Below are 70,815 nucleotides of genomic sequence, written 5' to 3'. Positions count from 1 at the left end.
GTGGTGGGTAACGAGCCTGTAATTAGGAATCTTGGCCACAAAGACGTGGCAGACACATACAGTGGGACGTGACCCAGCTGGGAGAACCGAGGGTATCTTGCCATTTGCGTTATGGCTAGACCTTGAGGGTATTCAGCGAAGTGAAATTCGGCAGAGAAAGACATAAACTGCAGGATCTCACTTATATACGGAATCGAAAAACAGCAGAACTTGTAAAAACGGAGAGTAGAATGGTGGTTACCAGGGGCTGGAGTGAGGGTAGGTGTGGGAGGGGGAGGGAACTGGGAAATGTTATATCAGGGTATGACCTTGCAAGTGGCAGATAAAAAAACTCCTGGAAATCTAATGCACAGCATAGAGATCATAGTTAGCAATACTGTGTAGTCAAGTTCAAAGTTGCCGAGAGAGGAGGTATTTAACTGTTTTCACCACAAAGAGAAATGGTAATTATATGGCACAAGAGAAGCCCTATCTAACGCTCTGGTGGTAATCCTATTGCAATATACAAATGTATCAATCAAGCATGCTGTACACCTCAGATTTGCACGAGGGGACACGTCAATTCTATCTCAGTCAGTACAAATCGAAAAATTAAGTTTTTAAAAAAGAATGTCAGCTGTGAGAAATGGCCTGCTGGGGAAGACCAGGGGCTCAGGAGAAGATGGTTTTGTGATGTCAGTAAGGAGCCGGCGTGTGGGGAGGGAGAGGCCGAGCAAGGGGTGATGGAAAGGTTCTCCGAGGTGAGGATAGACACCAGACAGGAGTTTAGGAGGAGAAGTGGCCCCGGGCAGAAGGGCGCACTGCTTTCCTGGGGCCCCAGTGGAAAGGAAGAGACATCAGATCCAGAGGGAGGTAGTTCTCAAAGACGCAGAGCTAAGGCTGCCGTAAATGAAGACCACTCTCTTTTTATGGTCACCGCCTTCTCTATACTCCTGAGGGTGAAGTTATCGGCCAGGAGTGAGAGCAGCTCGTAACCGTTGAAAAATATTAATTAAACAAAATACCGTACATTTATCTCTGCAGGCACCGTTGACCAATTTTTGTTGTTGTTGTTGTTGTGCCCATCATAGTTAGAGGGGAAGCTGAAATAGCTCCCGTGGTGAGCTAACTTTGCAGTGCTGGAGTATTTATAGAAAGATTAGTCCCAAAGGCTCCATGGCCATCAGACACTGAGGGCTAAGAGGGTCTTTTCATTTAGAGATATTAAGGGAGAGAAGTGGTGTGCGGCCAGGCTCCATGCCAGGGTTGGGTGGGAGAACTCTGAGGGAGATGCTAATGTATCAGACTGAAGGTTTAAATTCGAAGGTGGTCAAAGTCCAGTGTTTCCAAAGACAGGCAAGCTAAATGTAGATCAATGGCTGAGACTGTTGGTCAAGGATGTAATCCATCATTACCTGTGGTCACAGTGTCCCCAGAAGCCCCCTCCTACATCACAGAAGGCTCAGTGTGCCAGCCTTGCCTCCTGCATGTCACAAAGCGTAGGTAGGAGAGAAGACAGAGACAGAATCACCAGTACTTTAAAAAAAAAAAGTTATTTCTTTGGGAAAGAAGACAGATTATATCAGGGCAAAATCACACCTGACTAATTTCTTAGAGTTTGACATGAAGGTGAATAGATTTGTGGATATAAATTGTATAGACCTTCAACAAACCTTTGTCTTGTCAATGGTTACTGTGAAATACTGACTTTCTGTGAAGTCGGTGAGAAGGTAAAGTCATGAAGAGGGGATTGGTGTAGGGGCGATAGACCCCGCCATTCGGCCACCTGGAAATGTGCAACGAGTAGGGGACCTCCAGGTGGCCAACAAAACTAAATTCTTTTGCAGTAAATCATCAAATCAATAGAGAGAGCTTCTAGGAAAGACATAGAAACTTTGATTGGTCTCTAGAAGTAATAACAATATTAGCATTCACAATTACGTATCAAAGGTCCCCGGGTGCCTTGTCCTCTACAAACCTCTTACAAGAGTCCTGCAAGAGAAGGAACAAAAGCTGAAGAAGGCTCCAGGGGCTTTGTCCTTTTGACAGTGTTTTAAATCACGAAGGCTCCATAAAAACGATCCCAGACCGGATGGCTTAGACATCAGGATGTATTTAATCAAGTTCTGGAAGCTACATGTCCAAGATCAAGGTGCCGGTGGGGTTGGTTTCTTCTGAGACCTCTTTCCTTGGCTTGTAGGTGGCCATCCTCTCACCCCGTCCCCACGCGGACCTTCCTTTGTGCATGTGCAGCCTGGCGTCTCTGTCCAAATTTCCTCATCTTATGAGGACACCCATCAGATAGGGTCACAGCAGCACTTTGACTTCATCGCCTCTTTCAAAGCCCATTGCCAAATACCTTCTGAGATTCTTGGGGTTAGGGCCTCTATGCATGAATTTGGGGAGGGGGAGGACACAATGTTGCCCAAAGCAGATAACAAGTAGGACGAAGTACCGGAAACAAAGGGACTGGCCTGGTTGTAGAGTCTGTTGGACCCTCCCACCCCGGAAGGTGGGCCTGGCGTGTGGGGGAGGTCAGAGGGTGAGGAATATCTCCCCAAAAGAACGTGTGAGGGAGAGCTTACCTCTCCCTCCCTCCTTCCCTCTCCAGTGAAATCTTGAGGCTTCTCTACAGGTCAAAAACACCGAGTTGCTGAATTCATTTTCTTCACCCTAGGGTCTAAATACAGAGTTGTAATAAGAGACCCGGCCACCCCCCACCCGACTCCGGGGCCAAATCCGATCGATGGCAAGCTGCTCCAAACACAACATCATTCCGTAGCACATAGTTGAGGTGGAGTGTGTGGAATGGGGCTAAAGTTACTTGAATTCTTTTCGAGGCTGACATGTATGCAACCCTAGGCACAAAAGGCCCTCTCTCTCTACATTCAATTTGTAGCAAAGTAAACAATTTGTAGCAAGTAAACAGGGCATCCATTGTGTTCCTGCTCTGCAGACCGGGCTTCAAAGAGGTCTTTTGTTTTAAAGGATATTTAAAAATTCTTCATGAGCTGTAAAAAGTTATTTAAAAATCCCTTGCCCTGACACCCAAATACCTCTCATTAAAAAAAAAAAAAAAAGATAAAAATTAAAAAAAAAAAAAAAGCCCACAACCTTTATGAATAATGAAGATGGTCATCTGGGGCCCGGACTTCTAGTCCAATCATGTTGCTGTGCTTTGGGGTGCCCTCCTGGGTAATGTGCCCTCCTGGGTGATGTGCGGAGAGAGAGAAAGAGGAGGTGGATGAGCTCTGGCTGTGAGGGAGGAGAGGGAAGCATGACGAAGGTGGCAGGGTCTCGGGGACAGTAGAAATTTTACCCTGGCCGAGCTGAGTCTTTTGTCGAAGCCTCAGTGTGAGTGGAAATCCTGCAGGGGAGTAAAATCCAGGTACACCTGGGTAAGGGGCCCTCCTAAGGACTCAGGAGCAGCCCCAGCCCAAGTCCTATCACATCATCAGTAGGACCCCCAAATGCTCCCATGGGCCCCAAGAGCGTCCCCCCTGGTGCTCTGTCCCCCAGGCCCAGCGGACCCCATGGGCCGTCTTTCTGGAATATTCCACAGGGATGCTGTAGCACCTCCTCTTGGCTCTCCCCTTCTCCATTACCATGCCTCCCTACTTCTCAGGAGCTCACAAAAGCTCCTGCTGCCTGGCGGTCCCTGAACTGGTCAAGATCGAAGGAAACGTTCAAGTGCCTGAAGTCCTATCCCTCCTTGCGCAGGGGACCATGTTAGTCTTCTCTGCATAGCTCCAATTTTAATGTATGTGCTGGTGGAAGCGCCCACAGCCACACCCCTCCTTTTAGACAGAAGAAGACTGAGACCAAGAGAGAGAGGCCAGTGTCTAAGGCCCCACAAGAAGTGAGTGTCACTCCTCCCTCCTCCAAAGCCTCTTTGGCTTTGTCCCCGTGAACCCTGCCTCCTGTTGCTGTCAGCTAATTCCCCAGTTTGCACAGTGAGAATTGTGACCCTTTATCTGAAGGCATTTACTCCCATTACAATGTAAACACATTAATACTTATCCTGTGATCAGAGCAAGAGTATCAGATCCTTTGTTAGAAGCAGATTTTGGCAGGTGAGAAGGGGAGACCCTGAGCTGCTCTTGGTGGTGGTGGTGGTGGAGGAGGGGGTGTGCCCCCCCCCGCACCCCAAGGAAGATGGGCAAGAAGCAGGGGGAGGGCAGAGAGGCGCCCAAGTCAAGTTTGCACACTACGCAATATTGCCTCCATCTGGCCTCGCTTGGATGGTCGGAATGATTTTGATATTATCCAGAAGACTTAGGATGCTGACCAAAGACTTCTCCAGATGCTCAGAAGTTGTACTTCCAAGCATAATTCTTGGCTCTCCGAGAACCACAAGTAATTGATGACACCCCCGTGCCTTTTCCACATCCTATCCTTTCCAGCTCCCGGACAGAGAGATTTTCTTGTTTGTAGGCTCATTCATTCCAGGCTTTGTGGACATGTCAGATTTGACAAACGCAAACGCAGTGTGGTCACATTCATCGGTGGTCACCTGGTCCTCATTAGGGCCATCGGAGGAGGCCAGGGCCTGCTTTTGTGATTAGTGATTCCTCCTCCACGAGGGCCGGAACGCTCTCAGCAGCCTTTTGTTGTTTGCATGGAGGCCTTGGAGGACTCTGCCAGGCTCGGCTCAACATTTTCCACATGACTGATGGCATTCAAAGCTCTGCACTCCCAATAGGCAAATTTCTGGACTGGCTTTGTTTCTCGTTGGTTCAGGTGGAATAATAAAGCTCTTTCTGCCAGGAATGTCAGTGTGTGGTTGGGAAGTTGGCATGTTTCTCTAAGGAGGCAGGGAGGCCAACTGGTAAGGGCCTGGGTGCCTGGGGGCCGGGAGGCCAACAGTCAGAGAGGTTATTTCAGTATTTCTCATTCTTACGGAGACAGAGATGGTGTGTCCTGGGGATTGGGTGGGCCACCAGAGGAAGTCTTCCTGGGGGCTTGTGCTATGGTGAGCCAAGCTATGGCAAGGCTCTCTGCCTCCTGAGCTCCCCTTAGGCCATATGGGGGCTGGGGCTGGGGCGGGGTGGAGGGTGTTCTGGGATCCGTCTTCCATTTCTGCAGCTGTGAGAATGGCTTGGTCCCTGCCAAAGCCTTTTGTTCCATTTTTCTCTTGCTTCATTGGGACATTTCCGGAACCAAATATATTCAACTGGTCCTCAGCTTCAGGAGGTAATTGAATATCCAAATGCTGGTCCTTCCATTGTCCGATGACCAGAACCAGCTGAAACACCCAATTTTGCAAAAACATCATGCTCCCGTCTTTCCCCCTAATTATCTCTTCCAATTGTAATGTCTTCATAGCCTTTTCTTGTTGAGGTGTGTGAGGCCCGCATGAATTCTGAGAATTCTTATGTTAAATTCCATTCTTCGGGCACCCAAATCACGTTTCCTGAGGCTGTTTTGTCCCACTGTACTTTGACATGGATTCCAAGGTCTGCATCTTACTGAAGACAGACCATTGTAATTATTATTTTGAAATGGACACATTTCTGAGCTCTTGGATCGGAGCCTGAAGATAAACATGGGTACTCAGGGGCCTTGAAACCCACACTCGCAGCTTGCTGATCCTTGCAGGCCTGTGAGATCAGTGCCAGACTAAACATAAAGCTGGCACTCCCTCCCTGGGCCAACACTTTGGGGCTTTTGTCAACTGGGCAGGAGTGCAAATCCTTGAAGATACTCTCCATGGAAAGCCTATTTCTTTATGTCCTTTGGCTCGGACCTTGGCCAGGGTTGGCAACGTGGCCTTGAGCTGCCCTGGGATGCCTTGACATTTCCTCATTTGGGCCTCTGGGGTCTTTGTTCCAGCTAAGCTGCATATCTCAGGGAGAAGAAAGGAGGGGTAACCATGGTCTTCTTTCTTGGCCTTTGGGGTTGAGAAGAAGCTTTAGGATGAAGAGGAGTCCCAAACCCTGGGCCTTGACCGGTTTCTGACCAGAAGATGTAGAGGGAATCAGAGAGGCAGGCTTTGGAATGGTGAGAAGGGGAGGGGTGATGGCCAACAGGCAGGGAATGTGAATTTATTACCTACCTGTGCTGAAGATGCATCTGGTGTTACTTGGAGTCACTAAACACCTGGGAAGTCATACCCCTTTGCCTAGCCAGGCATCCCCGGGTATGTAAATGCATTGGCTCTGCAGCCACATGCAGTGACTGGGAACCCTACCTTGTCCTATATGGCAGTGTTCCTGTTTCATTGGGTATCATTTACAACCCTCTTGAGCTGCCCTTAGCAGATCCTGGCTCTGGAGGTCATTCTTCTGGGTGGTGGCCCTCCATGGTTCTTCCTATAGAGGCCACTTCTACTCCCTGCTGTTTCTCCTGCTAGCTTCCCTTAAGCTTTTTATATCTTCATCTTGCTCCCCTGACCAGAGAAGAAGGGAGGAGCCCTCCCATTCAGAGGGCTCCCTCTTTTAATTCTCTTTGGTTCTTAACTTCAACCAGTCCCTTGTTCCCCCTGGGTGACACTGCTTCAGGAGGCCTGCCTTGGGGACTGTTTTCCATTGCCCCTGGGAAGCAAACCCAGGGGGTGAGATGACTTTCAAAAATAGAATGTGTTCCTGAAATAAGGGAATCCCAACATACATTGCTATTGGGATGATGTGGGAAGTAGGTGCAGAGTGAAGGAAAAGGAGCTGGGAGAGGTGGGGAAAGACCAAGTCACCCACCCAGTTTCAGAAGAACCACAACTGTGTCACAGCTAATGCCATCCTGAGATTGTGATGGAAACCACAGGACTATAGTATTCACCCCCTTCCTTTGTCAGGGGGAGTTCCTAGGCAGGCTGGTGGAAGAAATGGACATGACCTTTATATGTCACCACTTACCCTGATAATCAGCCAAGAGCAAAGGACAAGATGCCTCTCCCAATGAACACATTCAGCTCACTCTCAACATAGGCTCCTTGAGTGTAGGAACTACGCTTCTCCATCTTTGTATATCAATGTCAAGCACAGTTCCAGTCTCAAAATAAAGGCACAAGAAGAGCTTGTTGGTCTGAAGGAGCTCAGGCTGGTTAGGACCCAGATGTGAGAGGCAGAATCAGAAAAATAGGACAATTGGGCATTGAGTCCAAAGCTATGCATGTCTTGAGACATTGGGTCAAGAAGGTCCATAGAAAAATGAGAATCACTAGAAACCCATTAAAATATTTCTCTTGGGCAGTGCCTGGGTGGCTCAGTGGGTTAAAGCCTCTGCCTTCAGCTCAGGTCATGATTCCAGGGTCCTGGGATCAAGCCCTGCATTGGGCTCTCTTCTCAGCAGCAAGTCGGCTTCCTCCTCTCTCTCTGCCTGCCTCTCTGCCTACTTGTGATTTCCCTCTGTCAAAGAAATAAATAAAATCTTTAAAAAAATAAAATAAAACATTTTTCTTTGTCAATTTTAGCACAGCAGGTACTCGTTTTTACTAGTGACACAATGCAAAGATGTAGGAAGAAAAAGTTGTATCTCCCTTCACGTCTCTTCATTCTCTCTTATCTCGGTAAGCAATTTTTTTTTTTTTTTTTTGGTCCTTGGAATTCCAAGATTTCACCAAGTTATATTTAGGTGTGTGTCTTTAAAAAAAATAACCCTGTCTAAGACTTGGGCCTTTCAACCCACAGTGTTAAATCTTATATCAGACCACAGAAATTTTCTTCTGTTTTTTGTTTAAATATTACTTCTCCTTCATCTGTTCTTCACCTTCTCTCTCCTTCTGGAACTTCTATTATTTGAACGTCATATCTCCTGTTTTGTCCTCCAAATCTCTTACTGTTTCCTTCTGTTTTCCAAATTTTTGTTTTCATATTATGAGATTTTCTTCTCCTTGATCCCCTAGATCTTTAATTCACTGATAAGCAGGGATTATCTTTCTTTCAGTTTATTTCCCAAGTTTTTAAGATAAAAAATAATTTTCTTTTAGTTCCTAGAAGTCCTGTTTTTAGACAGTGTCCTCTTAAGCATTCCCATTACTTGTTTTTTCTTTTTTTTTAAACTTTTTCTTTTCTTTTTTTTTTTTTTAAAGATTTTATTTATTTATCAGAGAGAGAGAGGGGGAGAGAGCGAGCACACGCAGACAGAATGGCAGGCAGAGGCAGAGGAAGAAGCAGGCTCCCTGCCGAGCAAGGAGCCTGATGTGGGACTCGATCCCAGGACACTGGGATCATGACCTGAGCCGAAGGCAGCTGCTTAACCAACTGAGCCACCCAGGCATCCCTCATTACTTGTTTTTTCAATCCCTTTCTGTCAGTCCTCCTCCAACAGGGGACTTTTGGGCTGGAGGCTTGATCTTTCTTCTTCTTATCACAGACCCTTAAGTGTTCCTGATTTTGTAGTCCATTGGCAGGCAGATCAGGATAAACACATTTATCAAGCAGGGGCAGAAAAACAGGTAATGGAAGGTTCAGCAGTTTCTGCTTTCAGGAGTCGGCAGTAAACCAACTGGTCAACCACTGATCTGTAGATCTGAGAAGGGCATCCTCTCTTTGAGCTCCTGGGATTAAGGTCTAGATCTTAAAGAAGATGGAGGGTTGGGAATTACGAACACAGGTGAAAGAATTAGCTTCCAAGAGGAGGGGAATATTCTTTCTTCTAACCTGCAAGACTGGCAGGGAAGGGAAATAAATATAGACCTTGTACCTTTGTCATTTTATGGGCAGTAAGTTAGGGGAGTCTGTGGTCAGTGATGGAGATGGGCTTGGGTGGCCATTTCAATGTCTCCTCTAATTCAAAAATAATTAGCCACTAAGTCATTCCTTCAATCTCCCAAGGCTTTCATCTGTCACAGTCAGCTCAAGAAGTTGGTGGCTTGAGGACCTCCTCTTTTTCTAACACTGTCAGGTGCTCTGATGAGTGAAAGAGACTCAGAGGGCAGAGTTCCCACCCCAAGACACCTTTGTATATCTTTCAAGAATCTATTTGATTGCCACATCCTGAATTCTCCCTCCTGTCAGCCATTAGGATGCTGTCACTCCACCTGTTCCTTCTTCCAGTCCCTGGGAGGATTCTGTGCTTCCCTGGAGGAGCAGCTCATCCATACAAACACAGTGTTGCTGGGTAGTTTGGCAGGAAGGCCTGAGGCTATAGTTGTCCTTGGTTTACCTGTCTGTGTTGAAAGTGAGACTCAGGAAGAGCCAAAGTTCTGGAGGGGACAAGGTGGGATTGCTGAGAAGAAGACTCCTGGGGAATTCACAGCCAGACCTCAAAGGGGAAACCAATCCCCAGGAGCAGGTGGCCTCTGGTGGAGCCAAGGAGACTGACCACATGGCTACAGCCTTTGGCCTCCATTTCCAGGGTGTGAGCTCAGCCAGCAGACAACGGATATGGCCTAGGAGTCTAGAGAAGATAGAAGTCACCACACCAAGAATGATGAGATGTCCCCTTTGCCTTAAGGTTACGACACCACCACCACCACCCTATACTGTCAGAGGCCATAACCACCTTGGGGCCAGGGAAGAGAAATCTCAGAAATTTAGAATTTGGGTTTATTTTGTTTTCTTTTTCTTCTAGAAAGACTAAGCATAATTGAGAGGGCCTTTTAAATTTAGGATCTAGGTAATAAAGCTTATCAGAGTAAAGACCAGAAGGAAGACAAATAAGTTCTAGACAACATAAAGGAACTAGCTTTATTCCCTGCTCATCCAGGTTATACAAGGAGTTTGGAAAACCTTTCACACGCGCGTGCACCCACCCGTCCACTCACACACACACACACACACTTTTATGTCTTTTGATTTTTTTCTGACCCCGTTGGTTAGAAGATGACCTTAAATTTATAGGGGAAACCACAAGAAGGCAAACAATCCAATTAAAAAGTGAATAAAGGACTTGAATAGACATTTTTCCAAAGAAGATACACAAATGGCCAACAAATACATGAAAAGATGTCCAGTGTCATTAGTCATCAGAGAAATGCAAATCAAACTCACAAAGAGATACCACTTCAAACCCACCAGGATGGCCGGATTTAAAATTTTTTTAAAATTTAAATTAAATTAATTAACATACAGTGTATTATTAGTTTCAGAGGCAGAATCCAGTGATTTATCAGTCTTATATAATACCCAGTGATGATTCCATCACGTGCCCTCCTTAATGTCCATCACCCAGCTACTCCGTCCTCCCAGCCCTCCCCTCCAGCAGCCCTCAATTTGTTCCCTATGATTAAGAGTCTCTTACGATTTGTTTCCCTTTAGATTTCATCTTGTTTCATTTTTTTCCTCTCTTCCCCTATGATCCTCTGTTTTGTTTCTTAAATTCCACATATGTATGAGATCATGTGATACTTGTCTTTCTCTGATTGACTTATTTCACTTGGCCTAATACCCTCTAGTCCCATCCACATCATTCCAAATGGCAAGATTTCATTTTTAATGGCTACATAATATTCTGTTGTGTGTGTGTGTATTTGCCATATATATGTGTATATATATATATACATATATATATATATATGTGTATATGTGTGTACTATATATGTATACATACCACATCTTCTTTATCCATTCATCTGTCATTGGACATCTGGGCTCCCTCCACAGTCTGGCTATTGTGGAACTGCTGCTATAAACATTGGGGTGCAGGTGCCCCTTTGTATCACTACATTTGTATCCTTGGGATAAATACCCAGTAGTGCAGTTGCTAGCTCATAGGGTAGCTCTATGTTCAACTTTCTGAGGAACCTCCATACCGTTTTCCAGAGTGGCTGCACCAGCTTGCATTCCCACCAACAGTGTAAGAGGGTTAGGATGGCCAGATTTAAAAAAAAAATGGAAAACATTAAGTTTTGTTGAGGCTGTGGAAAAATTTGAAGCCCTGTACGTTGCTGATGGGAATGTAAAATGGCAGGTCCACTGTGGGAAAGTGTTTGTGATTTCTCAATAACTTAAACATAGAGTCTCTATCTGACCCAATAGTTCCACTTCTAGGTATATATACAGGTGTATATATACACCTCAAAACCGAGAACAGGTGTTCAAGCACATAGTTGCTCACAAGTATTCATAGCACATTTTTAGCAATAGCCAAAAGCTGAAAGAACCCAACTATTCATCAACAGATGAATACATCAAAGAAATATGGTCTTATCCACAGTGTAGAGTGTTATTTAGCCATAAAAAGGAGCGAAGTACTGATATATGTTCGAACAAGGAAGAACCTTGAAAACATGACACTAAGTGGAAGAAACCAGACACAAAAGACCACATATTGCATGATTCTATTTATTTGAAATGTCCAGACTAGGCAAATCTCAGACAGAGAAAGCGGATTCGTGGTTGTCAGGGGCTTGTAGGGAGGGAGAAAAGCAGAAGGACTGCTTAGTACGTATAGGGTTTCCATTTGGGGTTCTAGAAAGTTCTGGCATGAGATCATGGTGATGGTTGTACATTGCAAAGATATTTAATGCCACAGAATTATATGATTCAAAATAGTAAACTTTATATTATGTGTATCTTTATATCAACCCCATATTAAATACCAATCCCATTTTAAACATTGACCCTATATGAAATGGAATATTGACCCCATATTAAAACTTGTACCCACTAGGTGCTTACTGCATGCTTGCACTTGGTGTAGACTCTCTCAATTTGGTCCTCATAGCAATCCTAGGAGGTGATGTCATTATTCCTGTTTGCAGGAGAGGACATGACCTACAGAACTAATGGGACTGCCCAAATCCCAGGGAGTGTGAATCAGGAACCCAAGCAGCAAGGTAAGAAAGAGCGAAAGGCTTCTAAGTCCTCCCTCCTCCTTAGGACATCAGCTAAGAGCTTGGGACACAGCACCAACTTGTGGTAACAGAGGAAGATCCTCCCTACGTCATCAGGCTGAGCATCAGGAGGTCCTGTTCAGGCTTTGGTCTCTGATGAAAGGTAAAACAGCGATGGGAAAGGACATCTGGAAGGAGACACCTTCCCAAAGCCTATTGGGAGGAAGCCAAAGGTCACAAGGATAATCATCCTTGAAGGACTAGATGGCGATACTTGGATTGTGAACAGAGGTCCTCCCCCATGACACATGTGGGCTAAACCCAAGGGTTACTGCTTCTTTAGTGTTTCCCAGCCCTGGAGGCCAGAGTCCTTCCTCTCCAGCACTACACATTAGTTCCTACAAAAAAGGGCCCAAGCAGGCCAGCTGAGAAAGAGTGGTGGGAGTGACACGAGGCAGGGGGCCACCATGCATGGCCAGCTGTCCCCTGAAAGGACTTCAGGGTGATGGCCAGCTCTGTCCCTTCTATAACAGACTGGTGGCCAGCACTCCAGTTGAAGGACAAGCTTCAAGTGAAGGTATGATAAACAGAAAGGATGTACCCTTGGTATTGGCCGTCCCAGCCCTGGGTCACCATGCCTGGGTCCCCAGTGAAATCCCATACAGTGTTCCCCCTTCTGAAGATGATCATCAGAGCCTGCTCTTTGAAGGGCAGCAATAAGGAGTCTCTGGCCAGTAACTGGCATCAAAGCCACAGTCCGTGGTAGGATATCCCTAGACTCCTGTCCTTGCAAAAAACTCGCTGATGAGATTCTAACTTTGGCCTCTTCTGAGTCACTAAAATAGAAGTGGCAAATACTCTCATGCCAACGCCTCTTCATTGTCATGGCTTCCTGGGGCGCAGGGCTGAGAAGGATTCCGAGCCCGTGTCTCAGACTCAGGAGGAAAGATAACTGCTCTTGATTGGTTAGTGAGGTCTGCAGTGGGCACCTAGCCGCGGAGGTGGCCGGCTCCTGTGAAATGGTGGCTCAGCTGCGGGTTGCGATAAACCTCCTTATCATCCTAGTTGTTCACGGAAAGAAGTCCAAGAACATTCGTGTCGCTAGAAAATTTCTGGAGGTGATGATCACCGGGGCGGTTGTGGGGGTGGGGGTGGGGGGGAAGCAACTGCCAGAAAGACTCCTTTCTTCTCCATCATCTTGTGCTCCTGAGAAGGGCGGCAGGTCAAGGGCTATTTCCTCCTCTCTCCCCAAGGAGCGAACTGGATTGCTGGCCAGAGGGGCCTCTTTCTCCAAGGCCTTTCTGGAACTCTCGTTAGCCCAGGGCAGCTGCAGCCACACACTTCGTCTCTCGTCATGGAAAGCTGAAGCTTCTCGGAGCCCAAGCTAAACACTGGCTGCTGCAGAACATCCCGTTTTCATGAGCCCCCGGTGAATTGAAACCCAGAAGCCAGCAGCACACCTGCCAATTATTACAGTTAATTCTGTGCAGGCCTGACTCAGGAACCGAGACAGAGAGTTCTGTTTGCTGCCGGGGGCTGCGCAGGGCGGGCGGGAGTGGCAGAGGCCCTGGGCTGTGAATACCCCCGTGTGTGCCCGCACCGGGCCTGGCAGCCGCTGTGCCCTCCCTTGCCCCGGGAGCCTGGCATCCAAGTGTGACTTCAGTGGGGCCTCCTTCCCCCTCACTCTGTATCTGTGATCAGAGATGTGGATGGTCCAGAACTTTTCTTTTTCCTTCTGCCTTCCTCAGCCACCCCCTTAAGGACTCCGAGAAGAACCCTTTATTGTTTTTTTCCAAAGAGAAAGAGTACAAGACACTCAGCTTAAAACCGTGGGGTCTTTCTGTTGCCTTTTCTCCTCAGACGTGTTGCCTTGGAAGATCCTGTTGATTGGGGCAGAGGACAGTCGCCCCTTTGCTCCTTGGAAGCTCCTTCTGTGGTGGGCCGCCACCAAGTTCTAGCTTGCTCTTGCCTGGCTCAAGGTGACCTTGAATCTGACTGCTCCAGGTTCTCTCTCCTGAGTTTTTCCAGGCCTCCTTTGGTTGGTTCATTAATCCATCCATTCATTAGTTCATTTGCTTCTATGAAGCCAGGTAACTGGGCTGGGCATGGGAAGATAGAGAAGACGGGTTTCCTGTCCTCCAGATTCCAGACGGAAAAGAGACTGTAAGCAAATGATCACACAATGACTGAGTTTAATCCCAGGGATTAAACCCTGTCCCCCAGGAAGGCAGTGAGCACACATCAGACATTATAGTCGCCCCTGGTGTGGGGAGCAAACATATCAGAAGGGAACTTAGTCTAGACCGAGCGGGCGTCCTGTCAAGGATGTTGACCTCGACTCCCTTGGCATTTGCGGTGATTAGGATGAATCGGACAGTGGATCTGGGTCAGTGGGACAGCAATTCTCGGGAGAAGAAAGAGTGTGCAAAGGGCCCCAAGCTACATGGCTCTTTCCAAAGCTGAGAAGACCAAGGAGGCTGGAGAAGGAAGAGCCATGAGGAGCCCAGCATGGGCGGCCACACCCAGCCAGGGAGCCGTGTGAACGAGGGCCTCTCTGGGCCTCAGGGAGTCCACGCAGTGATCAGCACCCCTGTGGCCCTTCTGCTCCTGCTCTCTAGTCCCCTGGCCCCTGGATGGCGTCTTCCCGTGACTCAATAACCCAAGCCATTGGCCAGCTTGATTGCCCACACCGGCCACTCTGCTGGGGCCAAGTCTGGTATAACGATGTTAAGATGCTGACCCTGACCCACAAGAGCTCTCCCAGGGGTGCGGTGGATGGACCCAGGGCTGGGGGATCTCAGTGCCCAGAGGAGGGCACCGTGACCGCTTCCAGCCGGGGAGGGTTTGGGGAATGTCCAGAAGGGAAGCTTGCGCTGCTTCTAGAAGAACAGGCCTCCCAGTCACAGAGCGGAGGGTGCAGAGATGTGAAAGCCATGGTGAGCGGACGGAGCGTTTCACGGAGCTGTACATCTACTGTCCCTAGAACGCTTGAGCCTCTTTATGGACCCAGGAAGTGCAACCGCCTGTTGGAACAAATCCTCTCCTGGTGGGGCAGGAGCGGGGGTTCATTCCAGACCCCATGCAGGAAGAAGAGGCAGCCCAGAGGGGACAGTGCAGTGCTGGTCTCTCTTGGATGACAACTCCATCCTCTGTGACCGACAGCAACAAAAGACGCCAGGTTGTGGCTCCTCTGCTCTCCCATGCACCTGCCATGTGCCTACCCCGGGAGACAGCTCGGCCAGAAAACCAATCTAATCAACCTCATACCCGCCAGGGTCCCAGGGCTCCCATATTCTGTGCTCCCCTCTGGCCCGGGGCTGCAGCGAACGTCGCCTCGCAGTGGCCCAGCTCCCCGAGCCACCTTAATCACACGGTATAAGCATCTATTTTAGTTACATAAACAGAGTTGTCTACATTTGGATCCCGGGGCTGGCTGCTGGAATTTGTAAACAGCGTGGTGTACGAGGCTTGAAGCTAGTTGCCAGGACGCGCTCCTTTCCCACCGCCTGTTGTCCAGTTTTCCCTTTTATAGAGAGTCTGGCTGGGAAAGAGAGACAGAACTTATTTGGGAATAGAGGACAATCTCTCCGGCAAATTCCTTTCTCCCACTCCTGCAACCACTACCTCCTCTTCTGAAATTTTGAGGTCTGGTGCAAAATGAAGAGGGCTCTTGAGTTATGGGTCCCTCCTAAATGCTAGCTTCTCATAAACCTAAATCTAAACCCCACGGAAAACAAACTCGGGGAGATTTTATTCCCAGAAGGGTAACCAGGAATTTGGAATTGGAGGCAGGTTCTGAACACTACTGGACACTGCTGTCCCTCTCATAGCCGAGACCCCGCATGACATCTTTGGCTCCAAGCAAGGGCTTGTAAGTTTCCAAAGTAATGACATTCTGGGAACCACAGAGAAGCAGTAACCTCGAGGGGGAGAGGGGCATTCATTTGTTTTTCTTTTCATTTAATAACCATTATTGAGGTATCTGTTCAGATTAGATGCTGCGTCTGGCACTGCAAGTCTTAGAAGGGATATGACACGGATCGTTGGCCTCATAGTCCAGCAGAGGTGGCACGTCAGGACCCATTGTGAGAGATCCGGGATGCCAGAGTGTTGAGGTTTACTGGGCACCCATTTGCTGAGCAAATGAATGAGTCACAACTAACGCCGCGGAGAAGGAAGCCTGTCACCAGGACTGAAGTCAAATCTTAACCTAAAATTCAGCGCAGGGTCACTTCTGCTCAAACCGACAGCCGGGATCGCAAACGGTCCCACTTTGCCTGGGATCAAGGGGATTCTCGTGGGTGCAGACTGGAAAAGAATTCCCAGACGAGCCTGTACAAGTGGGGCAGCTGGTTGAAACGGCAAAGAAAAGAGAATTAGGGAGAAGAACTCCTGAATAGAGGGACATAAGGGGGCGCTGGGGCCAGAGGCCGGTGTGAAAGAAGCACTCGCCTTGCCCCGTCCGTGTGTTTTCGTTCTGGAGAACAAAGAACCAGAACGTAATTCATCCACACAGAAAGAAACAGGGCAATTAGGAGATTATAAGGAGCTGGGCATCGCAGGCAAAACAAGAGGGCTTCAGTAATTAAAATATCCCCAAACAAGCTCAGTAGTAAACAGAAGTGCAGATAGGTCTGAACTCTGTCTCCGCAGAGAACTGCAGGGAAATTCATAGCTTTTAAGCATTCAAAATGCAGGAAGGGTCTGGAACAGTGATCTGTTTCTAAAGAATATCCATATATGGAAAAGTTGAAGTTTGGAGAACCAGCAGTTTTAAACAGTTGATGTTTAGTGGGAAGGTGCTATGTTCCACCTTGAGGTTGCATTTCCTAGCTTTTTGCTGTAAAGTGTAAGCCTTTCAGAAAGATGTGCAGATGTTACTATGTGATGATTTGATTTTTAAGGATGTCTGCTATTTGAAAAAAATAAAATAAAATAACGTGCTAGAAACGCTGGAGTTGTGCTGGAAGCTCGCACGGGCGATGGAATCAGCAGCGGCTTCAGGGAAGTCAGACTGGTCCCCGCGGAGGGAAAAGCTTAGCGTTGGCGCCACCTGGTGTCCGCTCTGCGAGTTTCAGGCATGGAACCCAGGGAGAGGTGCACTGCGCATTGAAACTCAGACAATGACCGGGAAGGCCACTTCGCCTACACCCCAAAGAATATTTTATGCACGCTGTGTATAATAACGACTTATACCTTGGTCTCGTATTCTGAAACTTTGGAGTTTGGTGATGACTTCTCCAGCCATTTTTCCTCATCTGTCGAATGGGGCTCATTGCCCCCGCCTTGCAGACTTGGGGTGAATTTCCTTCATAAAGTGCCTCGCACATTGCCTGACACACAGAAGGTGCGCCACAGATGGAAGTAGCTGAGCTAGAGGCAATGGGTCTTGACATGACTGCTGGGCAGGAGGCCGGGTGAGCCTGGGGAAGTGGGCTGTGGGCTGTAACTTCAGATTGTATTTGAACTTCGGTGCTGTTAGTAATTTCCTGAAGGAAGACGATGCACTGAGAGCTGTGTGCGCTTTGGAAGGTGCAGCCGGAGCCTGGTTTCTTCAATGGCAGCAAAGCACAAGGTCAAGTTTTCGGGGCAAGACATCCCCCTGGGGCTTGAACAAGGCTCTCAGGTCCTGCCCTGAGAGCAGGACCTTTCACAAGTTTCCAGAGATGTCGTAAAGTGGAGGCAGTTTTGCCGGAGCCTGGGACTCAGGGAGCGCGGTACAAGTAACAGAAGAATTGGACAAAGGGACAAGGGGTGGTCAGACCCCTCCCCCACATCTGCATCCTCCCTGAGCAGAATCAATGGAGTAGACTGCACAAGAATATAGTTCTAATCTCCTATAGTTTTAATCTTCTAGAATCCCAAGAGTTCATAACTCTGGGTACAAAACATAGAGCTTCGCTGGTGAGAATATAGAACAACGAGAATTTTCATTCGTTGCTGGTCAGAATGTAAAATGGTGCAGGATCTCTGGAAACTAATTCGGCAGTTTCTTATCAAACCAAACATGCCTCTGTGATCTGATCCAGCAACCGCTCTCTTGAATGTTAACCCCAGAGCAATGAAAACTTACATTCACGCCCAAATCTGTATATAAATGTTCATAGCAGCTCTATTCACAATAGCAAAAAACTGAAAACAACTCAAATACCTTTCGGCAGAAGAGTGTTGAACATCTGTCGACTGGAGTAAAAGTCAGTGGGCAGCGTGGATGTACCCAACTCACTCAGATCTCACGGAAATCACGCTGAGTGGGCGAAAAGCCCATCTCAAAGGGTTTTATAGTGTACAATCCTACTTATTATAGAACATTCTAGAAGTGGCAGATTTATAGAGAGGGCAACCAGGGAATAGGGATACAAGAAAGGGGTGCAAGTGGAAAAGGGGGACGTGGAAAGGTTAGTTTCTTAATGGTGATGAGGGAAGCTTTTACCCCGATGGTGGTGTTGGTTCCACAGATGACGTAACAGTTGAAGACGCATCGAACTACACACACGCGCACACTCAGATGAGTGCAGGTTAAAAATGGTGAAATCTGGATTTGGTCTGTGGGCTAGTTGACAGCCCTGTATCAATATCCGTTTTCCAGGTTTTTTTTTTTTTTTTAAGCTTTATTTATTTGTGACATGGAGGGTAGAGGCAGAGGAAGAGAGTGTCTTAAGCAGACTCGGCTTGATCTCACGATGCTGAGATCATGACCTGAGCAGAACCCAAGAGTAGGAGGCTTAACTGACTGAGTCACTCAGGGGCCCCTGGTTTCCTGGTTTTGATATTATATTCTGGTTGTGTATGATGTCACCACCGGGGAAGGCTGGCTGGAGGGCAGGTGGGACTCCGCATTTTTGCCACTTCCTCTGAATCTATCATGATTTCAAAATAAAAATAATAAACAAGAAAGACATAGCATGGTTGTATTCATCATGTTCTGAAACCAAAATTTAAAAAGAGGTCAACCCAAAGTCTTCCCGAGGGGTGTTGGCAGTGAGGGCAGGCAGGGAGGAGTGCTCTCCCACCCAGAGCAGCACGAGCCCGTTTTTATCAGCTTTGTACAACTGAACACCTCTGGACTCAGCAGCTTTATGAGTCACGCATGCTTGACAGCATTGTGGGGACACAGTGTGGCTGTTCTGAACATGGCAGCCTCTAGTGTAGACTCTGTTTCTCTAGCCCCAGAGGAGGGGAACCTATCAAGCTTGAAGGACCATACAATAGAAAGTGGTCCTCAGGAATTCTCCAGAACTGGACAGCAGGTGCCCCTGAGCCATCCCTTTTCTGGATACTCGGTAAAGTTGTGCTTTCTCCTTAACGTTGCTAACCAGAAGAGAATTCCTTCATTTTTTAATTTGATTTTCCTGTGGTAAGAACATTTAGCATATGCTCTACCTTCTCAATGATCTTCACGTGCACGACACTGCATTGCTGACTCCAGGGACCATGAGAGACAGCAGATCTCTGGAAATTTCTCATCTTGCCTGACTGAAACCTTGTGCCTGTCGGGCAGTCGCTCCCCATCTCCACGTCCTGCTAGTTCCCGGCAACCACCATTCTACTCTCTGATTCTCTGAACTAGTTTAGACATTTCAGAGAAGTGCAAACAGACAGTGTTTGTTTTTCTGTGACCGGCTGATTTCACTCAGCATCATGTCCTCTGGGTGTCTCTGTGTTGTCACAGAGGAGTTTCCTCTTTAAAGGTGGACTAATATTCCATCATACGTGTACACCGCACGTTCTTCACTCATTTATCTATCGCTGATCCATATCTTGGCTGCTGGGCACAGTGTCGCAATGCACATGGGGATATAGATATCCTTCAAGATCCTGATTTCAGTTCTTTGGGATAAATTCCCAGACCTAGGGTTCCTGGATCATACTGTAGTTCTAGTTTTAATTTTTTGGATGACCCTCCACACTGCCTTGTGTAGCAACTTTTCACTCTTTGTCCCCATCCATCCACTTCTAAGAGGGACCTCATAAATCAGCACATGCTCGTCCCTGTATGAATCTCTCCACTGGTTTCCCAGCTGCTTCAGAATAAAGTCCAGAATGCCTGATGCCATAGAGGACCTAGCCCCTGGTCCCCTTCTCTGACCTCTTCTTCATCTTGTAGTCTGATCCTGTCTCCCTGCTCTTCTATTTCCACCATAGGATCTGTAATAGTTTCGGATTGTTGCTATAAAAAAATACCATAAACTAAGTAACCTAAACAACACAAATGTATTCTCTTGAAGTTCTGGTGGTCAGAAGTCCAAAGTGTGGGTAGGATGGCTCCTTCTGGAGGCTCTGGAGGGAGAGCCTGCTTCTTCTGGAATTAGGCTGCCCTAATGGAAGAAGGGCGGTGGCCTTTCTTCATACCACACCAACCTCTACTTTCACATCCCCTCTAACTGACCCTCCTACGGTCCTCTACTGAGGACCTTGGTGATTGTATTAGACCTGCCCAGACAATCCAGGGTAATTTTCTCATCATCACAAGACTATTATCCAATCACAACCACAAAGTCCCTTTTACCACACAAAGGAAACATGTTCACAGGTTCCAGGGATTAAGGTGCGGACATCTATGACGGGCCGTTATCCAGCTGACCACAGCACCTTGGCATCAGCTTGGCATTCTCCTTTCCCTGGAATGCTCTTCCCCACATCTTCACACGGATCACTTCTTCTTCACTTCAAATGACATCTTCTCAGACAGGTGTTTTCCTGCTCTCCCAATCTGTCACCAGTCCCCCTACTTTATTTTCCTTGTCTTTTTTATAGTCTGAGTTGGGCAGGGATGCCACGTACTGTGGCGTAGGTTGGGCAGTGCGTAATGGGAGGAGGGCGGCTTGAAGAAAGTAGACTGAATGGGAGCCATGGAGGGGTAGGGATTAAAGGGAAAAAAAATCATAATTTACTCCTTGAAAACCAAAATTTGTATAGGAGAGAGGTGACTGGATCATCAAGGAACAATATTTCCATCACCATAGAAATGCAGTCTGAATGTGGATTGAACTGTAAACTGTGATATACTGGAAGGGTGTGGAGAAGTTAAGAGGCGGTGGACATAGAGTTACCCACCGTAATAGTAGGTCAGTAGGTAAAGCCTACATGGGCTATCTCCTACTAGGATCGGCTTGAGCAGAGTGACATTGACTGACTTGAAATTCTCCAAAGTCAATTACTCGACTTCCTACATTCCCCGTTACTCGCCACTAGCAGTTGCGAGCCTTTTGATTTGTAACATAGTGGTGCCCTAAAAACAGTACTAGTAGCTTGAAAGGCAGGTTCAATTCTAGACAGTCTTCCACTGTTCTTATCTTTCGAAGGAATTTTGGGTTTATTAGTGCTGGATGTGGCACTGAGTCACATCCAATTTTAAACCCAAAGCAGACTCAACTCTCTGGGCTTTAAAAACATATGCCATATGTAGGCAGAGGAGCTCTGTAAAGGTGTGGGTTGTAATTTGATTTTCAAAGAGAACATTTGCTTTTATGAAACTCGCTTTCTGGCAGATACCACTTTGCTCTCCTGTTGGAGACAATGCAGAGCGGATCTACCGAGAGCCTTTTGCAGAGGCCAGGTGGGCTGGAGCCTTTCGGGGGGAGACATGAAACAGCTCTGACCTCCTCCCGTTGTCTTCCCCAGCCTGCAGCAGATGCTTGGGTTGGGTTTATACTCCGTTTCTGCAACCACTTTGTCAGTGCTCATCTCATTCCAGTTGTGTGAATTGAGTATCAGGGCACAAGTAGGAGCTATCTAAAAATAAACCACTACGGAGGTCCTCTTCACACAGTGCTTAAATATTCTTTTCCTTGGTGAGGTCTGCTCAAGATCTGCTTCTCACTGCCATGTCCTTCTGCATCCTTCTCTTAAAAATAACAGCAGAAGGTCCTACTTCTAAAATACTAAAAAAAAAAAAAATCCAGAGATTAGGAATATAACTAATTTGCTCACCTGGTTTGTCAGCCTCCAAAGCCAAGCTCTCAGCCTCTGTGATGTACTGCCTTCCAGTTCGGCCTCAAATTACTGAAGTGTAGACTTGCACGCCGTTTTGATTCTCCTCAACTTTGCCCTAGGAGAAGGCAAGACACCAAATTAAATGGTCAAGACCTGTTCAGGAGTGAGGGAGACTTTGGTCTCTGCTCCTCGCTTCCACCAGCAGGTGGCAGAGTTGCCCCAGTGGACTGTCCCTGGGAGCCCTTGGAAGGGCTTCCGTTTCTATGGAGATGCTTTCCACCCCGCTGGACCATCCAAGCGTTTTTGTGTGGTTGAGGTTGCCTAATTGTGTTCAGTGAAGACAATCTATGAGGACATATGACGTCATGAGAGGCTGGCGTGGAGTTACAGAGAAACTTGCATTTCTTTAGCTCACATCCACTATGTTAACTACTACGAATTGTAGATAATTTGAGATCCCAGCCACTTTTCTCTTGCCACCCAGTGCACCTCAAGCCACATCGCTCAGAGCACCGTTTGATACAAAATTCCATTGTAAAACACAGGTCCTCTTACTTTGCACAGCTATATGACAGAGGGATGGGCAGCCCTCTGACCTTGGCGTGATTTTGGTTGTATGTCACTACTGTGGCCACCATTCAGGGTTAGGTGGCTCTACCTCTATGTCATCCCGACCTCTGGAATTCTTGTGCCTGGATTCCTTAGCTGTAAAGCTCAGGGTCCCTTACATTGTGTTGTTATGACTGCATGAGCCTAAGACAATGAAAGCATTTGAGAAGGACCGGACACATGATAACATCCTAATTCCAAGGACTCCCACCATGATAGAAAAGGATCTTTTGGTAAGCAGAGAGCATTTAGCTTTTTTGGGGTCTTTCCATAATTCCCTGGACTTGCTTCCGTGTTCTTTGTACAATACCCTTATTGTGGCCAGTTTCTATTGTGTAAGATAACAATGTTGCTCTAAAGCCACATGAAAATGGTCTCAAAGAGTGGGTATTTAAAGAAAATTAGGTTTGGAGCACCTGGGTGGCTGAGTCGGTTAAGCATCTGCCTTTGGCTCAGGTCATGATCCCAGGCTGCTGGGATTGAGCCCTGCATGGGGCTCCCTGCTCAGTGGGAAGCCTGTCTCTCCCTTTCCCACTCCCCCTGCTTGTGTTCCCTCTCTCGCTGTCTCTCTCTCTGTCAAATCAATAAAAATAACCTTAAAAACTTTAAAAACAAATAAAATTAGGTTTATGAGCAGGTGGTTAGCATAGGGGTGTTGGCCTGGAGGCATACTGGCCTTCCCCTCAACCCACATTCCCAGAGATGGCCGTGTTTATCTCATCTCTCTGGGATGCTTGCCCTCGGCACAAGTCCTGCAGGGAACAGTGCTGTCCACCAAGCCTTTCCCTGAGGAGGGGGCCTCACTGTGGCCAGGCAGTGTCCTGGCTGGGGCTGGCATCACGGGGCCCAAGGAGAGAATTTTCCTCTACCCAATGCCAGCCTCCAAGTAGGTACACCCCATCAGGCACCAAGGTTAATTCCCAAAGGCCGGCCCGTATTTAACTTTCCACGTGAGATTAGGTTAAATATTTGGGTTCATAAAAGCCTAGATTGCAGACCGCGGCTCACAAAGGCTTGGTTGGCTGCAAGCAGAGGGGGGCCTGGCAGGCTGAGATTTATGCAGAGTTCCTGAGAGCTTGCCAACACCAACCAGGAGGTTTAGAACAGCCTGGCTTTGTAGCAGGGGATTTTGTACTGCCCACGCACTGCCTAGGTAAGCTTCCACAGCAAATTAGTTTCTGAGAAATTAAGTAACAAAGCGATCGATTTCCCTTCCCAGAAATTATAAAAGGAGTGATTTTCCTGGTACAAGATGGCTTTTGCTTCTTTTCTTCTTTTTTCTCTCTCTCTGTTCTTTTCCTTCTACTCCTTCTTATTCTACTTCCTCTTCTTCTTCTTCTTCTTCTTTTTTTAAGATTTTATTTATTTATTTGACAGAGAGACACACAATGAGAGAGAAAACACAAGCAGGGGGAGCGGAAGGGGGAGAAGCAGACTTTCTGCTGCGCAGGGAGCCCAATGTGGGGCTCCATCCCAGAACCCTGGGATCCTGTTTTCAGCCAGAGGCAGACGCTTACAACTGAGCCGCCCAGGCGCTCCTACTTCCTCTTCTTTTTCTCCTTGTCCCCCTCATTCTTATTCTAATTCTTGGGATTGTTTGCCTTCCTCATTTCTTCATGCTCTGATAAAAATTTTGAAAGTGTTTTGGTGGAATGTTCATGGTAAATGCAGATAATCACATCCTTTTCTATTCTTGATATAAAAAATGAAAGACTTTGGGGGTACAGTCAGTTAAGTGTCTGACTCTTGATTTTGGCTCAGATCGTATCTTGGGGTCATGAGATCGAGCCCTGTGTCTGGTTCGGTGCTGAATGTGGAACCAACTTAAGATCCTCTCTCTCCCTCTCCCCCCTCGCCCCTCCCTGCTACTATGCACTCCCACTCTCTCTGAAACTCTAAAAAAACAAACAAACAAAAAAAACGAAAAAAGATAAACAACAAAAGCCTTCGCTCCTTGTTAGACTCAGGTGATGCTAACGGTCCACCATCTTTCCTTCTTTCCTTTGGAAGATTTATTATTATTATTATTATTTTTTTTTTATTTGATGGGGGTATGGGCAGAGAGAGAGGGAGAGAGTCTTAAGCAGACTCCCTGCTGAACATGGAGCCTGAGATGCGGAACTCGACCTCATGACCCTGAGATCACGACCTGAGCTGAAACCAAGAACAGGTCGCATAACTGACGGCACCACGCCAGGTCCCCACCACCATCTTTCAAGAACTCAGAACTTTGGGGTTTGGGATCAAGTGGGTGTTACCTTCCTCACAGTGTCCAGATTGTCTTTGTTGTGAATGACACACACCTGTGACAAACACAGCTGGAAATAGGGGATCATTCTGTGTCCTGAAGATAGGGAGCAGCTACTTGATGTGCAGGAGCTGAAACGGGGGTCTCGGTCTCACTTCTTTAACTCAGCTGAGGTGCCTGGTCACAGGCGATGGAAATGGGGCATTACTGGAATGTGTGACCTCTGCTAGAGCACTGAGGGTGCTGGGTGCTAACCTGGGTGACTTGGGTTTCTAGTTCCAGAGCCGTGGCCAACATGTAAGTCCTGTGATGCTCGACAGGTGACTTAAGCTCTGTGGGCTATACTTACGGCAACTGCCAGATGAGGAGGCCAGCCTAAATAATCTCTAGAGGCCCATCCTGTTCTTTGACTAAGAATTATTTATTGAAAATGCTTAAAAATATAGGTTCCCCTATGTTAGTTTGAACCATATGAAATTGCCGACACTGCCCATACTTAACATGCAGAAATGGCAATTTCATATGGTTCAACAGAACATAAGTAACGGTCTTCACATTACTAAACACCTACCATGGTGTTCTACTCAGAGAGAGGGATACTATGTGTAATGAATATGATCAGTATCTATCAGTTAAGTAGTTATTCTGAGTATCAAGAATTTAAGCCTATTGGAAATTTCCAGCATAATGTCCATCAGTAAAATTGCTTTCACACAACAATTCGCTTTCTCCTTTGTTATGAAACAAACAAAGGACTATTCAACCATATCTCATGCAACAGTGTTCAAAATATGAATCACCCTTGGACTCAACTTTTTTTGAAAATTTTTTTCACCTCCCTGGTACCAGGGGCCAGGTACTTAATCTACTGAGCCCTTTTCACTCTATAAGTAAGTCTTATCAAGAAGCACCTCCCAATCTGCTTTTTAAAAAATTTATTCGTGGGGCGCCTGGGTGGCTCAGTGGGTTAAAGCCTCTGCCTTCGGCTCAGGTCATGATCCCAGGGTTCTGGGATCGAGCCCCGCATCGGGCTCTCTGCTCAGCAGGGAGCCTGCTTCCTCCTCTCTCTCTCTGCCTCCTTGCGATCTCTGTCAAATAAATAAATAAATAAAATCTTTAAAAAAAGATTTATTCGTTACTTTAGACAGAGAGAGGTAAGTGGGTAGAGGCAGAGGGAGAGGAAGAAAGAGAGAGAACCTCCAGAGCCAGATCCCACGATCCTGAGATAATGACCAGAGCTAAAATCAACCGACTGAGCCACCCAGAGGCCCCGAGAAGTTTTGCCATGAGCCTTCGTCCATGTTAGAAAAGCTGAACAAATAACCAGTAGCAGCTCCAGCAGCAAGTTGCCAAATGCTGCTATGCTCGTACCTTAAACAAACCCAAAGAGCTCCAGGGGAATCCGGCACTGAGGTCCCTCAACTCAAAGGTATTCTGTCACAGGGGATACCCGGTTGGGCTCTAGGGGACCAGGAGTCCCCTGAAACTGAATGTGGAGCTTTGTATGTGCACATGCATACTTTTGGGGAGAAGAATAGAATCAGTTTGTTGAATTTCATTTTTCAAGGAATTCATGAATCCCCTCTTCTCCTGCAAGTAAGCTGAGAATCACCGTTCTAGTCGTTTCCAGTCGAAACCCATAGTACGTGAGAGAGGACCAGTCATTGATTCACCACCATTTGGCGAAGATCTGCGAAGTACCAACCACGATGCAGGGCCCTGGGATACAAAGATGAGTAAATCCGTAGATCCCTGCCCCCCAGCAGCTCAAGTTCCCATATAATTGTGATCCAAATGACTTTAGCTCTCTGAACGCCAGTTTCCTGGTCTGTAAAAGGGAGGTGAAAATCCCAGGGTCGTAGAGTGGTTTTGAGTATCACATGAATAATTCACAATACATGGGTAATTGAAAACAAGCAAATAGACAAGCGTGCCAGTTTGCAGAAGCAGCACAGAAAAGGATCTCCAGCTGAGACAGAAGCCTGGGGGAAAAGCTCGTGGGTGACGTGACCACAGACAGGGTAGGAGGGTTTGAACGTACCGTACCGCCATTTTTATGTGTGAGCCTGGAGAGACTCAGCTCCTTTGTCCTGTAGAAATTGCATTTCTTTCTTCTCTGCAGGGTGACTCAGGGACATTAGAAGACAGAGGTTACTCCAACGCCCTCTCCTCTCTCCTCTGGGCTCCATCTCCCCTTCCCCTCAATACTTACTGAAAGTGGCTCATTCCTGTTTTAGCTGTGGAATCTCGAGGCTTCCCTTGAGGCACCCTGTCCTGGATGGCCTTGCCGAGACTCGAAACACAGCTCTCCTAGGTCCCCATTCTCTCACAGCCCTGAAAAGACGGGGCCTCACAATGGAGCACTCTTATGGTCAGGCGCTGGCCTAGATTTTTCACAGGTGGTACCATTGCTTTGATGAAAACATTTGCAGAAGGGGGTTGGCCGTGAGCCTACCCTTTGCGCCTGCCCTTCCTCTGTTCAGAGTCGTCACTGGTGGAATTCTGAGCACAGGACACAGCCCACAGAGGAGATATGTGGGAGGCAGTGTGGGAAGATGAGCTCAGAGTACTCAGGAGTTCGCAGTGCTGTCACCTCTCTGGGGAGAGACTCAGATCCAAGGCTGGGCCCCATGCAGCCCAGTGCTACTGGAGTAGTTTCCAAAAAGTGCTGTCTGATGAGCAAAAATAACTAGAACAATTCCAATCTTGACAGCACCTTAGCAAAAACATTGCAGGGGAGCTGATTCTCAGCCCAGAAGGGGATTTCCCCCTTATTCTGGCTAATTTTCTGCTGCCTGCCTCTGCTCAGCAGCCTCCCCCAGACCAAATTTCCCTCATCAGTCAGTCACTCCTGGGACTTCTCCACCCCTCCACCAGCCCTTCCTTCTGTACACTTAGCGCTTCTGTGTGTGTGTGTGTGTTTTTTTTTTCCTTAACTTGTCTATATGTTCTGTTGAGTTTTCTATTTGGCTTCACAAAAGGAAACTGGATTTTCTCTCGATGGTGCAGAAACAGGGAGATAAACAAGCTGGTGAAATCACAAGTTTCTTTATTGGATGAAGAAGTGGAGAAGGGTTGGCAGAAAGAGGGTGAGAACGCTTACAGGTGAAGGAATCATCCCTGTAAAACCAGCCCCGACATAGCACAGAGGGGTGGGTTGTCTTTTGATTGATGAAATAAGTGTGAACGCCTCCAAAATGAAGCAGATCTCATCCCTGGGAGGGTTAAGGAGCCAGCAGTGATGTCTTGAGTAGGATTAAAGCTACCTTAGCTATACTCCTCACAGCAAACTGTTTTATTTTAAGAGAGGAGAAAGCAGTCTTTATTACGTTGCTTTGAACAAGTGCTTGGCATGTACTTTGGGGCAATCTTATTCATTTGTCAAGTTTCCTTTCAACTCTCTAGGCTTTGGGTGGAGGGAAGAGTGAGAGAAAGACCTGGGAGCTCTTGGAATAACAGGACTAATACCACGATTGAAAAAAATCTATTAACTTAGTTACCATAATTCTCAATGAATGAAATGTTGGGAAGGCATCAGAGAAAGACCTGGGTATGTACTTGTGCCCTTTCCACAGGTGGGGAGATCGGAAACCTCTCTTCTCATAAGAGGAAACAAAAGCCCTGTTAAAGAGAAGGGGCATTGTTTTCAGAAAGGCATTAGGCAAACACACTATTGGGTTGTTCAGGCTTTTATTGACTGGGCAAACCTGTAGGTTCTGGATAATCCCAGGTTCTCTTCCTGCCTACATTCCTTCCACTTCTGTTGGCACCTGTTTGCTCCATCAATGCACCATGTTCAGCTCCATTCTCTGAGCTCTCTTATTGCTTTGTTCAGACCTCTTAAAATTCTTTGTTACTTCTCCTTGCTGTTTGTTTGCAGTTCTCCCATGACCCTGAGCTTCCACAGACAGAAATCTCATATGCATTAATCATCTCTGCATTTCCAGTGCCCCTCCTGTGCCCGGCACAGCCATTTATTCATTCAGCATCCATTGCGTGTCTCTGATGTGTCGGGCTCTGTGCCCACATTAGCTGTCCCAAGGCAGGCAAAGAAGATATGCGTCCTGTCCTCATGGAGAAGACAGTGGAGTAGGAAAGATGACACCCTAAGCCAATAATTACACACACACACCAGCAATACACACACATAATTAACACATATACATATATATATAGTTTTATCCTCCATTAAATTTTCTTAAAGTAACTGATCATTGAATTTTTTAAAAGATTTTATTTATTTGACAGAGAGAGAGACAAGAGATCACAAGTAGACAGAGAGGCAGGCAGAGGGAGAGGGGGAAGCAGGTTCCCTGCTGAGCAGAGAGCCCAATGCTGGCTCGATCCCAGGACCATGACCTGAGCCGAAGGCAGAGGCTTAGCACACTGAGCCACCCAGCCACCCCCTCCCTCCCTCAAATTTTTATGGTAAGGTAACCCGCATCCAAAAAATGTATCAATTTGCATGCGCAACGCTTAAAGAACAACAACAACAAAATGCACTCGATCTATCAATCACCAGCTAGGTAAGAAGAAATATTACCTCTCCCTTTGTATTCCCCCTCACTTTATCCCCTAAAGTAGCCAAATGCAGAAAGAGTCAGTGTTCTCCACCTTGCTCATCTATTTTATCACTCAAATTGCAGCAGGAGGGAGCTATGCCTACTTTATCCAATCTGACACAGACCCTGGAAGATGTCTTCAAAAGGGTGTTTATTACTTATATGGATAACTGGCGCAGGAACACAACAGCTGAGCAAGAAGCCCTACAAGCCAAACTCGATGCTGAGAACTTCTACTACGTCATCCTGTACCTCATGGTGATGATCGGAATGTTCTCATTCATCATCGTAGCCATCCTGGTGAGCACGGTGAAATCCAAGCGGCGGGAGCACTCCAACGACCCCTACCACCAGTACATCGTGGAAGACTGGCAAGAGAAGTACAAGAGTCAAATCTTGAATCTAGAAGAATCAAAGACCACCTTCCACGAGAACGTGGGTGCAGCAGGGTTCAAAATGGGACCTTGAGAAACAGAATAGGCACAAAGCCAACATCTGATATCTGGGTCTGAAGAGATGCCCTGTTGTGGAGCAAACCCAAGTTGTCATTGGTTAGGAGACACTCAGTTCCTTGCTTGCTGTGGAGAACTTTCACGGAGATCATGTGGCCGCTCAACCAAGATCGATGACATTTTACTCTCGGTGATTTATACTTGCTCATTGGAGCCATATTTTATGTGGAAGACCTCTTTTAAGTTCTGGGCAATGTTAATGGCATTTTAATCAATGTCCACTGTGACAAATGTTGTCAAGTTAGTGAAAATAAAGTCAAATTTGTAGTGAAGGACCTGTGTGATGGCAGTGCAGGGGGGGTGGGGGGGACTAATAAATCACAAACCTTCTTTATTACAAAACACGACTTTGCATGTGATAAATTCACTTTATAAATAACCCAGCTGTATTATCCAGAAGCTGTGGTTCAAAACCGCATCACTCGCTCGCTGGCTTGACATCAGAGTGTTTATTCATTAATTCAGGAATGCAGAGTCTGAAGTGATGAATGAACAGAAACACCAGGTTACTTTATGGGTATTGTTTTCCTGACATTTTTGTTTATTTGGAAGTCTGAAGACAGAACAAACATTTCACAAGGGCAAATCGTCCCCAACGGAGACGTAGCATCTTTAAGAACTACGCAATACAACAGAAACCTATTTTTATTTTTTTTAAAGACTTTATTTATTTATTTGACAGAGAGAGGGAACACAAGCAGGGTGAGTGGGAGAGGGAGAAGGAGGTTTCCTGCTTAGGAGGGAGCCTGATGCAGGGCTGAATTCCAGGACCCTGAGATCATGACCTGAGCCAAAGACAGACACTTAAGGCTGAGCCACCCACACCCCAGAAACCTATTTTTAAATTAACACTTAAAGTTTTCCAGAAAACTAATTCTCCAAAGAGAGTTTTGTTACTTAGAAAAAAATTTTTGTTTTGTTACTTAGAAAAATTTTTGTTACTTAAAAAATTTTTGTTTTGTTACTTAGAAAAAATAAGGAAAAGTTGTAACATTGCCTTATAAATAACATATTCTTTCAACTCTATTTATCTCCTTCCATTTATAATTACTTGTTTTCACTTATGTTTCAAGGGACTGATGGTACAGAAAGTGAACTACCCGTGTCCGCTGAAACAGTTCATTACATCCAGAGATTGCATTACAGATGCAGTCCACAGATTAGGTGACTTCATCTGTTAATTAAATCAAGCAATATTTAGCACCTGTCTACTCTACTTGGGCCACTGGCACAGACCCCAGGAGAGTGGAGATGAATGAGACTCCCTTAGCTGGAGTCAACCTACTCATTAGAGAAGGTCAGGTACAGAAACGTCACGATGATAGAACATGACAGGTTATAAAGGAGATCAGCACAGAGTGGGCAGAGCTGGAGCAGAGTTGGAAGGGCAGGCCTAAGTCTACAGTGTCAGAGTCACTGAGAGTAGGAAGTCGGAGCCAGGATAGATGTATGAAGTTGTGGCTTTGTGCCCTCCCCACCTCCTGCCGCTTGGCTTTCTCCTCCGCCATCTACTCAGCCAAAACACAGAAATTGTGAGTAGGACCTCAAGCGTCAAGGTACTAAGACAAAATTCAAGAAAGAAGCCCTTTTTCAAGGCATGCTTATAGGAAGTCTCCCATTGACCCTAAGGATTCTATCTCCAGAGTGAGATATCTACAAGGTATCTGATTCCTAGTAACAAATCTGCAATTATGCCAACACAAGCCTTCCATAGAATGTTACTAAAAACCATTTATATTCCCAGAGCAGATGGGGCAAGAGTGGCCTCCTTTCTCAGATCAGAAACCCAGAAATGCAACTGCACACAGAACATTTGTCCCAGTATGCCCAGACTAGGCACCCTGGCTACAAAATCCTGGCCTTGGGTCTGGATCCAGGCAGAGATCCAAGATTTCCACCACATGACCAAGACTATCTTCATCCCTAACCTCTGGCCAGGCTCTTCTGGGCCCTCAAGGAGGCCTCAACCTTGGCTTACAAACAGTGCAGGCATTTGGCATAAATGATTTTGTCCCCCTCTCCACGCTAAGAGACTTGAACAAACTCTAGCATAGCTTCTAACAGCTCAAAGTCTCATCCCTAACAGGACCCCAAACCTCTTTGGAGTGCCTGCCTGAGAAAACTGAACAAGTTTCCAGGAGAATTAACTCTTGGTTCCAGCCAAAGCCTAGAGAGAAGCAGATCAGCTCCCTGAATCCCCTCTAAAAGCAGGCATTTTAGAAAACTTGGAATTATAAATCTTTTCTCTTCCTCTTTGGGATAGAAACCCTTTACCACCCAGGACTGTCTCGTCTCTGAAATGTCAGCATTCAAGGAGATAACTCTCCCGACCAAGTCAGGGGACTTTGCTCTAACCTGCGCCATTGCTTCTGGTCGTAAAGACAGTCTCTATTTCAGATAAGTGCCTATTGACAAGATTAGAATGAGTAATCCCCTGGTTTTTGTAAATATCCACATCCCTGATTCTGCTCCACTGAATCTACCCCTCATTTTTTCTTTAAAACGCCCTGTTACCACTACATAAATCAAAACAGACTGGGCCCTCTTCTCTACTGCGGTAGTTCCTGAATAAAGTCGAGTCTATGCTTAAGGCTTTCACTGGGGCCCGGCTTGATCTTTGACACAGGAAACCAAATGAAGGGAAAGAAATTTAGACTTTTCTAAGAAAGTACATTTTATTATCACCGCTGAAAGTAGTGCCAAGGTAGATGGCTATCAGCCAACTTTACTTTTGGGGAATGGGAGGAGTGGCCGATGTTTAGAAGCATGTTGGGTAGAAGTTGTTGAAACCACTTGCCCCTGCCTGCCACTTTAGCACTGATTCCCCAAATTCCAGGCTGGCCACTTTCAACCGGGCAACCAAAGACCGCTGTCCAAACAACTCGCCCTGCTCATCCCCCTGCCACTCCCGACGGGGTTTGCTTTTAGAGCTCCATCTGCTTGGATGACTGACTCCCTAAGACCTGAAGCCCACTTCCTTCTTACAAGCAGAGTTCACAGGTGGTTGGAAAAGGAGCCCATGGTCGTTGCTGCCCTGATGCGAGTTTACATCCGCCAGTGAGAGCCAGGTCCCAGCTGGGGCACTTTCCGGCTTTAAAACTCTGGGAAATCGCTGTAAAGTCTCAGCTCTCCGCTTCTTCATCTGTGCCTTGGGTCTTTTACGTCCTTCTACAGGCTCGGGGTGAGACCTCCTCGAAGCAGAGCCTCACAGCGCTCAGGACAACGCTCTTCGTTCCTTTCTATGGGAAAACGTCGCTGGTCGACGCAACTAAACCCTCCCCCCTCGGTGTGGCCTAACGTCGTGTCCTTCGTCGCCGCAGAACGCCCGAGTGGGATCTGGAGTCAGTCGGCCTGGGTCCGAATCCAGATTCTGCCCCTGCCAAGTCGCGCGTTTTCTGGCGCCAGCCACTTCTTCTCCCCTTGCTGGCTTCCTCAGTCCACAGAAAGGACTCCGTGGACATTCCCTGTCGTCACCCCGTCTTTGTTTGGGGTCCGGCTTGCGCCCTCCCGTGGGGCAGGGACTGAGCGTGCCCAGACCCTAGGCGCGTGCTGCGCCTTCGTTGAGGGAGTCTGGGAACCCAGGATGGGGGCAAGCGCTTTCCCAAAGGTACATGCACGCATGTCGTCAGAGGACATGAACTCCACATCTGGAAACTTCTGGGATGCCAAAGATCCTCAGTCGCAGACAGCAGGGGACGCGAGAGCCCCAGCACTCCGGCCGCCTCCTCCCCCAGCCCAGGAAAATTCAGAACCGTGGCCTGGACAGCCGCACCCGCCCGGGCCCATCGTGACCCTTGACCCCTGCGCAGTCTTTCAACGCGCGGCCCACAGCGGCTCACTGCGCCGGCGCGCCCAGCTCAGCACCGCTGAAAAGCGGCCCAGACCCACTGCGCCGGCGCGCGGTGCGGTGCATTTCGGGACCTGTAGTTTGCCCGCAGCATTGTGGGAGTTGCGGTTCCCGTGCAGTCCCGGCGCTGGAACCTCCGCGTCCTGGAGCTGTAAGTGGGTGACGTCCGGTCAGCGGGATCCTGACCCGAAGCCCGACAGCTCTTTGAGGCGCTGGGGAGTCGGGTGGACGGCCCGCCGTTGGCCCGTTTTGTCCAGGATGTCCGCCAGCCGGCCCCCTGCCGCGCGGCGCCAGCTCTCCGGGTGGGGACCGGGAGGGGGAGGGCCGTCGCGGTCCCCACCCGCGGAGCGCCCCTGCCTGGCTCCGGCGTCCAGTCGCCGCGGAATCCGCCCGACCCTGCGCCGGGGGCGCAATGTTTAAGCTGGCAAGAGGTCCGCGCGAGGCCCAGAGTTGTTCTGGCCAGAGAGTTAGGGCGGATCAGCCAGTGCTCTGGACCGTCTGTTCCGTGGATGGGTGGGGGAAGCAACGGCCGCCGCGGCCCCCATCTCCGGGTCTGAGCGGGATAGGTGTTGTTCCCCAGGTGTCGGGGCGGAGGGGAGCCTGGCCTGGTCCCCCGGTTACGGAGGAACCGAGCTCCAGTGTCTCTGGCCCTGGGAATCCCAGGTGACCGAGGACACGGCTCAGGGGTCCACGGAGTGATGCCCAAGGTCCACCCGCAACTAACTCCCTCCTCCCTGCACCTTCCAGCTTCCAAGGATGGGGGGAATAGTTGGGGTGACAGGGGTGGAGACTGGGAACGCGAACAGGTTCGGAACGTTCGGGCTGACATACTCAGCGGCTCCAAGAGTGTAGACACGAAGAGACAGACGGTCCTAGAGTTAGGTGTGCTTAGAAGAAAACGTAGGTTGCGGACAGTATGTCATCCATATTGCTTTCACTGACCTAACCCAAATAAGCGGAGGGCTTTTCTGGTTTTTAGGAGAAAACTGGCAAAGGAAAAATGAGACTATTTTTCCAGTAAAGGAGACAGAACCATTTCTGTCTGAGCCATTGTTATTTTTGAGATTTAAGCTAGGTTTGTGGATAGTCCTAGGGAAAGTCTAAAAACTTCCCGCACTTCACAGATTTTATATCTCAGAAGTGTCCCCATCTGACTGGCTTTTGCCGTTCAGCCCTCAGATACCAGCTGACTCCTGTGCCTGATTCTGCAGCAGGTGTGTGCCTATGGCTTAGAGTTAATAGCCTGCTGATATTTTTAGCTTTCTCAGTTGTTCTCATTTGCTGAAGTCCTGCTGGGGTGCTACAGAAATGGCTGAGTTGGAGTATGTTAGTGCCGGGGGGTGGGGAAAGTTAGCATTTGGAGGCAGTGGGTAGGAATGAGCTGGATTGATCAGCTGCCTTGTCTCTCATTTCTCTCCCTGCCTCCCTTCCACTACCTTGTTTGCAGGTTGACTTTAAATATGTCTGTTTCTAAAAAGCTTGAATGTTCTCCCTCTCTGTATGAAGTTGTGGAGACTGCCAGTACATTTTCATAGTCCGATTCTGTGGCATCCCATTTGACTTATGGATGCCAGAGTTGCAGAGTTGTTCTTTGGATTCTGGTTTTTAAAGTGAGAACATTTTGGTTCAGGGAGGTGAATGGCTTACCCCAGGTCACATGCCTGCCAGGGCTGCCACCAAAAATAGAATCCCACCCTCTTGGGCCCTGCTGTCTTGCATCGCTGGCATTTTGCCCTGCTTGCCTCTTGTTCATGGTTCTTAAGCTTGGCATGTCCATTAGCAGAGAGAGAAAGATTTGTCATGATAATAACGGTATTTATATAATGTTTTTCGTGTATTGAGCATGGTGCTTTGCTTTGTGTTTACAATCAGGCCTCCAAAGAATTCACAAATGAGGGACCTGAGGCTCAGAGAGGCCAACCAACTTGTCCAAGGTCACCCCAGTCATAATCCATGTCCTGTGTTGTTGTTGTTTGTTTTTTTTTTTTTTTTTATTTCCTTAAATAATCTGCTCACACAATGCAGAGCTCGAACTCACCACCCCAAGATCAAGAGTGGCATGCTTTACCGACTGAGCCAACCAGGCGCCCCACTGGGTGTTCTTTTTAATTTATTTCCTCCTATAAGCTTTCTGGACCTATTTGTCAACCTTGACCTTGGGAATCAATATCTTACATTAATCCATTATTGCGTCTTACATTAAGCCATTAATTCTTAGATTAATTCATGTAATTAATATATTAATTACATTAATAAGACCTCAGAAAATTAGGAACAGCTAAACTCACCTACTATATTTGTACCCAACTCAATTAGAGCAAGAGTTGTAAAAATAAAATTTACATAACCTTAAACTTTGTAAGCTACAATATGGCTAATCCCCGAGACTATCCAAGATTCCTGAAAGTGAAAATTCTAGCAATAGGTTATAACCTGTTAGGAGCATATTTCTGTGGTGCAAGAATCTGCTGCTACTAGAAGATAAACAGGCCCTTAATCCATGAAGAGAATCACCGCTATCGCATTTAAACAGATTTATGGTGTACGTTCCTATCATTAACTTACCTGGCTTTGAAAGAAGTCATGGGGAAAACTGGGTTATCTTGTGCCAACCACCAGCCTGTTTTCCAGATACTATGACCTTGACTAGATGAGGTCTGAATTTTCTATATTTAGATGTTTTTGTAAGTAAAAGTTTTTTAGTAAAATATTTTTCCCTGAAGCCATTTTATTATCCCCATTCTAAAGGCCTGTGACATTGTCTCGTGCTTTTCTTAATTCTAAGTACATGTCAAGACAAGCATTTCCATGGTTTTTGAATGCAAAGCTTTCTGCCCGCATCAGGATAAGACTCGAGAGTCACACTGGATGGGTTCAAATCCCAGTCCCCGTCTGACCCTGGACACGTTCCATTAACCCCTCGTCTCTGAAATGGAACCATAACCTCTGCCTCCTAGGGCTGCATGAGTTCATCTAGCTGATGTGCTCTCGTGCTGCCCAGCACCGTGAAGTGAAGCTGTGATTCTGCTCTCAGCTGCCCAGTTTCAGAAAAAATCGGGGCCCTGCGGCCCATCTAGTTGACACCCCTTTCTTCATTGACAGATGGGACCAAGGCCCTGAGAGGGAAGTCACTTACCAGAGTGTGTAGGTTCTTCATGTAGAGCTCAAGTCTTCTGACTCGGGGCTATGTGCCATATTCTAAAAATCGTGACATACAGGCTTGGTGCACATACTGCGGCCCGGCCGCGTCCCTGACCTGCCACCCCTGCTTCGCCTTCCCCTAGGTCTCCCTCACAGCGGAGATGAAATTCTAGATAGGAATTGCTTCCGAAGGACAGTTTTCCCTCCTATCATTTACTCCCCTCCAGATATTTTTTAAGAACCAAGATTTGCTTCATTAACACTCAGAGGACCTGAAAAACAGAAAGACACTCATCCACAACCCAGCTCTTGCTCAGGCCAGGAGGTGGGGGAGAAGTAGCTTTGGATTTGCGCTGTTACATGCACAGATGAAAGGGCTGGGAACGTGTGTCCCCTTAGGAGCAGCACTGCCACCTCTGCTCCCGGGCTGTGCTCCCACCCCCGGCAGAGAGCAGCCAGGGGGACGTTTCTGCTCACCGAGACCCAGGCCTGCACCAGCCCTAAGCCAGGCCATCTGCTTTCCATCAGGCTCTGGGTCACATTGTTAGGGACACTGACCCCTCCTGTGTGCAGCCCTCACTGTCTTTGCTCAGTGCACCCTTTCTCTCCATCAAAGAGGTCTTCCTATGGTGATCTGCTCCAGAAAACCCTGAGTGACCCGTTTCTTCTCTTTCCCACCAGAACAGCAAGACCTGCCCTTCGGGCTGCTCTCCTCATGTGCTTGTCTGAGGGGGCCTGCCGTGACGCAGAGTGAATCCGCCCAACATGAACTGGAAGGTGAGAGCAGTGCTCACCATTATGGCTTGGGTTTCTTCTTTCTCCTCACTATAAAAATTCAGAATAACAGTTCTATAGATACAGGTTGATTAAAAAGAAAAAAGTGGATTAAAGCAGGAACCCTAATCATACTTAATAGTTTATTTTAAGTTCAAACATATAAAGTACATTTATTCCCCAGACTTGTGGGGGGAAGTCGCGGCCCTTTCTTTGACTGGCTTTACAGACTTCACATCTGCCTCACTCGTCTTGCAAAAATCATGCCTTTAAAGTTTTCCTACAGTTTCACATTTTGGGTTTCTTTAAAGTGGGTTCATATTTTAGGAAACAGTCTACATACAAGATATTTCCAGATTTTTATGTTCTTCCTAATCTTTTACATTTGTGTTGCTAACCGCACTTTTTTTTTTAACCCAAATTTGAAAATGCATTGAAAGCATTCAATTTAGTTTTCATGGAAACAATTTTTTCCTTGTGTGATACAGCCATATTTCGAAAGTGTTGTATTTAGATGAATTACCCATTATAACATCAAGTACAACTTCAACTGGTTGGGGAATAATCCCAGCTGTCCTCTGTAGGATAGACTCAGCCTCCAGGAGCACAGGTCCGAGGGCGGTCACACAGTAGCCTGCAAGCTGTGGGCCTTTAGTGGGCCGTGGGCAGCCGTCAGCAGGGCTCACAGAGGGAAAGGAGAGTCGTCACGTTAAATCCCTAAAGTGCATGGGGTGCGGTAAAGGTTAAGAGAACAGCCACCAAAATATATTTTATTGTCGATTCTTTGGAAGTTTAAAATCCAGTAAAAATTGTGTTATCTCACCCTCCAGAGATAGTTACTATTAACAATTTTGGTGTGTTTTTTTCCAGTCTTTTTTCCATACATGTAAGTGTAGTGTGTATATTTTCAAACTTAACAATCTCATTGTATGTATTTTTTTTTTCAATTACGAACGTTTCCTAGTTCAGAACACCCACCAGCATTCCATTGCAAGGCTTGCTGGAAAGATCTGGAAGCAGGACCCGGAAACTGGGAGATAGAGAACCCCTCTCCTTCCTCAGCAACTTTAGGGAGGGGTTTCGGGGCCACGCAGGGAAGCCATGGGGACTGTTCTCCAGGACGAGCCTGGTTGAAGTTAACAGGCAGAGTGAGAGGAGCATCTGGGTGGCTCAGGGGGTTAAGCCTCTGCCTTCAGCTCAGGTCATGATCTCAGGGTCCTGGGGTGGAGCCCACATTGGGCTCTCTGCTCAGCGGGGAGCCTGCTTCCCCTCTCTCTCAGCCTGCTTGTGATCTCTCTCTCACTCTGTCAAATAAATAAAATTAAAAAAAGAAAAAGAAAAAAAGAGGCAGAGTGAGGGTTTCTTGGAGGGGTCGAAAACGTAGGAATGTTTGTTGCGCGGACACTGGGGTTCCAGAGCTCACAGCGGAATGGCTGGGAAGGAAGGCCCAGGTGGTGAGGGCATCTGAGGGGAAGAAGCGGAAAGCAGCAGGCAGTGGGATTTAGGGCAGTGACCACAGTCTGCGGTAACCAAAGTCCAAAGCAGTCACTGGTGCGAAGGGCCATGTCAGCAGGGCTCAGAGTGTTATGCGTCATGGTCCAAGGCAGTGGCTCTCATACCTCAGTGCATCGGAACCAGCTGAAGACTTGTCAGAACACAAGCTGTGGGCCCACCCCCAGTTCCTGACCACTTAGGTCTTGGGGTTAACACAGGTTGAAGGCAGGGCACAGAGAAGGCTTTTATTTTACTGATTTTCTTTTTTAAGTTTCTTTTCTTTTTTTTTTTTAGAGAGCTTGCACATGGGGGTGGGGGCAGGCAGAGGAGGAGGAGGGAGTGAGAGGATCCCAAGCAGGCTCCACGCCCAGCACAGCGCCCACCTGGGGGCTCGATCCCACAGCCTGGAGATCACAACCTGAGCTGCCATCAGGACTCAGACGCTTAACTGAGCCACCCAGGAGCCCCGGAAGGTCTGTGCTCTAAGCCACTTATATTTGTCAGGAGAAAAAGTTTCACTGCTGCAATTTTTTTAATCTTTCATGCTCTTACTAGAGTGATCTTTCTGAAGCATGTATGTTATATTTATTTTTTTCTCTCAAAATGACTTTGTGGTTGGAAACTATTATCCAGTTACGCCATGTTCTTGTAATCTTAACCGTTTTGGTTAAATTCAGACGTTTTAAGTGTTCGGGTTCCTTCTTTTGCTCTCTGGTACATTCCTGCTATATCACATGGCAACCTTCCTCAAATATCCGTAAGTAACTGGCTAAATGATTTCAGAGGGAGTGATTCCGGTTGCCTTTGGGACATTTCAGTAGCCAAGGCTTCATTTCTTTGCGTAATTTAGGTGTAAAACTGGGGAGGGCTGGGAAGAATGTGGGAGATGTTCCAGCGTTGTGTAATGATGAAGAGAGTTCACGCTTCGGAGCCGTCAGAGCACTTTTCCAGACTACACTTTCTCAGCCACACAATTAGGACAGTGTCCCTGTCTCCCGGGGATCTGATGAGACTCCCGGGGAAAATGTAGGGGAGTCGTTGAGTGCAGTAAGCTCCCAGTGGGCCTACCTGACGCTCGGTCTTCTGCGTGTGAAATCTGCGTGTAGGCCTCAGTCAGCGAGAATTTTAATAAACCTGGACGAACACCTATGCACGTAATTTATGACTGTGTTAATTCCGTTTCCTGGGAAATCAGGATGCAGGGGGAAGAAGCCTGGCATAGAGGTTAGAACGTTTCCTTCTGAGTCTGGCCTCCTCATGAATTATTCACTGTGTGACTCGGGTTGGCCTCTCCCCACCAACGAGGAGCTTGGGGGACTAAGTCATCTGTGAAATCTCCCCCAGGCCTCGAGCTCTGTGAGCATGTCGTTCCCAGCTGAAGTTTCCTCTGACCGGTCAAGTTCAAGTGTTACAAACAGAGACAAACGTTCTTCCCGTGCCAGAAGCCATTGTATAGGAATTGCATAAGTGATGTTTGGAGACTTAATGATTGCATCGGACTAAATCCTGCCTAGTCCTCTAGAATGGTGATCACTCAGAAAAAGCATGCTTTTATTTGGGAAGGAATTTTTAATCACACTAAAAGCTCATTGTTGTTATTCAGGTCCCATTACTCATGTTTCTGAAACGAGTATCGTGTTTGCCCAGAGATGCTATTGTACTACCGAGATTATCGTAATAGTGTACCGTACTAGTACAGACAGTAATTCAAATCCATAGCTGTTCCCTGGGTATCATTTTAGCCCATGGGCTAAAGCTTCCCTCCTACAGAAAATTACAGGAACAGTTAATAGGTAGCTAAGTTTTCATGTTCTGAATTTTTTTTTTTTTCTAAGTAGGCTCCATGCTCTGTGTGGAGCCCAACATGGGGCTTGAACTTGCGACCCGAGATCAAGACCTGAGCTGAGATCAAGAGGCGGATGCCTAACCGACTGAGCCCCGCCAGGCCCCCTTGTATTTTGAATTTTATTCTCTTTTTATGTTTACTTTACCTTCAAGTGCCGGAACTAATGAGTAGCCACAACCGAGAGGAAAGCATAGCATGCCAAAGTTGGAGAATCCAGAAGGGAGGTCCGGTCCAGCCTCCCCTGAAGAGGCAGAAGCTCAGGAAGTCACGTGACTGGCACTGGTCACGTGGTCAGCAGGGGCCAGAGCAGAGTTGTCACCCAGGCCCCCAGCTCTGGCTCCTGGACCGTGGCGCTGCCTCAGGAGTAGAGGGCCTGGGGGACTGGCAAAGTATGTGGTCCGGTTGTGAGAGACCAGAATTATGTCCGCAGTCCACGAGCAGTTCTCTTGTGCAGCCAGCAGTGGGGGAGTGATGGGGGGCACAGTGGGGACAGAAGTAGACCTCGGCTGGCTGGCGCAGGGCCGGGGACCTTGCCTGTCCTGGACACTGGTGCAGCCCCAGCGCCTCGCCTAGTGCCTGTTACGTAAGAGGTGGACAGTAAAGGTTTGTTAGATGAAGGAACTCGAAAGAAACCTTTCTTATCAATCATGGAACATTGAGAATTCTTGTTTTGTTCTCTAAGGTTCTGGAACACGTGCCCCTGCTACTGTATATCTTGGCAGCCAAAACCTTAATTCTCTGCCTAGCATTTGCCGGAGTCAAAATATACCAGAGGAAAAGGTTGGAAGCAAAACAGCAACAACTGGAAGCTGAGAAAAAGAAGCAGTCGGAGAAGAAGGAGAACTAAAGGGAAGTCAGAGGTATGGGGACCTGGCGCGTGTGGAGCGTCCGGTGGGCTGGACTGGTCCCCACATGAGGCAGTTGGAGAACCCTTCAGCCCTCGGGCTCCTCTGGTGTCTGAAGCAGAACATCTGTGGAAGGCGAGGCGTGCGGACCCTGACCCTGCGCCCTGGTGCGGACCAGCCAGGCCACACGGCTCATTCTTCACACCTGCCCGAAGCCTGTGCTGCGGCGACCTTAGGGACCCTGGTGCTTAACCGCTCCTGGGTCACAGGGCTCCTGAGAATTTCATGAAAGCTGGGGACCTTCTCCCAGCAGAAGGATGCGTGTTAGAATCACCCACCATTGTACAGAAAATGGCAGTCAGACAGGGGTGCGGAGGAGGTGTGGTGGCCACAGGTCTTTTGAAACCCATGCCCTCACCTAAGATTAAAAATCCTGCTGTATCTTCAGGATAAAGTCTGAGTTGTAGGAATGGCATCACAGTCCCCACATGTGTCCTTCACCCGGGTCCCATCTGTCCCCTCTAGCGCCCCCTCCCCACACTCCGCAGGCCATTCTTCAGCCATGATAGACTTTCATGCCCCTCGGCCTTTGCCGCTTAGTCCCAGAGGGCCCTTCCTCGCAGCGTCTCACCGGGCGCGAAGTCTTACTCATCGTGGTGGACCCACGGGAGGCGCCCAGAACACGTTTGCTGAGCTCAAGCCCCCATTACAGGTTGAGCTTATGACGGTCATTCTCCCGCACTGATCTCATTTCTTCATGGATCAGGTTGAATTCTGTGCTTCTCTAAAAATTAGAGGATTCAGAAATGGTGTCAGGGGTTTCTCGATCAGTGGTCCCCACACTGGGCTGATGATCAGAATTGGTCGAAGTGCAGATTTCCAGGCCCCAGCCCCTGGCTGGGTGCAAACGTCCTATGTGAGGGGACCCTGAGGCGGCCCCGTCTGCTGTCGCTCTGGGAGGCAGTGGGCCAGCGATCTCCAAAAGCCCTCTCTGCCCTGAGGTGCCACACTTCTGTCAGTGGGATTCCCGTGGAGGGTTTCTAGAGGTGTGGAGGGGAACAGCACACTAACGAGCACTCGTAGCAACACTTCTGCTGAACGACCGTTGTGGGGGCTAGTGTCTGCTCAGTGTTTCTTAGACGGTGGCGGTCCCCCTTCTGATGGCTCCGAGAGGCCTGTTCAGACAGAAGAAGGGCTGACACACTATTTAGTGAAGAGCAGGGTCAGAACTGAACCCAGGTCAGACCTGTGCCGGGGCCTCACCCTGACCCGTCACCTTCCCGAACGCAGGGAAGTCCACGTGGCTGTCCGGTCCTCACCCCCCGGCCGGGAACCCCCTCCTCTATCGGCACCATGTGGGTCCTTGGCAGGCTGGAGGCCTCTACCAGGCCAAAGAAGTTTCTGTCAGGGACCCTCCCTTTTTTGGGAAAAGGTGTTTTACTGACTGAAACTCAGGAGTTGGCACAAGGGAGAACAAAATTAAAACGGGCAAGGGAGGCCAGTCCTCTGAAATGTTGCAGGTCGAAGTTCTGCCCCGGGCAGAGAGTCCTTTTGTGTGTGAGACCGAGAAGAGGAAGGGAAAGGCGGGGCGTGGGTCATCCATGCCTCTGCCCCCCACAGGCGTCCACGGAGGGCTCCGGCGAAGGGGGCCAGTGGCGGCAGGCCTGGCCCTGCGTTTCCCCTCCAGCCTCGAGCCCGGTTTTCTTTTATTTATTTATTTATTTATTTTTAAATTTTTAATTTTTTATTAATGTATTAATGCCCTGTAGTTCCATCCATGTCATCCTTTTTAAAGTTTATTATTATTTATTTTTAAAATGTTTTATTTTTATATGAATGTATTATTAAGCCCTGTTTTAAAGAAGGGGGATTTTTAGATGGGCAGAAAATCAGGAGTTTGTGAAAATACATTCTTTAGTAGATAGACGTCAGTGGTTTCTGCTGGCTAAGTTGAAATGGCCGAGCATGAGGGGTAATGCCAAGCAAGTAAAACATTCAGACGTTTCTTACTCGTCCTTTTGATCTTCCTTTCTAGAATTTACGTTTACATGTCAGCCTGAGTGGATTCTGGCCGAGAAGAAAGAGGAGACAATCACGGAATGATGTGTCAGAGGATAAACTCCCAACCTGTAGGGTTAACTTAAAATTATATGAACTTTTGGGGTGCCTGGGTGGCTCAGTGGGTTAAGCCTCTGCCTTCAGCTCGGGTCATGGTCTCGGAGTCCTGGGATCGAGGCCCACATCAGGCTTTCTGCTCAGTGGAGAGCCTGCTTCTCCCCCCACAGCCCCACTCTCTGCCTGCCTCTCGGCCTACTTGCGATCTCTCTGTCAAATAAATAAATAAAATCTTTAAAAAAATTATATGAACTTTTTATGCTCTTAAAAGAACCTGTATTTTGTTTATTAAAATAAAACAGCTTTGTAAAAAAGGGAGTGTCTGTCTCTGGAATAAGCCAGTCTTTTGGTCTCACACAGACACACGCCCGCCATATTGGGGGGGGGGGTTTGCAAGCCCACACCCCTCCCAGCCCGTCCCAGCTCTGGGTGCCAGGTCTCAGGTGCTCTTGACGCAGGACTGGGCCGCAGGAGACGTGGCACATGCTCCAGGGGTGGAAGCCTCAGCGCCTGTCCTCCCCAGTCCCCCTCAGCCCTCTTCGCGGCTGCCCTCCCGCAGTCTCTCTCTTGCCCACTTTCCGCCATGTTTCCATTGTTGGGGTGGAGGGAAGCTGCACGCTCACTCCCCCAGGGAGCACTGGCGTCTCTGCTGAGCCAGGAGGGTCCTCGTGGGGTGGGCTACAGGGTGAGACCCACCGGCCACCCTGGGTGGGAGTCTCGGAAGGACTCCTGTCACTGAGCCCTGTCGTGAGAGAGTGAGACGAGCGGGTGTGCTGCCCTCTCCCCCCGTTTGCCTGTTGGGATTTGCTGAGGAGAGATGAGTGGGGAGTTGAGCTAAGGAGACTTCCAGATCTGAGAGCGGTGATACCAAGATTTTTTTTGACTCAGCACCTAACAGCCTGAGATCTCTATTAAAAGATCCCTGTTGTCTCATTTCTGTTGATACCAGAGTGGGTCGGGGATGAGGAAGCAGGAACCAAAGCCGAACATACGGTGCAGTGTTTGCTCCGGTCCCTTTGCTGGTGGCCACGTGGGAAATTTGCATGAGTGTCCAATTGGCCCTTGACCCCCCTGGATTTGAACTGCGGGACTCTACTCATAAGCAGGCCTTTTTCCATAAAGACAGTACAGCACTGTACTGTGTTTTCCTTTTGATTTTCTTAACATTTCTTCTCTAGCTTACTTTAAAAATATATCACATAATACATGTACCAAATACGTGTTAATCAATTTTATGTTAGTTGGTAAGACTTCCAGTCAACAAAGGGCCGTTAAGTTTTGGGGAGCCAAAAGTTAAAACATGTGGATTTTTTTTTTTTTAAGATTTTATTGATTAGAGAGATCAGAAGTAGGCAGAGAGGCAGGCAGAGAGAAAAGGAGAAGCAGGCTCCCCGCCAAGCAGAGAGCCCGATGTGGGGCTCGATCCCAGGACCCTGAGATCATGACCTGAGCCGAAGGCAGAGGCCTAACCCACTGAGCCACCCAGGTGCCCCCAAAACGTGGATTTTTGACTGCCCAAGGCTTTGGCACCCCTAACCTCTGCGGTGTTGAAGGACCAACTGTATAGTAACGTGTCCTCCCCACTCCGGCCCAGGTTGGTGGGACTTTGAATTTTAAATGAGATGTACAAGGAATTCTCTCTTTCTCAGATTTTACTGTGATTTCTGATGCTCTTAATCACAATTTAGAAGGCAGCGTTTACATGTGTCGCTTGACCCAACAAGCTGCTAATCCCCAGTCAGTGTGGCCTGGGTCTCGTGGCTCGTGAACAGACACCAGAACGGAAGTGGAATGCCCTAGGATTTCTGCCCTCCGACCCCCGTGCTTCCCTGACTTGCTCGGGTTGGGCTCAGAACTGACCCTGGGCCCAGGGCCAACCATCCTGCCTTGGTTAGGGGGCCCTGGTCAGCCTGACCCTCCACCGCCCCGCCCTCATCTAGGATGGTTCTTTCCCTCTCTGTGGATCTAGGGTGTTCCTGGCTCCCAGCATGCCTGGCGGCCACCCGACACCATATCCACTCCTCCAACCCCAGACCTTCCCTCCCTTCCCTGCTGGGCGCCTCAGAAACCCAAGGACGGGGGCTGTTGACTTTTCCTGGAGATTCTAAATATGCCCAAGCCCTAGATGGTCACGTTTATCTTAAACACAGGCGCTTTCCTAGGGGGACTTAAAACTCGGTTTTGGAATTTGTGGAACATGGGGTCATCTTGGAAAGTTTGGTAGAGGGTGACCTAAGGATTGAACTTAAACCATTGACCACACTCCGGGGTTTTTGGTACAGTGTTGTTTTTGGCTCCCGTCACCTTTCTTACACTCCCTTCCACCACTAGGGGGAGATGAGGAGCTCCTCCCGGAGTTACGGCTCAGCAGCTCCACTGCACATGCCGAAGTCAGTAGATTTACAGTTTGAGTTTAAAGAATTGGTGGGATGCCTGCACGCGTGGGCGAATGTAGGTGGATAGAGAGCTCGGGAAAGCCCACACCGGGACGCCACGTGGACTGCAGCTGGACAGCCCCTCTCTGGACCACAGTCGTGAGCAAATCCCAAAGAAGGAGCCCGCCCCTGGGTAGCTGAAAGATGTTTCAGGGAACATCAGCTGCAATCTGCGTTCTCTGGCCACAGAGGAGCCCCAGGATCCCCTTACACAGATCCCCTTTAATCTTTAACTAGCCACACCCTAACACCTCTTTATTGGTTTCAAGCTGATGAAATACCTTAGTGCGAGTGAGGTGGTCCTTATAAAGCCGCCCCAGCCTGAGAACTCACTGCATGGCGGTCACAGCCCCACACGGGGAACGCCGCACATTAGGACGTTATGATCACAACGATGACCTTAGTCGCTAAGGAAAGGTTCAGCTGTGTTTACGTACTCTGCTTCACGAGGCAGAGACACAACGTATTTCAGGAACCGAATAGTACAAACAAAAATTCCCGGGTGCTTTAGGAAGGGTCCCCTCTCCCCAGACAGTGTCCAGATGATGGTCTCCAGGGAAACACAGCTGTCTGAATGACGCGGTCTGACGATTTCCAGATCTCTGGCCTTGACACCTGAGTCAATGACACGGGTGCTCCTTGCCATGCACTGTCCCGTGTGGGTTGCCTGTATGTCGGGGTGAAGCCGGGGGATGATGGAGAGATTCTGGAGGGAAAAGAGAACTGAGGACGGGTTCTCCAATGTGAGCACACGTGAGTGGCCTTTTAAAATGCAGATTCCTGGGCTCGGCCCCAGACCCACCCCAGGATCTGTGCAGGGAGCAGCCACAGGGGATCGCAAGGGGGTGGTGCTTGGACCTTCTCGTGAGCTTTAGACGGGGAGATGAGCCCCGGAAGCCAAGCCTGGGAGAGAGCATCCAGGGTAGGAAGATCCGGAGACAGCGAGGCAGCGTGACTCCCTGTTCAGCCCTAACTCTCCCACCTGCTTTACCCCTGTTACCTCCACCAGCTGCCATTATCCCCTTCTCAGATAAGGAAACAGAGGCATGGAGGGGTTAATAGCCCCATCTAAGGCCCCCAGCTGGCCAGAGGCAGAGACAGGGGTCAGCCCCCTTCATTCCTGCACAGCGGAAGGGGAGGTGGGAAGGAGCTCTAGGTCGGCCAGTGCGACGGGCGACGGTGTGAGCAACAAGACGGGGACAGAGGCCAGACTACGGTGGGCGGCAGAGCAGGAGGGAGGGTTCGAGGGAGTAGAAACCGGGCTGTTGGCATTGTTATTTCAAGCGTGTGTGTGTGTGCGTGTGTGTGTGTGTGTGTGCGCGCGCGTGCACGCCTGTGTGTGGTGTCTGCAAAGCCAGGAGAGAAAGGTTTCTGCACAATGTGTTCGTTACAAATAACTGGTTAGTTTTCAAATCACCAGCTCAGTATTTTCCGTGTGTTTCCAGATGTTTGGGACCCTCTCTAATGTATAGATTGTGCTTTTTTTCAGATTCGCAGTTTGGCCCATCAGATTAAATTTGGAGATACTTCCCCTGGAAACACAGAGCTGAGAACTTGAAAACTGGGAAAGAAGTATCACGTGATTCCCAACTTTGCAGGAAGCTGCAGGCCTGCCTGCAGGGTGGGGAGAGAGACCTTGGTAGCCATCGGGGAAGGCAGGATTGAAGGAAAGGCTTTTCTGGAAGGAGAAAGCTGGGGCATGGTCAAGGCTGAAGGACACACAGAGGAAGGGCGACCTGCTGCGGGAGGAAGTGGGAGGGGGCCTGGGGGGCCATCTAGGGACCGGCCCTGAAGGCCTTGGAAGCCATGACTCTGAGGGCCCGGACTTATTTTCTTTGGTATCTCTTTCCCAGAAGGTGTTGGAATGTTGATGAGTGGATGATGGTAACACCAAAAGGAAGGGGAGCAGGGAATGTGGCCAAGACTGCCAGTTGCCTACCTCAGTATTCCTCCTCTTCTCCCTACTAATAGAATCATGATTTTAGCTGTCCACATTGCCTCCCCAAACAAAAGACTACATTTCCCAGCTTCCCTTGCAACTAAATCTTGCCAATGAGATTCAAGTGGAAGTGTCATGTAGAACTTCCAGGAAGTCCCCTTAAAAAGGGGAGAAATGAACTCTTTTCCCTTCCTTTCTCCTTTGCTGCCTGGAGTGCTAATGCAATGGCTTGAACTCAGCAGCCATTTGGGACCATGAAGATGGGACCAGATTAGGACACTGGAGTAAAAAGAGGACTCTGAATTCCTGATGACCATTGATCCATCCTATTAGCCTTGAACTGCCCCTTTGGTGCTTCTTGATTGTAGCGGTGGAGGTGGGCTACCTTCTTAACTCGGTGGTTGGGTCTCCACTACTCACAGCTTGACCTGATCCTAACCAACCCATGAAGCCGGCTAGAGACAGGTGTGAGGACTCCTTGAGAAGAAGATGTGGCTTCTGGTTCTGGCCTTCCTATCACTACAGGTGTGCATGCCCCTAGCTGAGTCAGTGACTGCCTGCCTGGAGTTGCCTTCATTTATAAATGACCTCCATGATCATTGCCCTGCCTGTGTATAGGCTGATGGTCTAAACCGAATGAGGTCAAGTATGTACAAACAGTTTGTATGTCTAAAACAATCACAAATGAAAGACGTGTGTACTGCCTGGGTAGGCAACTGAGCCCCACAACTGGCCAGGTGCAGCTCCTTCAACCCAGTGGAGCTTGGACCTTCCTTGGGTAGACAAGGTGGGATCCACTGAGCATCCAGCTCCATTTGCCCGTTTACTTTTAGGTTCATTTTGGGACAGATCATTCCGACACACCACCTACTTGGGAGACTCCATGCCCATGGAGAGGGAGTGAGGATACGGTTGTTGGTAGGTAAAGGGCCAGAGAGGGTACGGGGTGTCATCAGCCAACCTCAGAAAGACAACAACCCCACCAACATCATGAAAGCTCTTCCAGGGGACTTGTCCGCACATGCAAGACTGCTGTGCCTTATTACTTACTCTTCGGTTCATATAAACGCAACACAAGTTTGCTCTCGAAGAGTCTTGACTCTGCTCACCATCCTCCCTGTCACCCCACCAGACAAAACTTATTCTCATTAGCTGCCTGACCTGTCACAGATGGTCTTAAAAGAAATGCGAGAACAAAGTTCCTTTGATCAAAGTATCTTAAAATGTGTCTGCTCACATTAGGTCCTGGTGATAAAAAGCAGCAAGAATTTCCCCAAGAGAGTGAAAAGGAGATGAGGTCAGTGACATCAGTATGAGTGTGGGCACACTTGCTGGCCCTCAGCCTGGACTATAACATCAGAAGCTTGAGTGTATGGGACACCCAGAAGGTGCCGAATGTTGTTTAGTGGCGTAGCTTATGAGAAGCATCTTAAAGTCCTCATCCCGGGGCACCTGGGTGGCTCAGTTTGTTAAGCATCTATCTGCCTTTGGCTCAGGTCATGATTTCAGGGTCCTGGGATCGAGCCCCACATCGGGACTCCCTGCTCAGTGGGGAGTCTGCTGCTCCCTCTCATTCTGCCCCTCTCCCTGCTTGTATGCACTCTCTAATGAAAAATTTTAAAAATCCTTAAAAAAAAAAAAAAGTCCTCAACCCTAGTTTACTAATGAATCAATTGAACCTCAGGGCAGTGAAGTAACTTGGCCAAAGTCTCATAGTTAATAAGTTGGAAACTTGAGATTCCAGCAAGGTCTACTGGATTCCCAAAACCCAGTGTACTTTCCATTACTTTCTGCTGGAAGTTCCCATGTTTAGTGTTAAGCAGCATTTCTTACTTATGCATACAGTATTATGTAACAAAATCACATATTAAAGGAGGTCCTTTTGATCTCTCTGGTTGTCCTGACATCTCTTTCCCCTCCTTGCCTTCCTAAAGATGAAACAAGGTCCCAAGGGAAAAGAACCTTAAACTTCTTACATTTTGGTTTTCAAACAAAAATAGCTCCTCTTGGTTTAGCTTTTTTGTCTGAGAACCTTAAAAACCTTCCATGTCTTAGCCCTCCCTGCAAAATAATGTCTTTGCAAGGCGCTCTGCCTCTTGCTCAATTCTGCATTGAAAAAACTCCTAACCCTTGGAAACTGAAACGTTACCTTATATGGAAAAAGCGTCTCTGCTGATGGGGTTCCATTAATGATTTTGAGGTAGTAGTTTTCCCATCTCCATGTGGATGGGCCCCATGTGCCATCACGAGTGTCCCTACAAGAGGGAGGCAGAGGGGAAATTAGACTTCAGAAGTGGAGAAAATAATGTGGCCACGAGAAGCAGGGATTGGATTCTTGTGGCCACCAGCCAAGGAAGGCCAGCAGCCACCAGAAGCCAGAAGAACAAGGAACTGGTTCTCAGAGCCTCTAGAAGGAGGATGGCCCTGCCCACACCTTGATTTTGATGAAGTGGAACTGATTTCAAACTTCTGGCTTCCAGAACTGGGAGACAGTGTCTGTTGTTTGGGACCACCAAATTTGTGGTATTTGTTACAGCAGCCACAGGAGACAAACAGTTCACTGGCTGGGAAGTGGGCAATGTAACAACTGAGATTGCCTGTTTCTGGGGGTTTGGTGGTTGCGGGTGCAACAGGTTCACCCCCAGATAAAATGCATGACAACAAAATGGTGCAGAAGTCTGCTACTTGACTGCTAAAAAGCATTGAACATCGAGTCTCGTCAGACCACCTATTTCTTAATAATTCAGGGAGGATCTGGAAGGAAATAGGGCAGGAAGACAAGCAAATCATCTGATGTTTTCTGCAGTTGGCTATCAGGAACCTGGCCTCACAATCTTACCTATGGGTAATTCTGTTAGGTGTTAGGTAGAGATTTTCATACCTAACTCAATAAAGGTGAAACATACTACCACAATTCCCTACAAACTGCATTAGCAATGGCCTTAAACTTGAGTCAGGTGTGCCATACCAACCACAGGTGTCTCAGCTCTCAGGGTCCCAAGATGCAACTCCATGGCAAAGTCTAACAACTTCCTGGTGGGATTCTTGGAGTTGGGATGAAATATTAGATAAGTGGGATCCACAGACCCCCAATCACTTCACCTGTTCACCTACCAAGTCCCAGTTGAATCAACCAATGGCTACAGCTTTCCAGGTGCCTTACTGGGACCACCAACTTGCCTTGAGCACCTAGATGGAGTTTCTCCTCAGATGTCTCTCACTCAGCCTCTGACAAGCAATGGGAAGCAATGAACCTTCTTAGCCACTGTCTGGACCACATCCACTGCTCATTGCAAACCGTCTCCCTGTAGACTATTTTGGTTGGCTGAAACTGGTTGACACACTATTTTCAACTTTTGGTGACCACACACTTGGTTCTGACCTAAATTTTGACTACATAGCCCTTAGCTCTGCTCACCCCTGCTCACCACTGAGCTCCTTCGGGCTGGGTTAGTTGGAATCCTCCCATTAACATAGCTCTCAAGGTGGCCTTAACAAGATGGGAGTCGAGATCCCTAATTTACCAACAAGCTTTAATGGAACCTCCAGTAAACCTAAAGCACTTTGCCAACAGCCTTAGAAACCTCAGTCCTCACAGCATCTCTGTGAAGTTGCTGTTGGAGCATCTTGGGCTACCATGGTCCAGAGTTGAGCCCAGCAGAGTTGGCAAAGACTATGCCCACAGCATGGTTCCAACCGCTTGTGAGAGGAATCACCCTTAAGAAAATGTACCAAGATAGTAGTTTTCCCATCTCCGTACTTTGTTGGTTATTGTTTTCCATTTGCTTAGGTTTATCCTTTCAATCCCTTTGCTAATTAAATCGCTGAGAAGTATATACTGGTAAGAATAGACACTATCAATGTAGTGAAAACAAAACTCCTTTCTGTTATTGATGATAAACCATTTCAGAGAAGACCAGGCTGAGTCTAAAGGATTTAGGTAATTGTAAGGGGAAGGCAGAGAGAGTAGTTCATGGCCACAGGACTTGGCCACCTCAGGGCAACACACAATGCTCGTTAAGTTAATGACAGATGGAGCATGGACCTGGACCTCTGGCTCTTCATCTTCTTTTGTCCTCATCTTGTCCTGCTGCCTTCTCTCTTTGACCACAATGGCGCACTTCCCATAGGTCTTCTTCACCACATCACAGAACTCAAAGAAGAGGCTATCTTCCTGTTTGATGCATAACTCATCTCTTAGGAACATCTGATACTTCCAAGGCACCCATCCATGTCTACCACCAGCATGCACAATACACCACGTTGGAGTTTGCACGAAATACCCATCACTTAGGTCTTCTCCAGTTACGAGACTTTCAGCGATATCGGTTTCTCCAAAATATACGGTCTTAAACCCATCATACTGCAGCATTCTCAGGGTTTTCAAGTATTGGAGACATTGCTTCCTCCTGACGTTATCAAATGAATTTCTGGTAATGATGTTTCTTAAAAGAGTGTTTGCAAAGTGAGGCATGGTGTCTCCTCCAGGGTTTTTAAAAGCTTGCATGTCTCTCTCTGTGCCCATCTGGCAAAAGTGGCATGATGACCTCACAGAGGGCTTTCTTACAACTAGCCCAGTCACAGAGATACACTTTGGCTTTCAAAGCACCATGAAACACATACTCAATACAATTTTCTTCTGGCTTATATGGTATGGGAAATGCTAACTGTAAAAAATGTTTCTTTGACATCGCTTTTCCCATGGTTTGGGACTGGCAATTGTATTAGTTTGGTAGGGCTGTCATAGCAAAATACCAGATTGGTGGCTTAAACAACAAATTCATTTTCTCATGTTTCTGGAGGCTGGAAGTCTAAGATCAAAGTGTCAGCAAGTTTTTGATTCCTTCTGAGGTCTCCCACCTGGGCTTGTAGGTGGCTGCCTTCTTGCTGTGTCCTCACATGGCCTTCCTTCTGTGGGCACCTATGGCTCTGGCCTAATCTCTTCCTACGGTCATTAGACCTTGGTTTAGGGCCCCCCCATAGGATCTCATTTTACTTCAATCACCTCTTTAAAGACCCTCTTTCCAAATAGAGTCACATTCTGAGGTACTGGAGCCAGGGTTATATGGCTTTGACATATAATTTGGGTGAGGGGGACACAATCCTACCTACCATAACAATCTTTTAATAGCGACGAGCTACATTGATGACCCCTTTTCATTTGGTTCATGAGGATGAAGAAGAATATCTACATTCATGCATCCATTACAAATTCATTTATTGAGCTCATACTAAGCACTGGGCATTATTCCAGGCACCAGTGGTACAGCTATGACATGTCCAGTGAGACTTGCACAGGCGTGTGGTTTAAGTCTGCACGTGCGTGGAGTTCACAGGTGGCAGAGGAAGGTGTAACAAAAAGTATAAGGAAGTCAGCCTGCATGCCTTTTATTGGACTGCCAAATCTTGAGCTAATTCAGTAACTGATCTGGAAATCACTTTTAATTATATATACTCTGGGCAAAAGAGAGTTTTGTCTTATTTTGTTTTTAAATCCCAATAGGCTCTTCAATTGCCTTTGTATTTTCTTTTTCTTAGAGATAAAGATGCTTCATAGGGGGGCATGGGTGGCTCAGGTGGTTAAGTGTCTGCCTTCAACTCAGGTCTTGATCTCAAGGTCCTGGGATCAAGTTCTGTATGGTCTTGCTCAGCAGGGAGCCTGCTTCTCTTCCTGCTTGTGCTCTCTCTCTCTGACACGTAAATAAATTAAATCTTCAAAACAAAACAAAAAACAGATGTTCCGTAAGTGTGCAAAACCAATTCCCTCATATGACAATGGGACCGGATGACTGGACTGTTTGAAGTTCAGTGATTTGACAGGTCCTTCGCTTGACTATTGAATGGCTGATCCTTTCTCTTCCCACCGTGATTTTCTTGGGACTCAACTTAGGCAACCCTGGACAGTAAGATTTCCCCAGACTGGTTCACATGAAGAATGTGTTCTCTGAACAACCTCTCAGAAGCCAGGATCAGTGAGTTTGGGTTGGTCAGTAGCTTATGGCTATTTTCTCTTAGGATTTCTTTTATAGTGGGGACCATTTTTCAGACCAAATTTGATAGGAATGCGAAAGATGTAGAACAGAGGTGTGGCTACTGTGGTTGAAGTGGTCATGGTGGCCCCAGAGTCACCCTGTTCAGCCACTCCCTTTCCCACTGTCCCAAGGTCCCCTGGGCTCTGGAATGGCAGTGTGAAACACTATATAAAGCAATGAAGTCAATTCTAAGACAACAGTTCTTTGCTTCTTTCATCCAGTGTTTGGGTATGGATATGAGAAATGTGATCAGAAGTATAGAAGAAAAAGTGTTATATTATCTTTTGTGTAAATATATACACATAACTAAATAATAAGTAAATATGCATACTTTCTTATATTTTCATTTAGGTAAAACAGAAGAATGAACCAAGGATGAGTTAAAATTGCTTACCTACAAGAGGCAGAGTAGAATAGAAATACAGACTTTTCTGAACATATCCCGTTTTATTGTTTTAACCAGAGAATATAAATATTTGGCATTTTTAAAAAACAAAAATTAAAAAGGAAAGATAAAACAAAAATATGCAAATAAATCTGAAACGAATAAATCTACTTATCATGTCAGTAACAAAACAAAACACCCAATCCAGTCACACCCAATCAACAAAAACACTCGATCCAACTGGAATGTGTACTTCTGCCCCTCAGACTGCAGTCCCTAATATTGTCTCCTATTAGGGGAACCAAAAGTCCTTCTGTTCGAAGGGAAGGAAATATACAAGATGAGCTTGGGACATCTTGTCCAGCCTGAAAGCACAGAAGCCATCAGAGACTCCCAGGATCTGTTGGAAAGACCTAAGAGTCCATTTAAAAAGCCTCCCATGACCAACAATGGAAAAATTTGAGCATCAGTCAATAAGGAAATAAATAATGACTCCAAGAAATTGAAGTAGAATAAATGTATAAAAAATTTTGAGTACCTTATAGTACCGAAACAATCAAAACAACAAATCACACAGACAATTAAAAAAAAATATTCAAAAAAACCTGTTAGTTGCCTGGGGGTGACATTGCAGAGCACTACTACACTGTTTTGCTAATTAGTAAAGAGAAGAATCAAATGCTTATCTTGCCTTTTCTTGTGTGAATTCCGTTTCAGACTGGGAAATGACAGGATGGCCAGACCAAGTGGATGTCATATCAAGGTGATGGGTGTGAATGTGGCCCTACTGGGCTGTATAGGGACACGGAATAAATCTGAGTACTGGGGTCATGGGCAAAGGCTCTGGTACCAGATAAACCTACTGGTCAAATCTTAGCTCCACTCTCAGTAGCCTCAATTTCTCTCTCTATGAAATGGGAGACTACCTATGGCAGAGTATTGAGGCAAATATAATTCATTGGCATGGAGGGGACCAATGGCTATTTAGGAAGCACACTCTTTGTTTATACCTTGTCTGTACACTTCCTGCTTGCTAAGTGGACTGTTGATTAAATCCTTACCCCCACTGGTGAGGTGAAAGTACTTCCTGTTATTTCAGGAAGTGAAGAGGCAGGGAAGAGAGCGGGCATTGGGGAAGGGGAGGGTCTGTTAACTGTCAAAATTGAAATTAAAAAAAAAAAAATTGTTGGGGCACCTGGAAGGTTCAGTCTGTTAAGCCTCTGACTCTTGATCTCAGCTCAGATCTTGATCTCAGGGTTAAGAGTTCAAGCCCCACACTGGGATTCATGTTGGGCATGGAGCATTCTTTAAAAAAAAAAAAAAGTTCTATTACCTTTGACTTTTAAACACAATGCATAGGTACTGTAGATAATTTCCAGCCTCACAGAAATCACTCGTCCCTACTATATCCACACCCGCTTCACTCACCAGCCAGAATGCTGTTGGAATTGTTCTGTGTCTCACAGATGGACTTAGGAGTATAGATACAGATCCAGGCACAGACGTTTGATTTAAAAAAAAAAAAAATCATACTCTATATTCTGTAACTTGCTTTTGTAAACCTCACAATAAATCACAGACATTTTCCCATGTCATTAATATGGAAAACCTCATTGTTTTTAATGGTTATATTGTATTCCATTGTTTGGATGTGACACACTCTATTTGGCAAATTCCCTATTTTGTGGTTATCTAGATAGCTTCAGGGTCTTTGCTATCTCAAATAATGCTATGACGAATATCTCCTCATAGTTGCGAAGGTCTGATGTAGATATATGCATCTATAGATGGCAGGGAAAAAGAGAGTTCAAAGTCATTAATGGTTTAAATATTGGTAGATATTGCCAAATCATCCACTAAAAAGTTGCTACCAGTTTGGACTCCTCGGATTGCTATCACCACTTGATATCAGTAATCTTTAATTTTCACCCATCTGATAGGCAAAAAGGGCACTTCACTATTTTACTTCATTAATTATAAGTAAATCTGGTCATAGAGTTTTTAAATAGATTTTATTTATTTATTTGACAGAGAAAGAGATCACAAGCAGGCAGAGAGGCAGGCAGAGGGAGAGGGGGAAGCAGGCTCCCTGCTGAGCAGAGAGCCTGATTCGGGGCTCGATCCCAGGACCTGAGACCATGACCTGAGCCAAAGGCAGAGGCTTAACCCCCTGAGCCACCCAGGCACCCCTGGCCATAGAATTTGGAAAAAAAAAAAAAATGACAAGAGGAATTTGGAACAAAACACACACATTTAGATGGCCTTAGGGGTTATTTTTAGAGAGGGCACAGGGGCCATGGGTGTGGAGGAACCAGCCAAAGGAGGAGTTATGGGGCTGGGCCCAGATGGACTCCCAGTGGGGTGCCCACCAGACCTTGAAGGTAACTGGGGAGGGGGTCCTGGAGTCAGAGCGATCAACAGAGGGAGGCAAAGCCAAGCCTCCGCAGCCCTGGCAGAGAATCCTTGTGTGCCCTGCCTTCACTGGCCTAGGTGGAGACCTTGCCAGTGTCTGGGCAGGACCAGGAAGTAGCCTGACCGGGTGGCCAAGGGGCCTGGACTCAAGCAAAGCATTGCACCACACACAACCACAGAAACCCCGAGAACCTTCCATTTTTCCTCTTCCCTTGATTCTGCACTTCCTCCGCTTCCCCTCCTTGGCTGTAGGTTCCACTGGGAGCTCCTGAGGGCCTGGGAGAGAGGATATGACCACACCAGTCACCTTCCATTTTGGAGATGTTGGTCGGTGACGGAGGGACCACCAGGGGGCAGTCTGGATCTGTGTCCGTGATGACTTGTAAGCAACAGCATAATCACCTCTCAGGAGAGGAGTCCTTGCCAGCTCCAGAAGCACCCCATGCCCCTTCCCAATCACAGCTTTCTCCCTCAGTCCTAATAGTAACTGCTTTTCTAGAAAATTCTTCTTTCTTCCCTATAGCCTGGATAACTGATATTCTAAGGTAGAACACTGTAGTGCATTGCTTTAAATTAATTTCGTATAATTGGAAAATCAAGTGTGTTTGATTCAAACAAAAAGTGACAGAAGTCCTAACTCGAATTCACAAGGGGAGGGGTTGGAGGGGCATCTTAAACTTGGTGAGGATTGCTATAGTTTTATTGATTTCTGCCCGACACAAATCATGCTTAGGATTAAAAAAAAAAAAAAAAGGAAGAAGTAGAAGGAAAGAAAAAGAAAACATCTGGAAACTGGTTGTACCAAAAAACAAACAAAACAAACAAACAAAAAAACGCCCAAAACCCCAAAACAAACAAACAAAACTAAAACAGTTGGCACACATATGAATAGATATGCATATGTGTGCTAGTTTGACTCTTCCTTAGTTGCATAGGAAACATCATGTTTATTTATTTCGATCCATGACACTGGACTCAGGCATTGTTGGGGCTCCTCAACCCCCCATTCCCAAGCTTAGAGCACTGACAGGGCACTGAGGTCACCCATCCATGCTGCTCACTATGAGCACGCCAGGAGACACTCAGATCCAATTCTTGTGGTCCCATCACCTGGGCCCTGGAGATTTGCTGGGGCTGAGAACCTCTAGGTGTGCCCTAAACCACTGCCCAGGAGGCCCAGTCACATTCAGAGGGGGACCAAGAATGAGCAAGTTGAAGACCCCCAGAACCCTCACCTAAGACAGAGGCTCTAGGCTGGGCTGGGGGATAGCTCTGCCCCATTGTCTCTGCTCGGCAGCCCTGGCCGCCTGTCCCTCCACAGGGCCAGTAACACAGTCTCCCATACACAGGGGGAGCAGCTGCCCTCAGACTCTGACCAGGCCCCCTGAGCCTCCTCCAGGGCCTAGAGCCTGGCATCCCCTACTGGAGGCAGAACGGGAAAGGAAAAGTGCTGAGAACGACCCCAACTTTGCAACTCACAAGCGATCTGCCCCTGTACATGTGTGAATGGGTACCTGTCAGACTTCCTGCCTCCTCCCCAAGCCTGCTCTTGGGAAGATACTCCCAGTGAAATGCATGTGGCGTGGGAGGTCACAAAGCCCCTGCTTGGCCAGTGACTGGGGGTGTAGCGAGCGATAATGTTTGTGGGCACTGAGCTCTGGAAACCGCCCTGGGCCCTCTCTGCAAAACACCATGGGGAGCCCTCCATGCAGCCCATGGTGTTGGAAGGATTCTTGCTTCATTGTCAGAACCAAGTGTTGAGGAAGAGAGGGCAAAGGGGCTCCTTCTCCTTGCCTTGCCGACCCAGAGAAGAATTCTCAGTTGCCTCTCTTCCTTCAAAATGGATTCTTCATAGAGCTAAGGAGAGTTGATGGGAAGGTCCATGGGGGCTTCTCAAATTCCTTGATTCTCTCTGGGGCTTCTTTTCCTCACATGTAAATTGAGAGAATTGGACCAGGCAAAGGCTGAGTTTTGTTTGCCTTAAAATTTGATGTTTTTCTTGTGAATATGTAAGATGTGTGTGAGTGTAGATGTAAGAGTGTGTGTGTGTGTGTATGTGTGTGGAGATATGTGTGTGTGTGTGTGTGTGTCGATGGGGGGTGTGTTTACATGAGTGTGTGTGTGTGTGTGTGTGTGCATGTGTATATACATGTGTGTGAATTTTAATCACCCCGGACCCGGTGCGGGTCGCCCACCTCCGGATATGCTTCCTGTTTTCTCGGCAACTGAGTGACCAGCTCCCAGGGAATGCCTTACTCAGGCCAGGCCGGGAGTGACAATGCTTCCCACTATGCACGCCTCCCACAGCTCCCTTCCCACGTTATTCCCAGTTCTCACTGCTGGGAAGGAGCTGGAACTAGTAGTCAGGGGAACTACTGAATTCTCTTCAACTGTCCTGAGCTCACTTCTTGCCTCATTGGCTGAGACAAAATTCCCCCTTCTAACTTCTCTGTGAGCCCTCACCTGGCAGATAAGAACCAGCCGCCTGAGTTTAAAGTTTCCTCCAGGGTCTGCCTGGTCTTCAATGGGGTACATGGAAGAATCATCTGGGGAGCTCTATGAAATTGTTTCCATCTGGGCTCCAAGCTCAGAGGTCCTGATGGAATTGGTCTAGGATAGGTTTGGGCATCATCAAGATTTTTACAAGTGGGGGTGCCTGGGTGGCTCAGTCAGTTAAGTATGTGACTCTTGATTTTGGCTCAGGTAATGATCTCAGGGTCGTGGGATTGAACCCCATGTTGGGTTTCCACACTCAGTGAGGAGTATGCTTGAGATTCTCTCTCTACTTCTGCCTTTCCCCCTGCTCAAACTCTATCTCTCTCAAGTAAATAAATAGAAGTCTTTAAAAAAAAAAAGATTTTTCCAAGTGTCTATATGATTCTCTGTCTCTCTTTTTTAAAGATTTTGTTTATTTATTTGACAGAGAGACAGCATGAGCAGGCACAAGCAGTGGGAGTGGGAGAGGGAGAAGCAGGCTTCCTGCTGAGCAGGGAGCCTGATGTGGGACTCATCCCAGGACCCTGGGATCATGAGCTGAGCCAAAGGCAGATGCTTAACGAGGGAGCCACCCAGGCGCTCTGTCTACATGATTTTTAAGTGAAGCCAAGGTGAGAACCCATGTCTTAGAACAAGTTTTAATTAGGGCCTAGTGGGGAGCCCAGGAGGTGCAGCATGTTAGAGCTGACAGGGTTAATTTTGAAAGGAAAAGAACCATTTTTAATGACTTTTTAAAAAAAGATTTTATTTATTTTTGTGAGAGAAGGAGGGAGCGCACAAGTGGGGGGAGGGGCAGAGAGAGAAGCAGACTCCCTGTTGAGCAGGGAACCCCTTGCGGGACTTGATCCCAGGACACTGGGATCATGACCTGAGCCGAAGGCAGATGCTTAACCAACTGAGTTACCCAAGTGCCCTTTAATGACTTTTGAATATAGAAATATTTGTTTTATATAAATGCAGAAGAGAGAAAACAGGGTATGGGTTTGAGCTTCTCCTTGCTCCCTTTGATGGCCTGAGGAACCCCATGGTGCACGGTATCCTAGTCCGTTCCAGCTGCTATAACAAGTTACCACAGATTGGGGTGGCAGGCTGTGGGAAGAGCTTAAACAACAAACATTTATTTCTCACAGCTCGGGCTGGAAGTCTAAGATCAACTTCCCAGTAGATCCTGTGTCTGGTGAAGATCCACCCCTAGGTGCAGACCACCAGGTTCTCATCGTATCCCCACATGGGGGAGAGTAGAGATGGCAAGATCTCCCATCTCTTCTTAGGAGGTCACAGTCCCATCAGGCAGCCTCCATCCTCGTGACCCAATCACCCTTCCCAAAGCTCTACCTCCTAATACCATCACAGTGGAGGTTCAGATTTCAACATGAATTTTTGGAGGGCACAAATATTCAGTCCATAGCACGCGGTTTAAGAACTCTGTATCTAGGGGTGCCTGGGTGGCTCAGTGGGTTAAGCCGCTGCCTTCGGCTCAGGTCATGATCCCAGGGTCCTGGGATCGAGTCCCGCATCGGGCTCTCTGCTCAGCAGGGAGCCTGCTTCCCTCTCTTTCTCTCTCTCTCTGCCTGCCTCGCTGTCTACTTGTGATCTCTGTCTGTCAAATAAACAAATAAAATCTTTAAAAAAAAAAAAAAAAGAACTCCGTATCTAGTTCAACTCTGTGGGCTCATGAGAGTTGTTCCCTGGACTTTGGCTCTTAGCCCTCCAGGCACATGGTAGGTAGGAGTACACCCCCCCCCCCGTGGTTAGGAGCAGCCATGGGTTTATTCTAACCAGGGAGTGGTGGGCAGAAATGATGGGTGTCCTTTCAGCCTGGAGCCTTTAATGGTCCAGGTGAGACCCTCCAGAGCTCTTCCCTTCAGCAATGAGACCAGCAGAGTTCAGAGATGGAGTGTTCCAGAAACCTGGGACTCAGAGTAAAGACAGTAGTAACTGGGAGTAGAGTCCCAGCTGACCTACAGTGCATCTGTGGCAAGACAGAGAAATAAACCTCAACCAAACAAGTAGCCTCCCCAACTCCTTACCTTGAATGAAAACAGAAGTGTATTTTGGACAAAGACTTGATAGAAACATCACATGGACTTCTGAATCTGATAGTCTAGCTTTGAACCTCTTCCCAGCTGTGTAATGACAGACAGGATTCTAAATCTCTCTGAGCCTCAGTTCCCACCTTCCAGAATTTATAAGAGGACCGCCTGGGTCTATATCAGGGCTCCTAGCATTTGGTAACATTCATGCAGTCTTGGTTTTCTTCTCTTCCTCTTGCACCCGCTTGTACACCTGCTTGCATTTCCCCCGCCCCCTCCTGACAGTACCATGAGTTTGGTTCAGGAGTTCACCCAACTCCCATGAAACTCAGGTTCTTCTGGAGGACCCCACAACTCCTGTTCCAGACTCAAGCCAACCCCCATATTCCACTCCCCAGCCATCACGTGGTTCAGGCTGTGCTGTGACGGAAACAGCCTCCAGGGAATCTCACGATTCTTGCTTGGATTTCTGGGCACTCAGGCTCCAAGAGAGGGCTCATCTCACTTCCCTGCATCTCTCTTTCCCGAGGAATAGATCTGTCCTTGATGTAAAAAAACCTCCCCAATGCTTGTTCAAACACATCCAATCCCAGTGAGGGATGCAGCCTGGGCTCCTGCTGGGACCCCCACTTGTTTTCTGCTAATTAAACTTCCTAATATAACAAAACCCAGTGGGTTTGCAAGGGAGGGAGTGTGGGATAAAGGTCCTCGCCTGGCTTGGTGAGGCCACAGCTTCCTCCACACCTCGGGCTAATGAAGGGACGTGCATGCAAGTGCAGAAAACCTTTGAGATAATCAGGGTTTCAAACCACGCAGGAAGGACATGACTGGAGAGCAGACAGCTCAGCATCTCCCTGGCAAATACTAATTACAATAATAATACTCTCCAAAGAACATTAGCATTTGTGCGCATGGGAGAGCAACCAGAAATCCATGTCATGGAAATGACTTTTACGTAAATAACATTTACGACTTTTATTGAAGACTTATCGACACAATCCTGCTTGTCGGCTTCACTGTATTGAATTTTCCAGTGCGTCAAATTATATGGGTTTATGCCGATGGTGGGGGACATAAATCTGCCCTGACCTGAGGTTTCTGGACAATTTCTCAGCCGTGTTGTAACGTATCGTCCCAAATCACCAACACTTTTCCTGTGCTCTTCTTACACAGAGTTCCCAGCTGGGGAGAACTTGCCTTCTGTCACACGCTGCTGTGGTCACCTGACCAGGTCTGGGAGGAGGAGCCTAAGTGGGGGGCGGTCCATAGGATGCAGAACCTAAGAGAGACCATGACACCTTCTTACTCCTGCACAGCATCTGCCCCTCTGGAGAGACATTTATTACACGCCAGGCAACGTTTCTCCCGGAGCACTTTCTTACATTATCCCCCCCCTCCATCCAGCACAGATTATTTCTGACCAAGGGTACCTGCCCCTTCCCTGCTCCCAAAGATCCTGGCTCTCCTCTAGCTTTGCTTTCACTGTGTTGCCATGTGTGGTCCCTTGACCTTCTCCAGGAGACTGTGTTTTTCTGTCTTGCTGTTCCTAGCTCAGTTCCTGGCCCTTTGCCAGCCCGCCATATAAGAAATGTGTATTTGGGGGGTGCCTGGGTGGCTCAGTAGGTTAAAGCCTCTGCCTTCGGCTCAGGTCATGATCTTGGGGTCCTGGGATGGAGCCCCGCATCATCGGGCTCTCTGCTCAGTGGGGAGCCTGCTTCCTCCTCTCTCTCTGCCTGCCTCTCTGCCTACTTGTGACCTCTGTATGTCAAATAAATAAACAAAATCTAAAAAAAAAAAAAGAAATCTGTATTTGGTCTTTGCTTCAGTTCCAAGCACAGAGCTTCTCTTCCTCCTCCTCCTCCTCCTTCTTCTTAAGATTTTATGTATGTATGTATGTATGTATGTATGTATGTATTTTAGAGAAACAGAAAGAGAGCATGCAAGCAAGCAGAGGGGGTTAGGGGGAGGACCAAGGGGAGCAAAAGGAAAGAATCTCAAGCAGAACTTCCTGCTGAGTGCAGAGCCTCATCCCAGGACCGAGATCCTGACCTGAGCCGAAACCAAGAGTCTGACGCCCCAGCGTTGACCCAGCCACCCAGGTGCCCCTCTAGCACAGAGCTTCTAAAACCCTTGCAAATATCCTGAGTTAGAGAAACATCTTTTATTGTTGGTAACTAGTCTCTGTCAACTGGACCTGAGTTTATGCTACTAAGATGACCTTGGTGAGCCCAGAGATAGCAGGTTGGGAGCCCGTTGCCATAGGAACCATTAGTGTGATGAGAGGGCTGACACCGGGCCTCACGGTGGTGAGGTGGGCTGGAGATTGAGTTAAATCACCAGTGGGCACGGATTTAAGTTTAATGAAGCTGGCATCGGGACCCCTAAAAACGGGATTCAGAAAGCTTTTGAATTGGTGAACACAGAGAAATGCGGGGCTGGGGGGTTGCCTCTCAGAGAGCCTGGATGCTCCACACCCCTTTCTGCACGCTTCTCCCCATAAACTCTCCCATCCCGCCATTCCTGGGTGTGTCTAAACTTGACAGGCTAGTAATGAAGAATTTTTCCTGAGTTCTGTTCAAGCTGAGTGCTGCTGTTCAAGCACATTACTGAGCCTGAGAAAGGCTTGTGAGAACCCCGGATGTGGAGCCCGCTGATCGCCCTGGTGACACCTGGGAACTAGCGACTGGTATCTGGAGTAGCGGCGGTCCTTGGGGGCAAAGCTCTCAGCCCGTGGGGTCTGCCGGAACCCTGCGCAGTGAGTGTCACACGGGGGTGCTTTAGAAAGATGAGGTTGAGAGCAGAGGAGTGGGGGGGGGGAGAAAAAATGGGTTATAAGTTGTTCCCTGGGAAGCATCCTCAATGCAATTAAATACAGGGTTTGGTCCCTTCCTGACCTCTGAGCGCTTGCCATCCCCTATCTTATAGTTCATTCGATGCTGTCGAAGGGCACCTTTTGCTTCAATGGAAGAAGTGGTCCATTGTCTGGGTAACACTGGAGATTATATTAAAGGCTTCCTGTAACCTCAGGGCCCAGAAGCCCGTTGGCCTTCATTTCACTCACCACTGGTCAAGCTTGCTTGGCCGTGAACTTTCATTCTTCAGCTCAGACCTTGTACCTTGCTGGGGGCAGTCAGGAGACAGAAGTCGCATGATCAGCTGTGGGTGTGTAACGTACAGAATTACAAAACTGAAACAGGGAAGAAGCTCTATGGATGGAAAGAGAACTTGAAAGGTGAGCCAAGGCTGAAGAAGAAGAGTGCAGGGAAGGGACTTGGAGGAGAGAAAGGGGGTCCCCTTCCCCAGGCTGGGGTTCAGACCTCGTTGGAGGATTGTGGCCTCTGGGTAAGGAGAAGTCTGCAGGTCCTGGGATGGAGCTGTGGTCTTTGAGCAGCAGGACGTGATTCCCCAGGTGCAAGAGAGCCGAGGCTGGTGGGCAGGTGCAGGGGAGCTGGGCACCGCCATCAGTGGTGTTTCCTGTGGCCCTTCCGATGGGGATGCCACACACCCCACGGCCCAGGCCAGGCTCCCCCTGCCAGTGAGTGGGCTCCTGTGAACCTTGAACTCCATCTGGCACAAAGGACTCACCCACATACTGTGTTAAGAGACTTGACCAAACTGGCTTCTCCCCAACCTCCACACTAGGCTCTCTCTATAAAGGTGACCCCAGCCCTATGCTGAGTCTTTGCTCAAGAAAACACAGTGCTGCCCAAGCACAACATGTATGTGGTCCCATAAGGAGCATCCTGTGTACGATCCACTTGCCGAACTGTTTTCAGCAATCCTCCACCTACCCCCTTGTGGAGCCTTCCATGTCCCCCTGGCTCCAGTCCCTTCTTACTCCTTTTTTGTTTTCAGCTTTGTCTCAGTTGGAGTGGAGCTCAGTCTGTCCAGCAGTCTCCTCCTTCTTCTGTGGCCATCCTAACGTAATCTGTCTTACTGCCTTTAGTAAAGGTCCGCTGCTGTTTTTTCTTTAACACTGTGCCTTAGTCAGCTCAGATGACCATAACAAAATACCACAGGCCGGGAGCTTAGACAGCAGATGTTTACTTCCCACAGTTCTGGAGTCTAGGAGTCCAAGATCAAGGTGTCGGCAGATTCGGTGTCTGGTGAGGAAATTGCCACCTTATTGCTTCACACAATGGAAAGAGAGCCCTGGTGTTTTTCTTTAGATAAGGACCCTAAACCCATTATGGGGGCTCTACCCTCTTAACCTCGTCTAACCCCAACACCCCCCACAGATCTCACCTCTAAATACCACTATAATGGGCCGTGGAGCACCTGGGTGGCGCAGTCAGTCAAGGGTCCAACTCTTAGTTTCAGCTTAGGTTGTGATCTCAAGGTTGTGTGATGGAGACCCACATCGGGCTCTGTGCGCGGCATGGAGTCAGCTTGAGATTCTCCCCCTCTCTCTGTATCCCTCCTTGCCCATGCACACACTCTCTCAAAGAAATAAATACATCTTTAAATACCGTTACAATGGGGATTAGGATGTCAACATACACATTTGGAGGGGACACAAACATTCAGCCCAGGGGACACCATCAACACCCTGACTCCCTTATGTGCCATTCTCCACTGGCCTCTGTCCTGGACAGCTGTTACCACTGCCTTCCATCATGGGTGACTAGATGCCCTCCTGCCAGTGAGGGGCCTCCTACATCCCAGTGCTCTCTGTGCACCTGGCCACCGGCACTGGCTCCCCTGTCCCCTGAGAAACTGTTTCCTGCTGCCCAGAGACGACGGCCTAGCTCAGGTCCAGGCAACCCCACAAACTTTTCCACCCTCCAGTGGCTGCAACCAGAGCTTTACCAATGGGGTCTAAACCCCAGCCTTGGGGAGGGGACTCCCTTCCAAGTTTGTCCTTCTCTGGGCACTCTCCCTCAGCCCTCCCATATGCTTTAGAGTTCTTTTTATATTTTTATAGTTTCTTATCATTGTTGAATAGTCTGTTTAATGAAACTTCCTCTGTTCACATGACCGTATGGTATGTCTCCAGCTTTATTTGTGGGTGTTACCATGGAGGCGGCATAGCACGTGGGGATACAGAGGATGGGTAACAGACAGAAGGAACAATCAAGGTACAATGACGCTTAGTACCTGGTCCATACTGAGTCCTTTTATTTTAACTTTTATTATTTTCACAGGAGTATTGTTATTTTTTTAAAGCACATCTGTAGAAGGCTGGGCAAGGGGAGAAGGCTTTCTGGAAGCAATGATATCTGAGCTGATTTGAAGACAGACGAATGAATGGGGCATCTGGGCAACAGGGCAGCCACTATGGCCAAGGCTGGAAGCTTACCCGGCTCCTAAGGCCACTATAAGGACCCAAGTGAGACACACAGATAAATGTACTTCGTAAATGCACAGAGAGATTGTGAACAATAGTGATCCAATTACTTTTGCTTGCTGGAACTACCTTCTTCCTTAAGAACAACGAACTTCCTTGTTTAAATTCAATGTTCATTAGATTTTGTCTGGGGACTGGACATTTCCACCAGAAGAAGTGCCCAGTGAAAATTGTTAGGACCTATTGTTCCCAAGGAAATAGCTCTCATTGTAAGTAATGAAACTGACACACTAGTGCATCCTTCTTCATTCAGCAAATATTGATTCTGTGTTTTGCAAGGAATTGGTAATGTCAAAATTATTCTCTCTCTTAATCTTGAGAGCTTGACATCTTGAGGTTTGAGGAGGCGAGTGGGCAGCTACTCCTCTACCCTTGACCGAAGAATGTTCTTCCTCCATCGGGGAAGGTTGTCCTCTTAGAGCCAGTGTGCAGCTTCGGAAGGGGGGCACGTGGAGTGGGGAGGGAGGATGGGGACACCCACCTAGCCAGCCAGATCAGCCAAATCAACCCTGGTGATCAATGGGGTGACAGATGTCACAGTCAGGTCTCCCTCACACCCTCTTGTCTTTATTCTTAAGTTATGATTGTCCTTCTCTGGTGATGGGCAAGTCACTGGAAAGACATTTCTCAATGTGTTCTGCCATACTGCTAGGTCCCTAACCTACTCCCCCTCTGTATCTTTTCTCCTTCCCTTGAGAAGGGAATTCTTCTCTTGGTCTCCTATAGAACAGTTCCCCCACGTTCATGAGCCCTTGGGGTCTCACTTCCTGTACCAAACATTTGGCAAACAAGTGCAGTTCCCAGCCTGGGAGAGATTCTGTTAAATAAAACTTTTACTTTGGCTCATCCAAGTGTTTACGAAGTGTTAGAGCAGCCATGGAGGAGACACCAGTTCTGCCTTAGGGGTCAAGATGTTTTCAAGGAAGGTAACACCTGGGCAACAGTCTTTTTATTGGTATTTTTCTCCACAGACTTTTCCTTAGGAGGAAGCACATGACTCGGCCTTAGCCAGAGTTCTCTATTCCTTGGGCCCACCCTCAGTGATTGGTCTAAGGGGTAGACACCTACTGTACCTGATCCAAAGCAATATTCTCTCTGACATTTGACACTTGAGCAGAGGCGCAGAGAGGCAGAATGGAAAGTGAGCCATCTTCTGGGAGGACCATAGAGACATGGTTAGAGACACAATTCTCCAGCAGGGGCCTCTGAGGGAAGGCTCTGAGCAGACTAACATCTCTCCTTCCCAAGGCCTGGTTATGCTGCTGTCCTTTTGATTCTGGGAGCTACCCCAGCTGCCTTCTCACAAATCCTCTTTTTGTGAGGAGAGGTCAAAAGTTGGCTGCAGTCGGTTTCTATTGCTGCCAAGAGAAGAACTTTAACTTTAATTGAAGAGTGAGTTGACATTCTTCTGCTCTAGTGGAAATCTAGACAATCAGAATCCGTTAAAAGAATCAGAGCCACCAGCCACTCTAGGAACTGCTGGTAAATACTGACAAATATTTAGTCTTTAATTTTTTAATTAATTTTTAAAAATGTGATGGGGTGCCTGGCTGGCATAGCTAAGCACCTGCCTCTTGGTTTCACCTCAGGTCATGACCTCAGGGTCCTAGGATTGAGCCTCTCTCCGGCTCCGTACTCAGCGTGAAGTCTGCTTGGAATTCTCTCTCCCCTCTCCCTTGGTCCTTCCTCCTCCCCACCACTGTCTGTATCTTTCTCTCTAAAATGAACCTTAAAAAAATAAACAAAATAAAATAAAATGTTGTGATAATTACATCGCACATGAAAATGCAGCTGAGCTGATTAGAATTCTATTTAGAATAGAACTGTTCCAAACACACAGGAAAACTCTGGTAACCTGGGTTTGATTTGGTAGAAATCATGGCACCATCAGCCACAAATCCCCAGAGGAACCATTCCTGGAAACTGTTAACCAGATCCATTCTGCATTGATTTTAAATAATTTCCATTTCAGAGGAAGGTCTTTATCTGACCTGATCCCCTAATCTTGGGGGTAACTTACAATAAGGATAAAGAAAGAAAAGGTGTCTGGAATGTTGGGAATCAGCTGTCTCCACGAGGGTTGATGGAATGTGCAAATCTCTTCCCCACTTGCTGAACTGAACACCCACACACGGTGGTCCTAGTACCTTTCCTACTAGTCCGACTACGTGGGGTTTGCCAAGATAGTTGTGGACTTCTCTCAGCCTGAGCATTTTATATTTAAGACATTTTGCATAAAATATTCATAATACTTGTGTCCCACCAGTCTTGCTTAAAATGGGGACTTCACGGATGTTGTCCCCATCCAGGAACACATCTTCCATGCAAACTGTAAGTCCAGCTCCCCAGAAAACAGGTTAATTTGGATCAAGAAACAGTTAGGTGTCCTGGGAAAATGTCCTTGGATCTCATGTAACTAATGATATCTGAGTGGCAATGGGAAGATGGCAGCTTTGCACCTTAGGGAACACCACAGGAACCTGTTCCTGATCACATGTCTAACATGACAAGTCCTCCTTGGGGACTTGAGTCAAGAGTTGGGGATTAAATGGAACAGAATTACATTGAATGCTCCTTGAGAGGTCAAGTGATGTGAAGTATTAAAAGTGATCATTGAGCTGATATAAGAAGAATACCAAATCTTCTTTTGCCTAAAACACAAAAATCCTAGAAATACAAAAACCTTGGTGAAAGAAGGGGTTCCAACTTATCACATCGTATTGCTCCTCTTTTCAAATGCTATTTCAAGACCCACTTCCCTCAGGAAATTATTTATCCAGTAGTATCATATAGGATATTTTTGGTTGAGAGGGGTCAGAAAGCTTAATAAAGGAAATTTATCGGCTCACAAACTGAAACAGTCCTGTGGCAAATTAAGGCTTTGGGACAGTTTGATTGGGACTCTAGTCTCTATGATTTTCTCAGTTCCTTGCCTATGTTAGCTTTTGCCCTCAAGTTGGCTTTTCTAACGTTGGCAAAAAGGCTCCAGCAGTTACAGGCTCAGATCTGCATTTAACACTATCCTGAGCAAGACAGAACTTTAATGTTCCAGGATCTCCCTTTAAAATCTTTCCAGATTCTGAGTGGGTGGACCAGCTCCCTTAAGTCATGAGTCCATCTTGGACCCAATCAGCGAAGCCAGGAAATGGAATGTACTGATTGGACTAACCTATGTCTCTTATTTCAGCCCTTGAGCTAGGAGTAGTTTCAGCTTCCTCACTGCCATATGGATCTCCAAATGCAAATCAAGGGTGGTTGGGTTAAGGAAGGGGGAAATGCCTGCTGGAGAAGCAACCAACAGGAGAGGATGGAATCTCCAGATTTACTGAAGTTCTGACTTTACACTCCTATTGTAATACATTCCATGTTCCTATTTGCTCTGGATTACATTTTTGTCTTTATTTCTTTCTTCTGTTTCATCCTGCCCTATAAACATCTCAAACATATGGATGATGCCCAGCTCTAACTATATAAACAAGCCAACACTTATGTTGGAGAACCTAAAAAAGTAAAAAAGAAAAATACTTGGAAGTCGACCCTATCCTCTGAAAACGTAAGCTTGGGATTTAAGTCTGACTTTTATGAAATTGTGGTGCTGGTTGCAGACCACTGTTTTCAGACAGGGAAAAAAAAATTATTTTGGTTGTAGTCCAGGGAATGTCTCCAAAAACGGAGCTGGATAAACTTCATAGATGTTGGTATAACATATAATTTATCAGTTTGCCTGCTGAAAGCCATTTGCAGAAGTTTGGCTAATCATGCTCTCTCTAAATTAATTACTCATTTAGGCGAGGTCTTATCTCTTTTTAGTCTGAGACAAGTATATAAGTAACAGATATTTATAACACATTTGAGTTGAATCATATGATGTCTAATATAACAAAACCTAAAAGTAACTCTTTGTTTTGTCTACATGTAAAACTTGAATCTCCTGGATTTGATTCAGAGCTCAGGTCATCAACTGTTTTGCAGATTGGTTCTCTTATAGAACAAGGTGCTGTAGCCATTGCTTGCAGACTAATTGCCAGTGGAATAGTCATGCCCTTTTCCACAATAGTATAACCACCAGCCCCCACTATCAAATCACAACCCAACACTACCACCATCAAAATCAA

At 47.5% G+C, this 70,815-nt stretch overlaps 3 protein-coding genes and 1 non-coding gene across 4 annotated transcripts; 2 read left to right on the top strand and 2 right to left on the bottom strand.

Annotated features, from left to right (window-relative positions):
* Positions 1 to 3,655: 3,655 nt before the first annotated feature.
* LOC123393222 lies at positions 3,656 to 3,759 on the bottom strand. The gene has a single exon (XR_006607950.1). It is a non-coding gene; the product is annotated as a U6 spliceosomal RNA (small nuclear RNA).
* Positions 3,760 to 29,137: 25,378 nt separating this feature from the next.
* On the top strand, positions 29,138 to 29,809 carry KCNE2 (potassium voltage-gated channel subfamily E regulatory subunit 2). Its single transcript, XM_004757531.2, has one exon. The coding sequence runs from the start codon at positions 29,144 to 29,146 to the stop codon at positions 29,513 to 29,515; it is 372 nt and encodes a 123-aa protein (XP_004757588.1). The 5' UTR covers positions 29,138 to 29,143; the 3' UTR covers positions 29,516 to 29,809.
* Positions 29,810 to 33,406: 3,597 nt separating this feature from the next.
* Positions 33,407 to 43,935, top strand: SMIM11 (small integral membrane protein 11). Its single transcript, XM_004757532.3, has 4 exons — positions 33,407 to 33,557; positions 37,229 to 37,324; positions 41,344 to 41,521; positions 43,542 to 43,935. The coding sequence occupies exons 2-3, from the start codon at positions 37,313 to 37,315 to the stop codon at positions 41,506 to 41,508; spliced, it is 177 nt and encodes a 58-aa protein (XP_004757589.1). The 5' UTR covers positions 33,407 to 33,557; positions 37,229 to 37,312; the 3' UTR covers positions 41,509 to 41,521; positions 43,542 to 43,935.
* A 7,585-nt stretch (positions 43,936 to 51,520) lies between these two features.
* On the bottom strand, positions 51,521 to 52,492 carry CUNH21orf140 (chromosome unknown C21orf140 homolog). The gene has a single exon (XM_013058877.2). It carries the CDS (start codon positions 52,467 to 52,469, stop codon positions 51,714 to 51,716), a length of 756 nt encoding a protein of 251 aa, XP_012914331.1. The 5' UTR covers positions 52,470 to 52,492; the 3' UTR covers positions 51,521 to 51,713.
* Between the last annotated feature and the right edge of the window lie 18,323 nt (positions 52,493 to 70,815).

Source organism: Mustela putorius, unplaced genomic scaffold (genome assembly GCF_011764305.1).
Source record: "Mustela putorius furo isolate JIRA1106 unplaced genomic scaffold, ASM1176430v1.1 tig00000765_pilon_pilon_pilon, whole genome shotgun sequence".
NCBI classification, from domain to species: domain Eukaryota; kingdom Metazoa; phylum Chordata; class Mammalia; order Carnivora; family Mustelidae; genus Mustela; species Mustela putorius.
The sequence above is the reverse complement of the archived record's forward strand: the minus strand, read 5'-3'. Positions and strand labels throughout refer to the sequence as shown.

What these genes read in the sequence shown, in the direction of transcription:
- KCNE2 (XM_004757531.2), top strand. Translation starts at nt 29,144, where the DNA reads ATGCCTACTTTATCCAATCTGACACAGACCCTGGAAGATGTCTTCAAA.
- CUNH21orf140 (XM_013058877.2), bottom strand. Translation starts at nt 52,469, where the DNA reads ATGCCTCACTTTGCAAACACTCTTTTAAGAAACATCATTACCAGAAAT.